This window comes from Arachis stenosperma, chromosome 6 (assembly GCF_014773155.1).
Source record: "Arachis stenosperma cultivar V10309 chromosome 6, arast.V10309.gnm1.PFL2, whole genome shotgun sequence".
In the NCBI taxonomy this organism is placed as follows: Eukaryota; Viridiplantae; Streptophyta; class Magnoliopsida; order Fabales; family Fabaceae; genus Arachis; species Arachis stenosperma.
Window position 1 is genome coordinate 2,340,450 of NC_080382.1, and position 59,223 is coordinate 2,399,672.

Here is a 59,223-nt window from a genome sequence, read left to right on the forward strand (position 1 = left end):
AGTGTAATTTTATGGTCTTCAAAGAAATAACCAGTAGTAGTACTCTCTACAATAGAAGCATAATATATAGCAGCAACAAATTGTGCAATGCAAGCAGTTTGGCTAAGAAGAATTCTTAAGGAATTGAAAGAAAAACAAATTACTCCAACAATAATATTTTGTGATAATAAGTTAATTATTGCACTTTGCAAAAATTCAGTATTCCATGGAAGATTAAAGCATATTAATATACGGTTTTACAAAATTAGAGAATTGGTGAATGAGAAAGAAGTTATAATCGAATTCTATCCAACTGAAGAACAAATTACAGATATATTTATAAAACCATTGGAGATTTTGTTTGAAAATATGAGAGTGAGAAAGAGAGTGGGTGAGAGAGTGTAGGTAGAAAACACAAAGGGGGGTAGACATAGGAATCAAGACAGAGATCCAAGAGTTTGGAACCGAGAAGAGTATCAAAGATTAGAGAATGAATCTTTCTCTATCTTTGTGGATAATCTTTCTGAAGATATATCGAAGAGGGAGTTGTTTTAGTTGTTCAACTGAACGAGGCGCATAAATGATATATATCTGTCACGAAAACAAAAAAGTGGTGACGTATATATATTTTTCATTCATATGATACACCACGAAGGGAGGCGCTTTGAAGGCGGTAAGGAAAATGAATCGAATGAGATTGAGAGGTAAGGTTGTGTTTGTGGGGGAAGCAAAATACAGGCGAGTGTCGGGTACGAATGATCTGAAGAGAGCCGAGATGGAAGGAGATGATCAGAACATTTTTACTCGTCGGCTGCAATGTGAGGAGGTTCAGATAGAGGCCCGGAAGAATACAACAGAGTTGAAAAATGAGACAGCAATCAGAGATCCTCACAGAAATGGATGGACAAAAAAGGTGAAAGTAGTACTGGCTAAAGAAAATTTGGATTGGCTACAAAGAAGTATTGTGGGAGGGACAATAGCTGCTATCAACTTTGACTCATTGAAGTATCATATCGCAAAAAATTTGCCTCAAGTAACCCAAGTACGAGAACTGGGCGCTTATAAAGCGTTACTGACTTTTGACAGTATGTTGAGTGCTGAGGAGACATACAGTTTCAAAATGAATAGCCTGTTATAGTTTTTCCACAGTGTCTGGAGATGGGAAAATTCGGAACGGAGTGAAACTAGAAGAGTGTGGCTAGAATGTTTTGGAGTTCTGTTACATATTTGGTTTGCGAAAACTTTTAAAACCATAGGGGGTCAGTGCGGTGAAGTAGTTGGCTGCGATGCAATTATGGAATCCTGCAATAGTTTCAGTGTTGAATGAGTACAAATTGATACATGTGTTAAGGACCTGATCAGTGGCTTTGATGTCTTGGTTAAAGAAGTGGGTCGAGAGGCATATGGAATAGACTGTCAGTTGGATAATGGTGCAGACATAGACACCAGCAGTGAACTACAAAGAAACAGTACCGCAGGCAATCGTGCGGATATGGCCGCCAAGTCGGTGAGGCAAATATACCTACTGGAACACGTAGATCTGGCGGAAGAAGTGGTTATGTCGGTGATGCGGGAGGATGAAGAAGCCAAGGACATATTGCTAATTACAGAAAGTATTTTGAATGAGTGGCTTAATAGAGATTTAAATCAGAATCGTCTATATTTGGTAACATCTAACGCAAATAATGTTCAAAATGAAGAGAGAGCTTATTCTGTGGGGGGTGTCATTATAAGCAATAATGAAGATTCTGATAAAACTGTAACCTTAGTTTTTGACAATGTACACTGTGAGCCGCAAGGGAAAGTTAGCAAGGAAAAGAAAATTAACAGCGGAAGGCAAAAAAAGTGGGCCAAAACTTCTTTCAAATACAACTTGAGCTATTGAATGCCTTTGGACTTAAATGGGTCAGCAGTCCAAGGCTGGAAGACTGCTGAGGCATGCTCGCTGGATTGGCCGGGCCATATAGAACCGGGTCGTGTGAGAAGCAGCAACCTGATGGAGATACGAGCAGCCTAGGATGAAGTAGATACACGCATGCTTCTTGCAGGTGGAGACGCTGCCCTGACCCAGGGAAGGAGCGCACGGCAAACTGAAGCATGCCGTGAGGGGATCCGAGACCGCCATGGCTGCGCGAACAGAGCAAAACCTCTACAACTATGTACAGGCACGATGAAGGACGGGGCAATGGGTGAGCAGGCTATGAATGGTGAATACGACGGCATTGGAGCTGGCCGAAAGTGGAACCGTGGAAGCCATGATGCTGTAAACCAGGTTGAAACTATTCAGCAATGCCCAGGTACGTGAAGGCTGGGGTGGAGGTTGGAAAGGCAGTGAATGTTGTAAGTCACGATACGGAGGATTTGGAGGTTGAGGAACTTGAAACGATACTGGCTGAGTGGGAGGTGGGAGGGACTAGAGGGGTTAAGGGGTGTGATAACATTGAGGTCCATGTGGGTAGAGGTCATGGTTACAAGGAAGATGCCGGAGGTAAGAACGGTGGAATCGGGGATGCCAGCGATGATGGGAATGACGGGGATATAGATGGGGATATTGGATCAGATGGGGAGAACAAGGCTATGAGTGTTCCTAAAAATAGTAGCTGGGTCAATGTGGAAGTTGTAGTTACTAAGGCTGTAAATGGAGGCACTGGATGGAAGATAGGTCAGAGGATGCAAGTTGTAAAACTCGATTAATTAAGAGCTAATTAATCCATAAATTAAAAATATATTCTATAAAGTGAAAAATGAGGTTTTTATGGTTTAATATGGTGGAGAAATTTAAAACGAGAATTTTGACACTAATTTTAAAGAAATCGGCCCAAGATTGGGCCGAACGGGTCAAACCGGCCAACCTAACCCAAGTTGGGCCCAAAGGCCCAGCCGAACTCTCAATTAATGAGAGAAATCAGCATTCTCTCCCCTCACAACACACACACACACACACGCTGAATTAGAAGGGAGAAAGGGAAAGAACATGAAGTAAGCCACGTTTTATCCTTCGATTCCCAGCTCTTAGTTTCGAATTTTATGGGCAAAAATGTTGAGATTTTTAAGCTCCTTTATGTTATAGGGTCAAATTAACTTGAAGGGAAGGCTTGTTCTAGCTCCCTTGGTCCTTGAGTAAGGTAAGAGATCTCAAACCCTAGTGAAAGTGTTGAATTTGAGATATTGGATGTTGAGTTATTGTGTTTTGATGTGATATTGTGGCTTAGATATTGTATATATGTGTTTTAGAGCTTGATTGGTGATTTTGGAAAGTTTTGGTATGGAACTCCAAGCTTGAAAATTTGTTGGTGGAGTTTGAAAACCTTGGAAGTTGAAATTAGAGTGTTCTGGGTGGAACGGAAATCGGCTAAGAAATGGTTTCGGCTTCCTGTATCTAAAATGTAATGTGGTTGTAAAAACGTAGGCTAGTGGTCCCTAAGATAAGATTTTTGAGCTATTAATATGGTTGATGGATGATATAAGTTGTGATGTTATGCATGAATTTAGTGGATTGTGACATGTTGATATATTTGGTGAATGAATTGGATTGAGATGGATATAGGGATAGTGGGTGAATGACTGTGAATAATGATAATTGTTGGCAAAGTATGTGGGGTTGTATGTGGCATGATAATTGTGGCCATTGTTGATGACCATGATAGAAGTGCAATATTGATACATGTATATATATGTATTTGAGATGATTGAAGAATTGAATATTTGTTGGAGATTGAGATGTGAAATGTTGATTATGTTATGCAACTTGTTAAATTAAGAATTAGCTAAATATGAAGGAATTGGGGATTGATGATTGAAAGAGGTTTGAAAATAATTGATGATTGGAATGGTTGAGTTTTGGGTTGATTTGGTATGGAATGGTAAGAGTATGTTTTGAAAATGGGGAGTTTATGAGTTTTGGTAAAAATGGAATTTTGATGAACTTTAACGGATCATATCTTGAGCTATTGTTTTCAAAATTTGATGATTTTTATATCAACTGAAAGATAATTTCATAGCTTTAAAATGCTTTAAATTTGGTTGAAATCTGAATTTTGTGGAAGGAGATATGATTGTTGGAAGTTTGGGCCAAAATTCTGAATTCTGCAATTTCTGCAGAATTTGTAATTTCTGGTTTGTGTGCGCACGCATAGCCCTGTGCGCACACACACCCCACTGGAATTTAGACCTGTGCGCACGTACAACCCTGTGCGTACACACACGCGGGGACAAGGCTACTGATGGGAGCGCTAGCACGCGCTATGCGCACACAACCAACGAAGGATTGCGAGCTGTGCGTACGACCCGCTAAAGCTCCGAACCATAGAGTACTTACCACTGGTGCCACGGAGAGATATGTTTTAAGATCTCGCATTTTTAATCCTCCCTTTTTCTTTATTTCAATTTCTAATACATAATTTTATATAGGACTATCAAAAAATAGTTATTTTGTTAATAACCACTTGGATTTTCTGCCGAATTCTTAATTCAAATTTGAAATGTACAACGATTCATTCGATAGCTTTTTTGTTTTCTAATAACTAATAAAAAGGGGTCTATTTCTGTCCGAACATTCCATAAAAATGAAATAGATTTCCATGTTAGGGAAATTTCCTATTTATTATTATTTAAATTATTTATTAACTTAAGAAGTCTTTCTTTGATTATTATATTAAAATTTTTCTGATTAGAATATAAGAATTTTTATATTCTTAATTATATTATATATTATTATATATTATATAATATATATACAACGGAGAAAATGTGAAAAACAAGACAAAGATTCTTTACAATGACAGGCCTGTGCGCACGCACACGTTGGGAATGGCATGCTGGTGGTGGTGCTAGCACAGGTTGTGCGCGCACTCAAACCTGGAGATTTTGCTTTCTGTGTGTACGCACAGACCGGTGCGTACGCACACTTTTAAAAATACTTCTGGGCGTGCGCACACACACCCTTGTGCGTACGCACGCGTCCCATTTCTCTTCTAAAGCTTTTGTTTTCAAGCTCTTCACATTCCCAACAAGCTTGTAACTTTGCGAGATGTTATATCATGCTTATAAAATCCCAATTTCATCCCCTAAATCTTAAATTGATGTAAAATGCCTGGTGGTTGAGAGAAAATTAGGGAAGATGGTAACTTATGGAGGAAGAAAAAGGATGTGATGATGAAAGATGATGATATGAGTTGTTGAGAAGGATGGTGGAGTGCTGTATATGATAAGAGCCGGATGGCCGAGTGCGGCATGAGCCGAATGGCTGTATGTGGTGATTATTATAGCTGAGTATGAATTATGATTTGTAAGCCGGATGGCTGAGGTAAATGCTAATGTATGGCTGTGGTTAAATGCATATATGCTGAATTGTTGACTATTATGATTGTTGCACTCCACCTATTTGAGATACGAGTTTTCCTAGGTGAAAGCAGTGGCTAGCTACCACGTGCTCCAGGTGGAAACTCGATACTCTGTTGACCCTATGTCGTAAGTGTGGCCGGACACTGTGAAAATTCTGGATGAGCTCGCCCCTGTAAATATACACCAGTGAGGGTGTTCAATATATGTATATATGATGTTTATGTTATGAGATAACTCGAGTTGGGGATGCACGACAGATGGACATTCCAATGGTTAGCTACCAGAACTTGTCGGGCTGGCTTTGTAACCGACAGATGAGACTCGTCAGCCACTAGGACAGGCATGCATCATATGCATTATATGTGATTTGTTTGGAATGCCTAATTGATTGCATCATTACTTGCTAATTGCCTAATTGTCTTATCTGCTTCCTACTTGTGCATTTCTTTGTTTGTTATACTTATGTTTGCATCTTAATTACTGTTGATGGTTGGGATGTTTGCAGAATTTGGAAAGGGGATACTTAGTTAGTCTGAAGATCCTTAAGATAGTTGCCTATTTACATTTCTCATAGTTTAGCCTATTTATACGCTTTAATTATATCTGAAAGTTCTAGGATTGCCTTCTTACATGTTAGATATTTGGGCACTGTTACCATGCTGAGAATCACCCATGCGAATTTTGTGGTTTTCAGATACAGGACGTGAGGCTCCTCGTTAAGACATGTTGGAGACTTCCTTTTTGGCGAAGATCCTTAGTATCTTGGGATTTTATTTTGATCATGTATATTGATTAGACAATTATATTCTCCACTATTCATATGTATTTTGTATTATCTCTTCTTAGAGGTCATTTTGGAGAAACAGGATTTGTATATCGTCCTTTGGGTTGTCTTTTGGATAGTTTCCTTATGTGTGTGTGTGTGTGTGTACTATTATGCTCTGACTGGTTGACTTCACAAATTGAGTCCGGAGCCTTGATATATGTAATTTTTGGCACTCTTTTGTATATCTCTTCGCGTTAGCTTACTCCTTATATGTTCGTTTACGTCATCGATCGGAGTGTTGCGCCTTTTGATTTAACGCTTTTGATTTACCCATTTTTCTTCAAAAGCTCCTAGTTATGAACATTTTTGCACTACTATACGTACTATATATTTTATTTTAGAGGTCGTAGCCATCTTTATTTTATGACTTAAGCATAAGACTCTATATGGTAGGGTGTTATACAAGTGCAGGGTGGGAATGCAGCTGGGGATATGCAAATAGGGGACTACATTGAGGAAAACGATGAGGAAACTAGCGACAATCAGAATACAACTTTGGAGGAGCAGATGTTGGAAAACAAGAGAACATGGAAAGTAGCAATGGAGTCTGGTACAATTTTGTACACCGAAGAAGATGATGTCATGGCCATCCTCCAAGCTCAAAATGAAGAAATTGCTAAAAAAAAAAGATTGGCAAAACAAAAGGTGGCAACAAGACGGAGTAGACCCAAGAATAATAAAAAGGTATGTAATAATCCTCTAAAATGATCTTTAGTTCATGGAACATTAGGGGGTTGAGGAGGGATGGGAAGATGAGAATGATTAAAGACCTAAAGAAAAAATATAAGCTTCACATGTTAGGTCTGATTGAGATTAAAAGACAAGTAATAACGAAGTTTGATGTGGCAAAAATGTGGTGGGTGCGATAATGTTGGGTGGGAATATGTTGAGTCTGACGGTTATTTTTAGATTATTTTAATGCTGGGTGGGAATATGTGGCAAATCAGTTTTCAGATTATTTTCCTACAAAGTAATTACCCAAATTAGTCCTAAGAATTTTAAAAGCGGATATTTTAATCTCCAAAGAAAATTAATACACAAATCAATCCCCAACATTTTTTTCTATTAGACATAACAATCCCGTCCATTTTACTTTTACTATATATCAACTTTTATTCTTATTATCTTAGTTTTGTGAATGTAGACGATGACACTAGCATATTAATACGCTCTTTCCATTAAAAACAAGTAAGGTGAATAATGATACTTTGAAATCTAAATTAAAATATTTTCTCTTAATATAAATATTTTTTAAAATAGGACGTCTTTTGATTATATTAAATACAAAAATATCAAATAGTTTCAACTTTAAATTTCTTATAGAATAATCTCTAATAATTTTATTGAACATTATTATTATTATTATTATTATTATTATTATTATTATTATTATTATTATTAAGTGACTATATATATACTTTTTATATTATAAATATTATAAATATATACATAAAAATCTAATGAATAAATTTATTATTATTTTTGTCTAAAAAATACAAAAAATAATAGTACAATATTATTATGTAATTAATAATAATAATAATAATAATAATAATAATAATAATAATTTTATTTTACTTTTTTTGGATGGAAGACTATTATGTTTGATGGAAAAACGTTAAAAATTAATGTGTATTAAATTTTTTTGAAAATTAAAATATCTGCTTTTAAAATACTTGAAAACTGATTTGGGTAATTATTCTTTCAAAAAATAAACTGAAAACTAATTTGTTTGTCAAAATAAAGCCATAAGGATATTTTTGTATATTAATTTTTTTAAAAACTAAAATGTTCACTTTTAAAATTCTTAATAACTGATTTAGATAATTATTCTAATTTATTTGTTTACTAAAAATATTGACCACTAATATTTTTTTTGAAGTAATAATAAACCAAAAACACAAGTTTGAGGGAATATTCTTTCTGAAATAAGAAATTTTGTTTTTTCAATAATGCAAATATTCATTAAAAATATTTATTTTGATTTTTTTTAGCGTTATTTATAGTGAAATTTCAAATTAACGTTACAGGAATTATTATATTTTTAAGAAATATTTGAATTATATATTACCTTTTTTTCCATTTATATTTGAAAAAAGAATTATGAATTTTATTTAGAGGAATATTAGGGGACAGCGATTTTGATATTTTATAACCATCAATTGGCCATCAATAGTATTTTTAATGGTGTGAGATTATATCTAATGGTGGAGATCACTCATTTTTGTTTTGATGGTTAAGTACTGGTCAAAAAACACAAAAGTTGCTGGTCCCTAGACTTTTATTTTTATTTAAAATAATTAAAGCTATCCTTTTAAAAATTAATTTTAAGGATATATAGTCAAATTAATAAAATTACAATACCAGTGATGTGTTTGGTTGAAAGTGGCCAAAAAATTGGTTTTGAGAAAGACAACCTAATTATTTCTATAAAAATATTTTGAAGTAAAAATAATAGTTATAAATATTTAAATAATACTTATAAATTCTCCAAGTAGTTGTTTGGTAGCTGAGCATTGAACACGCAGGGCGTATCAGCTTCTCTAACAAAACGGCACCCATCTCTCTCTCAATTATCCAAAATGGTTTCATTATTTCTGAATTGAATTCCTCCATGCCTGCAATGGTCATACTCTTCGTAGCCCTCACCGTTCTGCTCCTCTTCTTCTCCTTCTCCAAGAAGCTATGGAGGGGCGTGGAAGACTGGTTCCATGTGTACCAGTTCTTGAAGGTCCCACAGCACAACCATACAACCTTGCAGGAGAATCATCTCTACAGGAAGGTCTCCCTCTACTTGCATTCTCTCCCTTCCATCGAAGACTCTGATTTCACAACACTCCTTACTGGCAAGAAGCATAACGACATCCTTCTCTGCCTCGGCCCCAACCAAACCATTCAGGACTGTTTTCTCGGAGCCACCGTCTTCTGGCACAACCAAACCGACGCCGACGACGGTGCTGATCAGAATCCCCAATTCAATCGCGCCAGAGCCTTCGTTCTCAAGATAAGAAAAGTGGACAAACGCCGAATCCTCCGCCCCTACCTTCAGCACATTCACGCCGTCGCCGACGATATTGAGCAGCAAGGGAACCGCGATCTGCGGCTATTCATGAACACCGCTGCCGCTGCACAGGGAGGAGGAAGGTGGAGATCAGTTCCTTTTACCCACCCCTGCACCTTTGAAACCCTTGCCATGGAGTCCGATCTCAAGAACCGGGTGAAATCCGACCTCGAATCGTTCCTCAGGGCGAAGCAGTACTACAACCGGCTTGGCCGAGTGTGGAAACGGAGCTTCCTCTTATACGGTCCTTCCGGAACCGGAAAATCGAGCTTCGTCGCTGCCCTGGCCAATTTCCTTCGCTACGACGTGTATGACATCGACCTCTCCAAGGTTCCCAGCGATTCGGATCTGAAACTGCTCCTACTACAGACGACGCCGAAATCAGTGGTGGTGGTGGAGGACCTCGACCGGTTCCTGGCGGAGAAATCCACGGCGGTGAGCTCTTCAGGGATGCTGAACTTTATGGACGGAGTAGTGAGCTCGTGCTGCGGCGAGGAGAAGGTGATGGTGTTCACGATGAACAGCAAGGAACACGTGGACCCGAACCTTCTTCGGCCGGGTCGGATCGACGTTCACATCCACTTTCCCTTGTGCGATTTCACGGCGTTCAAGACGATGGCGAATAACTACCTTGGAGTGAAGGAGCACAAGCTGTTCCCTCAGGTTCAAGAGATTTTCCAGAACGGCGCGAGTCTCAGCCCCGCCGAGATCGGCGAGTTGATGATCGCTAACCGAAACTCACCGAGTCGGGCCATCAAATCGGTGATCACCGCCTTACAAACGGACGGCGATGGGAGAGGGTCCGGGAGTCCGATCGTACGGCATACAGGGGAGGATGACGTGGACGAACCTGACGCTGTTATGTGTGGTGAGGGTCTCCACACGGTTAAGGATTTGCGTAAATTGTACGGCTTTTTCAGGTTGAAGAATACCAGAAGATCCCCCTCCTCCAACACCAGCTCAATGCCCAGCCCCTTGAGATGACACGTGTCACCACTGGTTTGCTTAGGCGAAGGATGCTCTTCTTTTCTTCTTAGATAAGCCAGCTTAGCTTATACATTTATGATTTATTGATTGGATACATGATGGTGGATAGATATGCTCTCTTCAGTGGGATTGTCTCTCATGGGAATGTAAATAACTAGAAATAGATGGTTAATTGCATATATTAGGCAAAAGCAAACTATACATACACTGTATAGTTTTTTCCCCTCATTTTGGTGATTTGCGAATCTGCTTTTATTTATAGTTGAAATGTTTTCTTTCTTTGCGTTATTCTCTCTCTTTGAAATCATATTTTTTCTGTTTTCAGAAAATACATATCGCGTTTTACCATTCTATAAAGAGTCTTTTATGTATGTCAAATCATATTTATACGATGATGCTCAAGTCCTACAGAAATTAATTACTGTTATCTCACTCTCACAGTAATGCATTATATTGTGGTTTATCATTCCATAAAATGCTCATAAATGATTATTTCGGTTCATTAATACATTTATATCTCCATCAACATTTACAGCACATTATATAATACGAAGTAGTGGGGTGCTCGAGCTTGACAATAAGTAAACAAATCTGTTGCCCCTTAGATACTTAAAGACAGTCAAAAAGATTATTTTAAATCTGGCTACTATGTTATACATTTATATCTCCAATGGAAAGCATAAGGTGTACTAAAAAACTTAGTTAAGTCTTATTTTAAGATGGCGAGGAAAGTTAACTGACAAGGGAAAACAGACTTTTGTCAATCATCTTTGTATAATTACATGTCCGGGTATCCAAGTGATTAAATCGGGTAATTCACGTGAATAAATACTGAATTTTATGTAAACGCTTTGATGATTTTATGGGTTATCTTTTTTTAAATTCAAGTTTTAGAACATTAAAAGTTTTTATAATGATTATTTAAATAATAATGAATCAAATGATAATTTTTAATAAAATTTTAAAAATAATTTATTATTTCGTTTTAAATTTATAAGTTTATAAAAATACAAATTTTTTTAAATTTGAATTAACACACAAATTTTAAATTTTTATTCTTATTCGTTTTTATTTTTTAATATTTTATTTAAATTTAAATAAAAAATATTTTTTTAGATATTTATATTTTAAAATTAAAATAAAATAAATAAATAATTAACTTATATATATATATATATATATATATATATATATATATATATTATACTAATAGTACAATTTAGTATTATTTATTGTGTTGCATGTTAATTCAACTTTAGTTAATTTAATTTATATATAAATAATATAAATCAAAACAAGTTAATTCCATTTCGTTTTACAAACTATTTATTCGTCTGAACTATCGTGATTAATTTAGAACAAATCATAAGCCGCAAAATTTTTATTATGTACTGTTTGTTTATCTGAGGCCCGAAATCGATTTCTACCCACAAGGACTTGGATCGCTAACTAAGTAATTCCGCAGAGTGCAACTGGAACACTACATTTTAGTTTTCTCCCAACTTGGAATTGTTGATAAGTACATAGTTGTCATTACTTATGTAAAGTCCACATCCTTCTCATTAGGAGTAGTTAGTTTGGTATTATTTATCAGACGGTATTGTTAGCTTTTCAAAATTAGAAGGGAGATATATGGTTTTTTTTTAATAAAATTAAAAAATTAATTATTTTTAAAAAAATTTTATTCCAACTTCAATGTTTAGAATACGTTTTTTTAAAATGAGGCTTCCGATAAACTTTTATTTTACAGAATTTATCGTATTCTGACTAACTTCACCTAAATTTTCTCTAAAATTCTGATTGAAAAAGAAATTTAAATTTTTAAATTATTATCATATCTCCAAGACTCCAAGTCTCCAATAGTATACAGGAGTATACAAAAGTACACAGACAATAAACATGGTTTCTTTAAAGATATAGAAATTCACCAGAGATGCCACGAACTTGTCCTAAATTCTAACAAAAATGTCTATTTAGGAGAATTTAAAGTTAAAACAATGGGTTTAAAAAAATAATTATTTTTTATTTAATTTAAAAAAAACTGAGATATATATATATTTTCAACATTAGCTTTTATTTTGAAAAAAATTAAAATTCTAAAATATATCTTCTTTATCTTTATTACTATTATATTTGTGTTTAATCCATTATAAAAAATATATATTTGTGTTCAATCCATTCAAATCTTAGATTTTAGTAACAATTTTAATAAATATTAATTCTTATCTGATGCTTATTACTTATTAGAAATAACTTTTACTTTTTTGTCAAACAACTATTTATTTTAACTTTTAACTTTGAATTAAGACAAAGGAATATCATTCAAAAGGCTAAACCTAAACGAAAATGTTTAGTAATAAAAATAGGTTTAATTATTTTGTTAGTTCTTATAATTTTATGAAATTTTTAGGTAGAATTTTATTTTATTTTTTAATTGTGTCTCTGCACTAAATTTTTTTAATTAGGTCCCTCTTAACAGTAATTACTTTAATTATATAGAGATCTAATTAAAAAAATTGATACAAGGATCCAAATAAAAAAATATATAAAAATCTAATTAAAAATATTTGGTGTAAGAACTCAATTAAAAAATATATAAAAACTTAATTAAAAATTTTACAAAATTATAAGAACCAATAAAATAATTAAATAAAAAAATTAATTAAAATCAATTAAAATAATAATAATTAATAAATATTAAATAAAATAAGTTGGATTTTTTTTTTTGTGTGTTCTTAACGTTATCAAAAGCTAAATAAAGATATAGAAATGCCAGAAACACAATTATCAAATTCTCTCTAATCGTTCTCTCGAGTCTAATAGCCACTTTAATTGTTTGTAATTAATTCATAACATGTAGTCAGATTTTTAAAGTGTCCTATATAGTATATGATTCTTTGTTTTCACATTCCCTTTTAATTTAAACATTGGTCCACCATGAAGCATCTTTGGTGATGAGTGACCAGAGAAATTAATAAGAGTAATAATAATTACTTCAATTTTGTTTATTTGTTTTATTAATTGATATGATTGAGTCTTCTTTATTCATTCTCCCACCAAACTTGATGATCGTGGTTTTGTCAGAGTTAAATCCCAAAGTGGTTCTTGAGATTTACGATTTGCACCAATTTAGTCCTTGATTTATCAATTGTACCATCGATATTTCCAACTTTGTTAAAATTGCACTAGTGTCGTCCCTCCCCACATCTCAGGCCAAATTGACTGCCGCCGGCAGTGACATGGCGCTGAGATGCCATGCTGGGTGCCACGCTGGAACACTTTTGACGCTAAGAATATGGATGGATGGAACGACGTCGTTTGATATACATTTAGAAACAAAACCCAAATAACGCATGATCACTTCATCTTCCTCTTCGTCTTCTGAAAACCAAAATAACGCACCATGAAGTCCTGAGTTCTGGGCATTGTATTAAGGTTTGAAGGTTGAAAACGTTTTGTTCCGTGGAGTTCGCTGCCACTGTGAAAGTTTTGTGCGATCGTTGTCGTTGACGGAAGCAGAAGGAGTTCATTGGGAGCACAACTCAGGTACGTCTAAACTCGCAAAAAACAATGCTTTTCAACAAAAAATATGCATCAATGTCTGTGTTTATTGAAAATTTGATTTAGGGGTGATGAAAGTTTAAAGTTTTTAAAATATCTGCTAGGGTTTTTGTGGGTAGTGGAGAAATTTTTTCCATGCTCTATTTTTTATGCAATTTTAGTTGGGTTAGTTGATGGGTGTTTATGGTGTTTTGTATGTGATTGAATGTCAATTTTTGTGGTTGTATGTGTGAAATATGATTGTTTGATTCCTGAATTTAGTTTTTTGCATAATGCAGATGGAGACTTTGATGGATATCATGTTTTATCATGGGGGAACATTTAAAAAAAATGATGATGGAATATCAGTGTACTCACCAGATAACAGAACTTGCTTAGGAGATTTAGATGAGGACACGTTGGATGTGTTCTTTGTAAGGAACTATTACAAAGAGCTTGGGTATGACAACATAATTCAGTGTTGGTGGCTGCCTCCAAGGAGGAGCTTAGATGGTGGACTGAAAGCTCTTACATGTGATGGTGAGTTAAGAGAGATGTGTTTTGCTGCACAGAAGAATGATGGAGTTGTTGATGTGTATTTTGAGCATGGGGTGTCCACACCAGAGGTGATTGCAGGGAAGGAAGTTGTAGTATGGCTTGATGATACTTGTGAGGGAGACTTGGTGAGCAAGAAGAACACTAGTGAGGATCCCAAATCTGATGGCAACATGTCAAACCCAACTATAGAACCAAATCCCATCCCAAATGCAAACCCAAGTCCCAAAAACAATCCTATTCCAACCCCCCTGAAACCATCCCTGTCACTATTCCAAACCCATTGATGATAACACAATCCCCAATCCAAATCCTGCTAAGGCTCATGACAAACCCATTCTAAAGCTCAATTCTAAATCAAAGCCCAACCCAACACCTATCTCCAAACCCAAACTGACTGAAAAGCCCAATCCAAGCCTGAAAACCAAGCTGAGAGAGACTACCAAGGCATGCTCCACAGCAAAAGGTAAAGAAAAATGAAAAATGAAGTCCAAACCTCAGTTCTTAGTTTCTTACCTAAGAGAATTACAAGATCTCAAGCTGTTGGAACATATAAAAGGTCTGCTAATAAGGGCAAGGAAGCTCTTCATGTTGACTTAACTGTAAATGATGACTCCAGTGATGATGATAGTTCAGAGGATAGTTCCCTTAAGCCAATCCAAGAAGACAGTTCTAGCAGTGAAGACAATGCAAGTATGTCCAAATCCAAACTGAGAAATAGGAAACTAAAAGAAGTTAAGAGAGGTGCATATGCTACTTCTAAGACAAAAGAAAACATAATGCAACCAGATGATGCACTGGTTGAGGATGTGTCAGATGGAGAGGTGGACTTGGGGTTTGTGAGAACTCCAGGGATTGTTGATGTGTATGAAGCACTTGACCCAGGTGCAAAGTCTAATGGTGCTAATTCTTGGCACTCATAGGAGATGAAGACTCCTCCTAATTTAGAGGATGAGCTACAATCTGATGAGGACTCGGACAAATTTCCAATCTTTAGAAATGGTGTAAGATTCGGTGAGCTACAACTACAAGTGGAGATGAAATTCAACACCAAGTATGAGTTCAGAGAGGCTGTAAGAGAGTATACTATCCAAGAGGGGATGAGAATTAAGTTCAAGAAAAATGACAATATTAGATGTAGGGTTGTGTGTAAGGTGAAAGAGTGTGCATGGGTTGTGTATGCCTCAAGGGACTGTGATGACTCATGTTGGCAGATCAAAACTTTCAACGACGATCATACTTGTGCAAGGGAGAACACCAACAGGGCTACTAATAGGGCTTGGGTTGCTAGTAAATTAGTGAAAAGGTAAGAAAATACCCCAATTTCAAGCAATGTGAGGCTGCTGTGTACTTCAGGATAAAGTGTAACCTTATGATGAATAGAAATTCCATTGCAAGGGCATTGGCAGATGCAAGGAATGTAGTATATGGGGATGAGAGGGCACAATATGCAAAGCTAATGGACTATGCTGAAACTTTACTGAAGACAAATCCTGGATCTACGGTTCAGATATGTGTCGAACCTCAACCAAACGGAGAGGTCATATTTGATAAGATGTACGTTTGTTTGCATGGTTGTAAGATGGGATTCAAGGCAGGTTGTCGCCCCTTGATTGGGCTTGATGGGGCATTTCTGAAGACACAATTTGGAGGTCAGATCTTGGCTGTTGTGGCACAGGATGCCAATCATCACATTTACGTGATTGCCTGGGCCATAGTTGAAATAGAGAATACGGACACTTGGAAATGGTTCCTGGAACTGCTTCATGCTGATCTTGGAGACAACAAGACTAACGGATGGTGCTTTATTTCTGATATGTAGAAGGTAATGTTACCTTTCATATGCCTTTAACAATCTATGAGTCTCTGGATTTATAATAAACTGTCTTGCAATATTGGTTGTTACATATGCATGAGGTTGCTTGCAATATTGGTTGTTACACATTACCTTTCATATGCATTAGGTTGCTTGCAATATTGATTTTTAAACATTACCTTTCATATGCACAAGTTGCTTGTGGATAATATGCATAGTTAATTATGTCCAAGTAGCAGTAGAGATGAAGGGAATTGATAATATGCATAGTTAATTATGTCCAAGTAGCAGTAGAGATGAAGAGAATAATGTTACATCTTAATTAAGGGACTATACTGTATCAAGACGACAAAAGTCAGAGACTATATTAGGGTCATTAATGTAAACTCAGGGACTGTTCTGTGGCACGATAAAATTGTGTCCATCACTTTTTGGTTCTAACACATAGTGTACCAACAATGTCTTGCAGGGTTTAATTCATGCTGTCCAGGAGGTGATGCCAAGAGTTCACCACCGTTTCTGCGTTTGGCACCTATGGAGAAACTTCAACAAATAATGGAAGGACGTTGAGTTGAGGGGCTGCTTTGGGAATGTGCCAGATGAACAACATTCCAGCATTTCATTGATAATCTGAACAAGATTAAAAGGGTGAATGAGGAGGCTTGGGCATATCTCAACAAATGGCCTAGAGAGTCATGGACACAGTCCCAGTTCAGCCATAGGCCAAAACTGGACAACATTTGTAACAACGCCTGTGAGGTTTTCAACGCAAGAATCAAAGAGGCCAAAAGCAAACCAATCATCACATTACTTGAGGAGGTGAGAATGTTTGTCATGAAAACTATTGAGAAGAATAAGGTAAAACTGGCAAATCATGTTGGCATACTCCCCCCTGTAATTCAAAGTCGCCTAGATAAAATCATAAAAGAATAAAAAAACTGGATGCCTATCTGGACTGGTGATGAAGACTATGAAAAATTCGAGGTTCATGGCCATCCAACAAACATGGTCGTGGATCTTGAAAAAAGACTATGCACTTGTCAATTCTGGATGCTGACGGGTAAACTTTATCAATCTCTTTAACTTAATTATTAATACTTGTGTACTTTGATGACTGTGATTGTCTTACTATGTATTTGTATTACTAATTGTAGGCATTTCTTGTGTTCATGCCTGTGCTGCCCTTGCAAGGGTAAACAAGAGGCCGGAAGACTTTTGTCACCAACTGTGTACTATGGAGACATACAACAACACTTATGCCCATCACATTAACCCTCTTCCTGGCCAATCATTGTGGGAGAAATCCATGTACACTCAACCATAGGCCCCTAACATTAGGAGGAGGCTTGGAGCTCTGACAAAGAAAAGGAGAAAAGATGTTGATGAGGGGAACAGTGGTAACAAGAAAGCCAAACCAAGTGGAAGTTTAAAAAGGGTTTTGAAGCCATTTACATGTAAGTATTGTGGGGTAAAAGGGCATACTAAGAGAGGGTGCTCAAAGAAGAGACTGGATGAAGTAGCTGCTGCTGTTGCAGCTGCAAAGGCTACTGCAAATAAAGCCAAATCAAAGGCTGCTTCAGAGGCTGGCCCTGAACCTCATACTGCTGCTTCTGTTTCACATGCTGGCCCTCAACCTCAAACTACTACTTCTGCTTTAGATCTTGGCCCTTAACCTCATACTGCTGCTGCATCCGTTGATAAACCTCCTGCTGTGGAGATTGAGATATCACAACCAAACTATGAAGGATCACAGATAATACAGTTCTTGACGTCACAACATAGCAAAATATATTTTTGTTGTTTTCTAGGCTAATGTGTTGAGCTATTATCCTGCTGTAGGATATAGCAGGATCTACTGCACCTGCACCATCAAGGCCGAAGAAGTTGCCCACCAAAAGGAGGACCTCACCACCACCTCAATCCATTCGTATGGATCCAATACTAGGAGCCAGTGAGGCAACAACTTTCAGATTGGCCAATTTTATGAAGTTTGTTCCAACTCCCGGTTTCAGAGCACCAAGGAAAAAGAACAATTCATGACTTTGACATCAGGATGTTTAGGACAATACTTGATTGTTTTGTTAAAGACAGTTAATAGATAGTATCTTTGTGTAGGTTTGCTTGTCAAAAGTTTTGTATTGCCAGCCTTGATATATTAGCTGTGGCACTTCTTTTGTTCCTTTTGCAACTCAAACATGTTAATGTTTGCTACTCATATATGTTTATCTTTGCTACTCAGATGATCTGTAATTATTTCTCTTTAACATAACTAGTCTATCAAAAACAGGGTATAATATAACTGAAGATAAAAAACAAAGTCTTACTTTCATTCATCCATGAACACATTACATACAACATAACATTGTCAGAACTTTAAACTCATAACCAATACAACAACTACAATGAACAACACTTGCTCATTGTCAACTACAGTCGCATCCACTCTTCCTTCATGTTCCTCTTCTTCTTCTACATCATCAGCCCAGAGAAAAAATTCACACCATGTTTTGCCCCTAGTCTGAATATGAGATATGATAAGAAGTAAAGAACAGAAAATCACTAAACAATTTTGCTCACCAAAAACTCACATTGTAATTTGGACAACCGAAGAAGGGCTTATCTGGGTTGGTATTTGTTCCGGACCAACGAAGCACGGGCCGGCAGCCGCATCCACAGCGCTCTGGCACCCGCGACGGTCTGGTCTGACTCCGCGATCTCGTTGTCGATCGTGTAGAGCTTCCCTGACCCTGACTCCGACACCCAATCATGGTTTTCGCTTCAGTTCCACGAGTAACAAAAAGGAAGCATGAGAAGAACTTTGCTGGGCAGAGACAAGAAGAACGTTGCTGGGCAGAGACAAGAAGATGAAATGGGATAACGACGACATGCTAGAAAATAGGGTTAAAACTAGGTAAAGGGACCAAATTGGGTCAAACAGTTTCAATTGCCACCTCAGCTAGCCGTTATCTACGCCATCATGGCATCTCAGCGCCATGTCACTGCCGACGGCAATCAATTTGGCCAGAGATGTAGGGAGGGACGACACTGGTGCAATTTTAATAAAGTTGGAGACATCGATGGTGCAATTGGTAAGTCAGGGACTAAATTGGTGCAAATCGTGAATCTCAGGGACCACTTTGAGGTTTAACTCGGTTTTGTCGCGTAGAAAATATTAAGAGAATATAAAAAGAAGTAAATGAAAGAACAAAAATTGATATCTTACAATGATGGGTTCTTTTACCAATGTGTCTTCTTTTTAATTTATTATCAAAATATCACTTTTTTAACTATTATTCAAAAATTATTATTTATAAAAGTGACTCTAGCATCTTTTTAAAACAAAAACTCATTTTATAACTTATAATAAAATATAATATTTAATCATAATTATATAAATACGATCGTTAAAATCAAATACATTATGTTTGGTTTTCAATCACAAATATAATATAATTATAAAAATCTACAAATTATTTATACACAATCTTATAAATATATATTTTTAAAATAGCCATCTTCTATAAATTCTAAATATGGGCAATAGGGGTGGCAATGGGTAGGGTAGGGTAGGGTTTGAACCCAACCCTAACCCTACCCGCGGGTTGAGTTTTTAACTAACACTCAACCCTACCCTACCCGCGGGTTGAGAAATACCCAACCCTAACCCTACCCGCGCTCAACCCGCGGGTATCCGACCCTACCCGCGGGTTGACAAAAAGAAACATTATAATGACACAAATATCTCATAAATAACACAAGTATGTTTGGTTTAGTGGTTGGGAACCTTTGTCACATGCTCAAGGTCCTTGGTTCAACTCCCATATGTAGCATTTTTAAACATATATAACACATATTATGGGGGGTACGGGTAGGGCGGGTAGGGTTGAGGCTCAACCCGCACCCTACCCGCTCCGTGTCCAACCCTACCCGCAGCGGATCGGGTTGGCAACCCTACCCGACCGGGTTGGGTCGGGTTGGTACCCGCGGATAGGGTTTATGCTGCCAGGCCTAATGGGCAAAAGAGAAGACAATGGGTCTCGTTTCATCAGCTCCTTCACACTTAGGACATGTTGAGCTCATTAACTAGATCCTGATACAAAACTTATCTCTAATTGACAGTTCTTGATGCATTACCTTTTATTTTAAGTTTTTAATTTTCAGTTGGCATTATAGAAAGATCTCTGATGGAGGATAGAAGAATTTGAAGGCTAGAGTCTATTCAAAGCGACAAAATATGAGTTATTCTTTTCCTTTGTTCAGATAGCAATATCTTCTTCTTGGGTGATTGTTGTATCTAGAATTGCTTGAGCTACTGTTGGCGTGAATAGTGTTATTGCTATATCTTGATTTTGAGTACAATTAGAAAATATTATCTCAGGGACCTATTTTGGATGATGTAATATGTTGTGATTGAAACTAATTTTAATATGGGATTCATTTGTTTGATCCAATTGTCTTTTTTTATTCTAAGTTACCTGACAGCAATACTCCATAGAATACCCTTCTCAATGACTTTTGTCCCATCATCCAATCCCAAGATGATTTGTTTCAAAGACCAAACCTTAAAAAATTTGAGTATCTATAATATTTATTTCAGTAAATTCAAGAATTCAATGAGTGTTGTCTCGTTATTAGTAACCTCCAGCCTTGCTTATCCAATATTGTTAGGTTAAATGCTTTAAGATTGAAATTTAGATTTTCTGATATTTTGATCTACAAGCCACATTTAAGCTAATCTACTGTAACTTTTTCTTTGAATTTTTTTACCCCCACCTTTCTGTACGAAAATTTCTCTCTCTATATATATTATTTTTGTAAATGTAAAACTGATTTGTTTGTTTGAATAAAATTTTTTATTTTTTAAGAAAAATACAGAAAAAAATATAAATAATTTTATACCTATTATAAAATACGAAAATAAAATAAGAGTTAAAAGGAAGAAGAAAAAAATTGAAAAAATAATAAAAAAAAGACGAAACAACTGAATAAGAAAAAGAAAAAACAACATCATTATCAGCGGACAAAAAAAAGTGTATAATTTTACATATACATTTGTATAGATTATTTTTACTTTATCAATAAATTAACTTAGTTATTATTTAAAAAAATGGTAAATTCTATTCTGTTTTTTTTTATAATAAAAGGTAAATTACCTTTTGTGATTATTGATAAATTATTCTTTTATTAGAACTCCAAAATTTAAGTTATTTTTTTTTTCAATTGACACAATATTTTTTTTTGAAACTTGATAACAGTATTATTTTCATCATATCCACTAAATACACTTTTTCTTTTTCAATTTTAAAATCTTAATTTCTCTCAAATTCAATCACCATTTTCAATCAATTAGGTTAGGATTTTGAATTTATTCTCAAGCTTTCAATTTCCAATTTCAACGAGTACATCTATCAATTTTTTAATTCTTTTTTTTTAAAGATTTTTTTCCTAATATTTTTTTTAAAATTCAGCCGAATCAATAATGGTACATCTCTTCAGGTAACCAACCCCCATAACCTTGTATAACTATATAACAAAAATAAACTAAAATATTAGTTAATCATAAAAATAATGAGACAATAATTACCATCTTAAAATTTTTATTATCTGAATAATGAATAATGATTGAAAGATAATTTAAAAATAATTAAAAATAAAAAAATTAAAATATTTTGGTGTCCTCTCTCACGCACCAATTACCATCATTTTTAACTAATATATCACAAATTCTTATTAGTTTTCAGCTCTTTTATTTTTAAGATTTTCTTCCGATCATACTAGAGATAGCAATAATCATTTGATGATTTCATTCGAATCTTAAAATTCTAGTTAAAAAATAATTTATCAATAATTATTATATATATCACAAGAAATAATTTATCTTTTATTTTAAAAAAGATATAGTAAAATTTAGAGTGAATACCCCATCCGGCCCCTGACAATTATCTCGAAAGGACAACGAGGCCTCCAAGAAAAAAAAAACACCCAATTCGGCCCCTGATAATTTTTTTGGGACTGATTAGCCCCTGTGTCAAAAAAATAACATTGATTTTTTTTGCACAGGAACCTCGTTGTCCTTTCGAGGTAATTGTCAGGGGTCGGGTTGAGTTTTTTTTTTGTCAGGGGCCGGGTTGGAATTTTTTTTGTCAGGGGCCTCGTTATCTTTCGAGGTAATTGTCAGGGGCTGATTTGAGTTTTTCTCTAAAATTTTACCATAAAAAATTGTTTATCTAACGTTTTATTAATCATAGTAATTAGTTTCCATAAAAAAAAACGACAATCATAGCTTCACACAGGAAAGAAATGAAAGTGCAACTTTGACTTTGAATTGCAGTGTGATGCACACGAATAAAATATTATGGACACGTGAAGAACCTCTTACAAGTAACAATCTAACCGGGCACATCATTTCGTCTACGATCGTGGGAACATAAAGTGACTAGCAAGCTAAAACATTAATGCCTAATTGTTTGGTGTAATCATGATTAGAATGGAGGCAATTGTTGAAATCATTTAAGGTACAAATATTGTTTATCTTTCTTTGTTTAGGTAATAATAACGTGGCCAAGAGGTGCTGAACTATACGTCTACGATAACTTGGGGAAGAAAAATTCAAAACCATTTAACTTACGCTAGTATTTTTGTTATGAACTACAAGAATACCAATCCTGAAAGAAATAAAAAGCTAAAGTAGTTTAGAAAATAAAATTAATTGTACTAAAGTTATTTTATTTATTTATTCATGATCAATTATTACATTATTAGAGTTTAGTTAACATAAGTTTTTACTAATAATAACCTAATATTTGTCTTTAGATTACATATTTTGCTAAACTCTATATTATACAATAGTCAAACACTCTAAAATATTCTTTTAGTAATAATACATTATCTTTTCTAAAAGACATTAATCCTATAACTCCTAATACTCTGTTATATAATTTTTCTAGCCACAACATTACTATCTCCTTGACATTAACCTTGCCTCAAGGTTATAAAAAGAAAATTAAAAAACACCTAAAAACTATTAACCCTAATTAGCAATTAGCATAATTCCATTATTTTTCTTTTCTTTTTATTTTATTTTATCATGAATTTTCAGAAAAAAAATATGCCACCAGATCCTAGATCCAAAACTTGTGTGTGCAAAAATCATGTTGGGATTTTCCCATGAGAATTGACAGCCACAACTCCTCCTTAATAATTTGGTATTTTCATTAGAATTACACAGAATTCTAATAAAACTATAAAAGTACTAAATTATTATGAAGTACAAAGAAAGCTAGTTCTGAAAAAAAAAAATTAAAGGTTAAAACTAATTATACTTAATTATTTTTTATATCAATACAGAACTCAAATAATACTCTAAAATATTTTGCTAATAAGGTCTTTTATCTATTCTAAAAATATTAATTTTATAACTCTTAAAGTCCTAATGTTCTGTTTTATAATTCTTCAACTTTCTTGATGATTTATTGTGACATTGATGGGTTTTTAGATGTCGCCATTGCTTACAATAGTAGCTATACCCCTACCTAAAAGTGAAAACTTAGGTGCAGTCGACTTTAACGTGAAGTTGATAGTTGAGAACCGTTAGATAAAAATTTAGTCAAATCAGTCAAACCATTTAAAGGCTTTCAGCTATCAATTTTACATGATGTCGACTGCACCTAAGTTTTCACTCTATCTAAAACATCATTGTATGTAGCTTTTTGGTTTGATTTGATTTTAGATGGAGAAGTATACATGAGGTGATTAATTGTGCACAAACTTAAACTCTGTCCCCAAGTGAAACAATGCCATAAAAGTGGCGCTAAGCCGCTAACTCACAAGTCACAACAGTACAACACAGATAAAGGATTGCGATGTCTCCAGATTTTTTAGATTTTTTTTAGGGGGTCAAAACAAACACACAGTGACCACACTTTTTCCCCTTTTATTGAGGTGCACGTAATCGAATGTATGCGCACAAAATGTGAAGTCCAAAAGGACTGCCTCGTTACACTTGTCCTACAAATTGCTCAAGGGTCGGTGCTCAGAACATCAAATATTCTTTATTATTTTCCGATATTTATTGCAACCTATGTGAATTGGATGGAACTTTAAAATGAACGGCTTGAGTTTTTTTAAACCATAATAATTACATATTTAGGAACAAAATAACGAAGGAAAAACGGCTAAATTCCCATAGTGGTCTCTAAATTCAGTTCATACATCAATTTAATTTTTGAGATTCTAATTGCATTATTTTGGTCTTTAAAATTATGCTCCAGGCTACATACTGGCCCTTCACGCCAATTTCAACGTGAGTCAGCAACCAGCTTACTAATGTGCCATAGCCACTGCTATCTAGGATCAACAAAACGACGTCATTTCATGACTGAAATGTTTTGAAACTAAAACGTCACCATTTTGCTCCCAGTAGAATGAAATAGTTGCTTGGGTAAAAGGTTGATCATTCGTTACATCTTCTTTATAATTTTTCACAGACATCAACACTTAGTCTCCTCCATAACCAGAGACAATGACGATAGATTAGGGCAGTGCAGCTTGATCGCTATTTTCTTCTAATCTTTGTGCTAAAATTGGAGGAAGTTTTGTGGAAAGCTATTGAAGCAAAGGGTAGAGAACCGTTTAATCTATCTTGAAGGTCAGTTTTTTTTTTCCAAAATATTTTTTGGTTCATTTTTCATTCTTCTGTTGAGAGGTTGTTTAAGTTACTCTTTTCGTTTGCATTCAAATTTTGTTGGAAATGATATGTTGTTAAGGTTTTTGTTGTTGATATGTTCGAACGAAGATTGGATTCTCTGTTTCTTGTGAATAGAACAAGGATATCTCTGATTGTGTAATGTGTGTTTGTTATTTATTCTTTTTGGATTGCATGTGTTTTAAATTTTTGTCTTCTTTTGTTATGATGCAGATAGACGTCGAAGTGTTATATATAATGTTTTATCATGGGAGAAATTTTGAGGAGAGTAAGGATGGAAGGTGGACATATTATCCTGAGAATAAGCATTGTTTGGGTGAGGTTGATGTGGACAGATTGAATGTATTCTACCTGAAAAACTACTTCAAAGATTTAGTGTCAGGGGTGGAGCTACATACATAGAAAGGGGGCAATGGCCCCCTAATTTTAATTTTTTACATGTAAATTATATGTAAATTTCAGTTTAGCCCCCCCTTAAAATTTTATTTTAGTCTTATTTTATTGTGTAAATATTTTTGACAACCCTCTAATATTTTATCTAGCTCTGCCCCTGTTTAGTGTATAAGAAAATGAAGGAAGTTTGGTGGCTAGAACCAGGAAGGAGCCTAGAAGTGGGGTTGAGGTGTTTAAACAATGATAATGAGTTGAGAAAGATGTGCTTTTATGGTGGAAAAAACGATAGTTATTGATGTGTACATTGAACATGAAATTTCAGAAACTGAGATACTACAAGGTTAGGATGTTATTGTGTATCTTGATGACCAAGTGAGGGATTTTGGAGAGCAAGCAAAGTCAAATGCCACCACTGTCAGAAACCATTTTTCCAAAACTACTACCGAGAAGCTACAGTAGTGGATCCAATGAAGGGAGCAAGTTCAGGCACTATCTCACGCTCCACAAATTTCTTGAAGTTCGTACCCGCTCCTGGATTCAAGCACCCACAAAAGAAGTGAAACTTAAGACTAGGATATTAGTTCTGCGACCTAGTACTGTTCATCTTTTGTTTAAAAAACTGTTACTATGTTCACTGTAAGTTACTTTGTTCATGTTGTTAAGTTTAGTCAAGTATGTTATATTACTTGCTTTTGTCAAATACTTATGACTGCATTGTGTAAAAACTGTAAATGCTCTATGGTATTTTGATTTTGATTAAGTAATACTATGGATGGTTTTAATCAACTTTGCTATTAATTATTAACTTATATTGTCTGTTCATTTTACATGACATTACATTATATAAAAATAACATCAATAACAGAACCGTGGAGTCCACAGAGCCACAACCACAACAGATAAAATAGACCCAAAATACTTTCATTCATTATATTACATTATGTTACATTGTCATGTTCTCAACTCTTTAACAGCATCATTCCTACAAAAATAACAACTACTAAAAACCCAAAACCAAGAACTTGAATCATGAATTTCAAATTTTTAAAGTCTGCTTCCATTTTGTCAGCTGCCATGCAAAGTTCATTTTCATTTGACCATCATCATCTCCTAGAACGGCTTTTTCAGCAAGCTCCTCTTGCACACAATGTCACAATCTGTCCAAATGAATAAATCGCACCATTTATTTTCACTTGTCTGCAAATAACCCTTTACAAATTATGTGACAACCACAAAAAAAAAATAAATTACAAAGAAGTTACCTTCACTTACACTATAGTTGGGACAACTAAAGAAGGACTTATTAGAATGTGTCTCTATCGTTGACCATCTAAGTACAGGGCGACAACCACAGCCGCACCACTCCGAAACCCGCCCATGCTTGTTTTGTGTCGTACTTCTTGTCCAGTTCTCCGTTGATGATGACCGGTTCGAGTTTTCTGTAATGTGGCTCTCAGTTCCTATCATGGAGGACGACTATTGATGTAGACAAGAGATAAAGAACGAGACGTCGATGGAGAAAACCAAAATGAGAGGAAGCAGAAAAAGCTTTGGGTTTACAAAGAGAGCAAGGACTAAATTGAAAAATTGTAAAACATTATCCATGTCATTTATCCGTTATGTTGATCCTAGCTGGCAGTAGGGGTGCACAGACCCAGCCCGGACCAAAGGTCCGGCCCGGTCCCGAATACTTTTGGGGCTAATTTGGTGTGATTTTATTGGGTTTAGGGCCGGGTAAGAGTCTCAAAAATAGACCCGGTCATTATGTCGGGTCGGGTCTGGGCCATAGCTCGGGTCACCCGAAGTCGGCCCGGTAGCCCGATCATCATACACAGTTAATATTTTGTGTTATTAGTGATGGATCATGACTATTTTTATGTGGAATTTAAGTATTGTAAACCTTAATATTTTGTGTTATTAGTCATTATAAGACTATAAGTTAATGTTTTATGTTTAGAATGCATAAGACTTTAGACTAATGCATAATATTGTGTTATTTGTATTGATTTAAATATTTGGTATTATTAGACAATATTAGTATTGATTGTGGTTTTGCTTTAGTATTGATTGTGGTTATACTTTAATTTTAAAGAAGGGTTGGTTCTTGTTATATTTTTCTAAGTGAATTTTACCATGTTAAATAATGGTTGGAGTCTTGGAAATTTGGATATTTTTACATGTTAGCTTACAAGAAGGTATCAACGTAATGTAATGTTAACGGCTCAGTTTCACCCGGTATAATTGTAGCCCAAAAGTGTATTGGTTTCATCGGATCTAGAGTCGGATTTGGGTCTAATAAATAGACCCGGTGTATATTTCGGATCGGGTCTGGATCCCATCAAACCCGGCTTCACCCGGCTCATGTGCACCCCTAGCTGGCAGTGGTTGTGCCACATCAGCAAGCCGGTTGCTGACTCACGCCGAAATTGATATAAAGGGTCAGTAAGTTACCTGGAGTGCAATTTCGAGAATTAGAATAGTGCAATTGAAATCTCAAAGGCTATATTAGTACACGAATTGAATCTAAAAGACCGCTATATGGATTTAGTCTATAAAAAACGCAATCAGAATTTATTTCGGCAACTACGATGGCAGTTTAATTATATAGTGCCAAAACACACATATATATCCAAAATTACGCAATGCTAATGTGCTTTAGAAAGTAAAAGAGTGTAGTAATTTTTAAAAATTAACTTGATATTTAAAATAAAAAATAAAATATTCTAATTCTAAATTTTAAATTTGAATCATTAATCTAGTAAATAAAAAAGTAATATTTATTTAATTAAAAAAACACAACATAAAAAGTGTTTAACTATTTCATTCTGAAAATATAATTCAGCAAGTATGGGCTTTATTTTTGTTGGACATGCAGCAAAATTTTAATTGTCCAACCATTTTTACGTATTTTTAATTTGGGATATATTTTTGGTATTCAAATAGGGTTTTTTATGAAGTTCAAGGTATAGGCTTTGATTGTTGAGCCCAAAATTTTAAATATTGGCACAAGTTCCTCCCGAAAGTTAGGCCCATGTAGAGAGTTCTAAATTATGGGCCTGATAAACGAATATAATGTTTTGGACAAAACAGAAAAGAAAAACTAAATTAAGGCCGAAACTGTACACTGCTTTACTACTTTACTCTAATGTTCTAGACTTCTATACTCTCAACATATTTATTTAATTTCACCAAAAAAAAAACATATTTATTTATTTATTTTCCATAAAAAATGACAAACAAATTGGTCTCTTAGGCTGCCTTTGTTTCTTTAGACTAAAATTGAGCTGAGTATTATATTTTGTGACGAAAGATTGAATTTAAAATCTTAATCTTGGAATCAAAATCAGTTTTTCTAATATTTCTAAAAAATAAAGACACGGGATATTAAAATTTTTAGAATAAAAATTAAAAATTAAATAATATTTTTTTAAAAAATTTATTTAATTTTTTAACTCTATTATTAGTGTTATATTTATTTTAGCAAAAATATTTAGTAATAAAAAAAATTTGTTAAAAATTAACTATAACTTATCTTATTTAATATTAATTAATTGTTACAATAATTAATAAATATTAAATAATCCGAGAGTTTAATGTCTCCTTAAAACACACTCTTAAAGAATTGAAGTGTCTAATTAAAGTGAACAAACAGGTGCAGTTGAATTAAAAGCCAAGATCTGAAGAATCAATCATCCTTACCCACCACATTGCCACTATATACGTGTAGTTTTGAGTTTTGTAAAATAAACTTAATAAGAAGAATAATCAACAAGAGCATGAAGAGACTTTCTTAATCTCAGTAATCTCTGACTCTAAGTCATTACCAGAGATTACATCAATCTTTGATCCCTTAAGAGTGACAGCATTATTAATGGCATTGTTGGCAGATTGCAAGGACTTCTTAGAGACAACGAAATGGATGTGTTGAAGCAACTTGAAGAACGCACTCTCCACATTCTCACCGCTGAGAGCTGAAGTCTCGGAGAAGAAGAGCCCCTGTTCCTCCGCAAACTCCACCGCATCCTCCGTCCGCACTGCTCTCTTCTCCACAAGGTCACCCTTATTCCCAATTAGCATTATGACTATGGAAGTGTCTGCATGCGCCCTCAGCTCCTCTATCCACCTCGCCACGTGATCAAATGTCTGCCTCTTTGTTATGTCGTACACCACCATTGCTCCTAATGCTCCTCTGTAGTACGCACTTGTCACTGCCCTGTACCTATATGTGTAAGCAAAATGGGTCAATACATATACATATACAACTTTCAAATATGAGGAGTGGTAGGGGAACATCAACTTTTGTGATTTATAGTCATCAAATAGCCATCAATGATGATTTTAATGGTGTGAGATTAGTGTGAGATTTTATCCAATGGCTCACTTTTTTTTGCTGGTTATATGCTGGCCAAAATTTATCAAAGTTGCTGGTCCTCTAGACTTGTCCTTCAAGTATATCGGTTATAAGAACAAAAACATGTAGAAATAACAGAGTACTTGTGGAGTATGTATGAATACTGCTGGTAAAAAATAGTAATGTTCATTAGAAGTTGGAAAGAAGAGAGAGAGAGGAAGGAATGAAGTGAACAGAATGAACCTTTCTTGGCCAGCAGTGTCCCAGATCTGTGCCTTGATGAGTTTGCCACCAATGGTGACAGTCCTGGTCTGGAACTCAACGCCGATGGTGGACTTTGAGTCAAAGCAGAACTCATTCTTTGCAAACCTAGACAGTATTTGAGTCTTCCCCACTGCTGAGTCTCCAATCACAACCACCTTGAACACATAATCTATTCTCTCCGGCACATTCACATTATTGTTATCATTATTCTCCCTTGCTCTCTCACCCTCAATCCCATTCATTTCCTGGTTCATTTTCTTAGCTTCTCAACTTCAATGCTTCTATTTTTTTGCCCAAACTTGTTTACTAGTGTTTAGAAAACCAAAAGATACTAATAATTGGTCTTAGTATTGTGGAGGTAAGTAGGAGAAAGTAGAGGAAAGTTGAAAAAGAGAGACAGACAAGACCAGTGTTGAATCAATAGTGCCATAAGAAATGGGCAATATGGAACAACGTGGCCCACTCCTTGTCTCACTTTAATGCTTTACCAATATCAGTGTACCACCCCACCTTATATACGGAATTTGCCTATGTTTTATATGGCCCTTATTCTTGGCAATTATTGGCCTTTCTGCTGCCAAAAAAAATGTATAATTAATCAAAATCTTATAAAGTTTGCTGCGATGGTTTAATTTGCCTTAGCGCTTAGGTTAAGGGTTTTGTTAAATTCTTTTTTTTTACTTTTCATGCAGACAGTACCAAAAACAGCTCAAGCCTTGTAAGCTATGCATTGGTGCCTGCCACTCATACGTGATTTTCTTCCAATATAATGATGTAGGTATGGAGATTCTTAGTTGCTTTTATGATACGATTTTACCAAGGTGAATCGGCGCAAGTGGGCCTCAATTATTTAGATACGGAAGAATCGACACACACAGAAACTTCAAATTAAACTCCACCTAAAAAATAACAAGGTTTAAAGCACATATCATGGAATTGAAGTACGTTATGACGATGATGTATTTTCTCTCCATTAAGTAATTTTTTCTCCTAGCTAAAAATATTTAAAAATATAGACTAAAAGTATGTTGTTTGATTGTTAAACTATAAAAATCTAGTTAAAAGTATTGTTTGATTGTATTCTTTCTTTATTATGCATATGCATCATTTCTTAATCTTTTTCGGTCATTTAGTTAAAGGAAAAGTATATAGAACCAACTAATAATCAGCCAAGAATGGAACAACATAATTAATTATAATTAGTTTTATTAATTTATAATTTAATTTATTTTTTAAATTATTGTTGACCACGTTCAAAACATGAGGGAAGAATGCTTTGATCATTAATTAGTTGGTTCATATAATTAATTATATTTTATTAATGCATAACACATGAAACATACAAATCATATCCAAAATCATCCAATTTACAAGAAAAAGAAACATCCGTGCCGTGTACCTATCAGTAGCAACATCCGGCTAAAATCACCGATGTCTTTAGTTTACCAATTGGCTGATTCTTGACGTATATAGAGTTGGTTCCCTAACATTGTTGTTAATTAAATTAAGAGTATATATGTTTAGGCGTGTAACACGCAGGAACATGGCCTACCAATATTTTCCAGCTACACTTGAAAGGAGCAAAGCAGAGTTTTGTTTGTGTCCCTCATTGGTCCATTGGGGCGCAATGCCGTGACCATACGCCGATAAAAGAAAAACATTCTTTAAATCAATTGGCATTTGGCAATTGCAGTGAATAGTGATTTCCTGCACCGACACATGCAGCTTGGGGTGCTAGACTGCTAGGAAATTTACGACCTTCTGAATCATTAGTTATTGCAACCCATGCTCTACCAATTGATAGTTGAATATATTTGATAAAATCTCTACCTGTATTTTAGTGATTTCTTATTCTTTTCTTTGAACCTTCAACTTATATAATCTATATTCATAAGAATGATTTACTTTTTGTTACTTATTACTTCTTCCACTATAATTCAGGAAAAAAATTGGAAAAAGGTACGCCCTACATGATTAATGACATGTACAGCACAGCAAAGCTGTAAATTAAAAAAAAAAAATAACAATTTTATAGTTTGGACCAAAATATAAGATATCAGAAAAATTCGAAATCTAATAGAATGTATTGTTTTTTGTCAGTGCTTTTAAAAATTAGTTCCATTCTTTTCGTTTAATAATTTAATATCATACTTTTAGTTTACACTTTTAAATATTACTAACTAATAACTGATTAAAAAATTTTAAATTCTAATAGTCATCTAACCCTTTTCATAATATATTTTGTAAACCTCTTTTGTTTATAATGTTATTTTTATGTGGAGTAGTCTTTATAACAATAACTTTTTTTTGTTTGTAATCAATGCAGTTTAATTCTCTCTTCTTTTTTTTTCTCTTGGGATGCATCTTTTTTTTTGTCAAGTTACACATTTATACACACACTCTTCTTGTTTTTTTTTTTAGATTCATAATCAACTTTCTAGTCATAATTAAGATTTAAAGATATACTTTTTGCAACCAAGGCCTAGCACAGATGACATATTTATATGTCTTTTACAAGCTGTATTTGAATTCAAATCCTAACTAAGAGTGTTTTAAAGTCTATAGTGTGTACCTATGTAATGCGTAAGTGTGTTGTGTATTGTGTGGTTGTGTAATGCATAAATATAATGTTTAGAGTTGAGAATTGTCCAATTCACTTGACTAAAAAAAATATACTTTTTAACCAGACAAATATAATTGTTGTTAAACCAGGCCTTGTGGTGCCCTCACGATGCAAGTAGGGATGGCAAAACTCTCCGAGACGCGGGAATCCCTACGGGGACTGTCCGAATGGGGATCCGATTGTGAAAAATTTTTTCCGTAGAGATAGGGACAAGGAACAAAATTCTCCCGAAGCAGACGTGAGGACTCGAGCGGGGATCCCCGCCCTATCCCCGCTAATCCCCGAAGTTTATAAATTTACTGAATTGTCCTTAATAGTTTATTTCTCATATAAGTTTTTTAGTCATTTCACACACACACATATATATAGAAACCAAAAACTCCTAATCCTCATTTGCATAACTCTTCTTCAATTCAAAAATCTCTAACGTTATCCATACTCCATCCAACCTCTCTGCATCCACCCTCTCGCCGCTATCCCTTCTCACTGCATCGTCACACTTCACCGTGCAATGATCCTCACCGCATCGTACTCTCTATTTGCGGTGTTTCTTTCCGTAACTTTGTCGTCATGTCCATTCTCCTCTTTGTTGCCGCGTCTCCCACCTTGTCCACTTCTCTATCCTCTGGCTTGCCGTTGCATCCCCCATTGTGTCATTTCGAAAGAAGTCACCATCTTGTTGTTTAGACTTTTTGTATAAAATCTTGTTTTTTTTTTTTATAGAATGAATACTTACACCTCTATTCATATGAAAATTAATAATTAGTTAGATCTATCAGATAGATGGGAAATGGAGTCCGCGCGGAAAATGGGGCCTTGTGAAAAATGTGGATGGAGAGCAATATTCCTCCATGACGAAAAACGGGAACAAAAACGGAGAGTAAATCTAGAGGTAGAGATGGGAAACAGGGAAGCATCCCCGGCCCCTGCCTGTCCCATTGACATCCCTAGATGCAAGCTTAATCCTCATCGGTGAGAAGAGAGTTGGTCCACTCTCGCTCCCTTTTGTGTTGGGCTACTTATTTTTGCTTTATATTTTTAATGTTGAAGCCCTCTTGGAGCTCTCATTTTAAGTACAATGAGCCCGTTTAGGAAACAAGACTTCTTTTATGGTTTTCGGTCATGGGAAACAAGAGTTCTTAAAGCCCTAGAAAATATTCTAGAAGTGTGACCAACAGTGCTTGACTATTTGCATCCCTTAATTTAAGCTCAATGACCTGACCAAAAAAAAAAGGTTCAATGATCAAGTCCAAAAAAAGTTGAACGATGGATCCCACAAAAATGACAAGGTTAGTTTCACCTTTACGGTAACCCTCTACAGCCATGGCCTATGTGGCAAAAACTTATCCTCACATCTCATTAGGCCTCTTCTAGTCTTTTAGCTGCTGCTTCTCAACTAGAATCCATTTCCCCCAAAACTGCCATCTTCTTTATGCTCTGTCTTACATCATTCCATGGATACATTATCAAGCACAGTTTCAACCCTCAAGATTCCATCAGTACCCACACAAACTCATCATCATCGTGAATTATTCTATCATCACTTGATAAGAACCAACACTGCCAACTGTCAACCCTGTGTTTGTTCTTCCACTGCTTCCATTATTCCCAGAACCAGCAAGAAGGCTGCTGTCTCTACTTTTCTACCAGTCTCTGCTTCCTCATCGTCACCGCCTCTCCAACCACGTTCTTCTTCTCCAATATTCCATGCAAAGCCAGCCACTGGGTACGCAGCGGCCATAATAGAGGTGGGTCAAAGCACCAAGTCCCTTCACGCCGTTCACATGGATGTTCAGAGGCTCCTGAGGTTTCTCCAATCAAGCAATAATAACGATAAGGGAGAAGCAGCGGCTACCATGATGAAGGAGGTGGGCAAGCAAGGAAAGTTTCAGAGGCACGTGGTTGCGTTGTTGAGGATGCTGATGAAGAAGGGCAAATTGGGAATTTTGGGAGAAGTTTTAAAAGAGTTCGAGAGGATCTACGAGGAGCTTTGTGGAACTCAAGTGGTGTTGGTGTCATCTGACGAGTTGTTAGGGATAGCCAAGAAGGTGCGGCAAACACCCTCTTTTGCCTTCTGAACTCAAATTGAATGTGTTCAAGGATGATGATCAATTCAAACCTATATATATATTGTAAATCTCAAATTACAATTCAATTACGAGTTTCTATGCTTCCATCAAAGCTCGCTCTTGGTTTTGCTTTATTCCATTTCATTGTTTGCATGTATGATTCATTGGATTTCGGGAACAATTACAGCATCCGAGACTTTGTTTATTGATTAATTAACCAACAAGACACTGAGCTAGGAGAGGCAAACGGGTCGGACCGGTTTGTATAACCCGTTAAAAAAGTGGGTTAGGATAGAATTTAAAACCGTTAAACTTAAAAAGTTCACCTGATTTGTCCGGTTTAATCCGTAGATTTTGATGGACTTTATCTAAGTGGGACAAGCTTTTCTGGTGGAGCAAGTGTTTTTTGTTATGGTCGTCTTTTTATAAATTTTTTTATGTTATTAATTTATAAGAGAAAAAAAAGATGATAATTAAAGATATTTTAAATTATATTTTGAATTATATTTTATGTTTGATTGATTATAAATTTAAAAATGTTTAATTATATGTTTTGGATAATATTAATTTTAGTATTTTGTTTTAAAAAATTTGATTTATACTTATTTATTATATTTATGATGATAAAGATTTTAATATTTATAAATTTAGAAATTATAATTTTTTATGTCTTTAAAAAATATAAATTTATTAAAATAATTATAAAATTATATATATTATTTAATATTTAATGGTTTATAATGTTTAATATTTAATGTTAGGCGAGACACCGAAGGAATTTAGGATTGTCTCAGTGTAGGCAGGACCGCCCAGCTCTTCAGATAGCAAGCTTTTGGCTAGGCAGGAGACGAATTTTCCTATTTGCCATTTTCTACCCCGAAGGAATTTAGGATTGCCTTAGTGTAGGCAGGACCGCCCAACTCTTCAGATAGCAAGCTTTTGGTTAGGCAGGGGACGAACTTTTCTATTTGCCATTCTCTACCCAGAGCCACATAAGGATATTAAAAATATTATTTTTATATTAAAATTAATCAACGATATATTTTTATGTAAATATATGTAATTTAATTTATTTTTAATAGATATTTTATATTTTAATATATATTTTATACTAATAATTAATTTTAATGATTAATTTTAATATACATCTAATATAATTGTTATAAATATGAAAATAATTTCGTTAGATAACCAATAAAAGATTAATCAATAATAAGATAATAAAATTTTTGAATTGCATTTTATACTATCTAATTATCAATAATTAATGATTATTTAAATTTTATTTTTTAAAAATACAAAACTAATTATTATTAATTATAATTATTTAAAATTGATTAATTAAAAATTATTTATCTATACTTTTCTATATGAAAATGATAAAAATTCTAATGCATTGAATGCATTTGCCTTTGCTTTTGAAAAACTATTATATTATGGTTACTAGCTTTTTTATTTAAATAAAATAAATTATTTATTTATTTAATTAAATAATTTTTTAAAATTTTATTATTTAAATATATTTAATTAAATAAATAATTTATTTATTTTATTTAAATAACAAAATACCTATAGTTACTCCTATTTAAAAATTAAAATTCATTTTTCCTTTCAAATGATATAAATGTGAGTTTAATTAAATAATTATACTATGTGTATATTAAAATCAGCTACTAAAATTAGTTATTAGTATAAAATATATATTAAAATATAAATATATATTGAGAATAAATTAAACCACCTACAAATTTAACTGGTCGGCTGAATAAAAATAATTCAACATTTCTTGATTAATATTATGATTTATATTTAATTTTTTGATAGAAAGATGAAATTGATATGGAAACGTTAGGTACAAAATTTAATAAATAAAAACCTTACAAAATTAAAATTAATCTCAAGCATTAGAAAAAAAGACATATTAGAGCGACACCACTCCTATATTCGTATAGGTAGAATCTTTTGATAAATAATATTATTATTCTGTTAAGAGTTTTAACTCACCCTCCTAATTTATTGTAAATAACACTAAAACCTATACCTTAGTGTTTCAATTGCTAAATAACTTGTTATCACTCATTCAACCTTAAAACTAGTAGTCTACGAGAATAAGGTTGGGTTCTCATCATTTAACAATAATAGGTTTTAATCCTATTTTAGCAGTAGTCTCTTTAATTTTATCCCTTGACAAACTTTTAGTCAAAGGATCTGCTAAATTTTTTTGAGATCTTACATAAGTGATTGATGGTAATTACACCATCATCTATTAGTTACCTCACAAACTCATGTCTCAAACTTACATGTCTAGATTTTTCATTATAAACTTTATTATATGCTCGAGACATGGTTGATTCACTGTCACAAAAGATTGAAATAGTTATCGTCTACTATGGTCACAGCTTTATATCATACAACAAATTTCTTAACCATTTCGCTTCTTTATCTGCAGTTAATAAAACTACAAATTCAACCTTTATAATAGAATGTGTAATACAGATCTTTTTTTTTTTAAGCCCAACTTATTGCTCCACCACTTATGGTGAAAATTCATCCTGAAATAAATTTGTTATCATTAAGATTTGTAATCCAATTTGCGTCGGAATAACCTTCTAAAATTGTGGGATAATCACTATAATGTAATCCAAAGTTTATAATTTTTTTGAGGTAATCAAGAACTCTTATTACAATGTTGATTTTTAGGTTTTCATGTGAAACTTGATAATTTGCATTAAGCAAATGTTAAATTGAAAGCTCTCACTCGTGAACCCAGAACTAAACTAATTTTTGAAGAAGTAGAAAAATGCGTTCAGGAACCCGATTTGAATACCGAGCCCCATAAGCCAATTAGAATATAGAGACAGAGCAGCGGAACCTGGATTTAATTGGGTCAGAAGGGCCTTTAGAAAGGCCTAACCATGAACTATACGCAACGGAACAACAGATAGCTACTGAGCTAGTCAAGCCGGCAGCTCTAGGCTGATCATTCAGATATAGTACAATGCATTGCATACATTAAATTTCTTATAACACTAGTATATTCTAATTGTGCTATAAGTCTTCACATATTTTCTTTTAATTTAAGATTAGGACTATAGAGTGTATTGGATTCTTTAATTGTGAGATGATAAATTTTTTTAATACCTTTTGATATAATGAGATTGATTTAAAGTAAAACTAATTTCATTCTTATGCACTTTTATGCCTAATATTGTATCAACTTCATTCAAATAATATTCGTATAGGTAGAATCTTTTGATAAATAATATTATCATTTCCTTAAAAATTTTAACTCACCCTCCTAATTTATTGTAAATAGCACTAAAACCTATACCTTAGTGCTTCAATTGCTAAATAACTTGTTATTACCCATTAAACCTTGAAACTAGTAGTCTACGAGAATAAGATTGGGTTCTCATCATTTAGCAATAATAGGTTTTAATTATATTTTAGCAGTAATCTCTTTAATTTTATCCCTTAACAAACCTTTAGTCAAAGGGTCTGCTAAATTTCTTTGAGATCTTACATAAGTGATGATAATTACACCATCATCTATTAGTTGCCTCACAAACTCATGTCTCAAACTTATATGTCTAGACTTTTCATTATAAACTTTATTATATGCTCAAGACATGGTTGATTCACTATCACAGAAGATTGAAATAGTTATCGTCTGCTGTGGCCACAGCTTTATATCATATAACAAATTTTTTAACCATTTCACTTCTTTATCTGCAGTTGATAAAACTACAAACTCAACCTTCATAATAGAATGTGTAATACAGATTTATTTTTTTTAGGTCTAACTTATTGCTCCACCACCTATGGTAAAAATTCATCTTGAAATGAATTTGTTATCACTAAGATTTGTAATCCAATTTGCGTCGGAATAACCTTCTAAAATTGTGGGATAATCACTATAATATAATCCAAAGTTTATGATTTTCTTGAGGTAACCAAGAACTCTTATTACAATGTTGATTTCTAAATTTTCATGTGAAACTTGATAATTTGTACACATCAAATGTTATATCAGGTATAGTACAATGCATTGCATACATTAAACTTCTTATATCCCTAGTATATTCTAATGGTGCTATAGGTCTCACATGTTTTCTTTTAATTTAAGATTAGGATCATAGTGTATTGGATTCTTTAATTGTGAGATGATAAAGTTTTTTAATACCTTTTGATATAATGAGATTGACTTAAAGTAAAGCCAATTTCATTCTTATGCACTTTTATACCTAATATTGTATCAACTTCATTCAAATCCTCCATCTTGAATTTAGAAGTTAGATACTCCTTTGTTATACGAATTCCTTCTAAATTTGTCCCGATGATTAACATATCATCAACATATAGACAAATAATTACTCCATATTTTTTAGTAAATTTTGAGTAAATACATTTATCCGCACTATTATTTAAGAAGCTATTTGATAACACCACTGAATGAAACTTCTCATGCCATTGTTTAGGCACTTGTTTTAGGCTATACAAAGACTTAATTAATTTGCAATCTTTCTTTTCATTTTCGGGTAGCACATAGCCTTTCAGTTGCTCCATATAAATTTCTTCATTAAGATCTCTATTTAAAAAAGCCGTTTTAACATCTATTTGATGTATATGAAGCTTATGAATGGATGCTAATGCTATAACAGTCCTAATAGAAGTCATTTTTACCATAGGTGCGTAAGTATCAAAATAATCTAGACCTTTTTGTTGTCTAAATTCCTTGGCCACTAACCTTGTTTTAAAAGTTAATTTGTAATGAACCATCAGTATTATACTTTCTTCTAAATACCTACTTATATCCTATAGGCTTTGATATTGGAGGTAAATCAACCAAGACCCAAGTATTATTTGATAATATTAAATCCATTTCATCATTTGTTGCTTCTTTCCAAAAGACAAAATCCCTTGAAGTCATAGCCTCTTTAAACATTTGAGTATCACCTTCTATATTCATCATAATAGGAATTTTGTATGTCAAAGAATTTTTAGTTTCTTCTATAAAAAAAGTGATAGCTTGAGAATAAATAAAATTTAAATCCTAGTCCTTTTTTTTTTCTCACTCTCAAATTCTTCCTTGATTCAATCAATTCTTTGTCCCTAGACGTTTATTATTTTGATTATTTATTTCTTGTGAAATATTAGTATCATTTTGGGGATATTCTGAATTAGAAGTTGAATTATTGATAAAATTATTTTTAATAAATTCTACATCTCTTGATTCAACAACTACATTAGACACTAAGTCTAATATTTTATATGCTTTCGAATTTTAAGCATATCTTATGAAAGTGCCTTTTATGATTTTTGGCCCCAATTTAGTTCTCTTTTGATCAGGAACTCGATAAAAGGCTAAATACCCTCACACTTTTAGATAGTTCAAATTAGGTTTTCTTCCTTTTCAAATTTTATAAGGAGAAACTTTTCTATATCTTGATGGTATTCTATTATGAATATGACATGATGTCAATAATGCTTCACCCCACAAATTGTAAGACAATTTTGTATTTAGTAACATTAAATTAACCATATCCAATAAGATACGATTTTTTTTTCCCGCCAAACCATTTTGTTGCAAAGTATATGGAGCGAAAGATTCATGCACAATATCATGTAATTTACAAAAATTATTAAATTCGTTAAAAAAAATTCTCCACCTTGATCACTACAAATAATTTTTATTTTCTTATCATGCATATTTTTTTTTACTTCTATTTATATTTCTTAAACATTTTAAAAGCTTCATCTTTATTTCCAAACAAATATACATAAGTAAATCTAGAACAATCATCAATAAAAGTTATAAAATATCTTTTTCATCTTCTAGTAATATTGTCATTTAATTCATAAATATCACTATGAATCAATTCTAATAAATTTGTATTCCTTTTAACTTTAGAAAAAAGTTTCTTAGTAATTTTGGATTGTATGTAAATATTATATTTTCTATTAAAATTCTTGTTATTAAGACCAATATAGTTATTTTTATGCATATATTTAATTGATTTATAATTTAAGTGTGCTAATCTAATATGCCATAAATCACAATAATCAACAATACACAAAGAAACATTTACTTTATTAATACTAAATTTAAACATGCTTTCAATACAATATCCTATTCTTATAAATATATCATTCTTAAGCAAGATCATTTTATCAGATTACATTACAACTTTAAATCCTTTCTTATACAAGAAACTAGCAGAAACTAAATTTTTTCTCAAATTCGGAATATGAAGTACATTTATTAAATTTAATTTCTTTTCAGATATAAAATTCAATTCCACAATTCTTTGACCACAAACTTTGGATGAGTTGTCATTGCCCATCAAGACTTCTCTATTGTTCACTTATTCATATGTTTTGAATTGATTGCAATTATTACAAACGTGAAAAGTAGCTTCAGAATCTAACCACCACTCAAGTGATTTTCTTTGTGTTGTCATGTTGAGTTATGTAACCACATGCCAATATGCGTATTTTGTACTTTTTCTGCAACCATAGCAATTAGAACCTTCTTCTGACAATACCACTTTCTTTGTCTTTTCTTGTCTTACTTTGAATCTTTTGAGAACTTTAGTTTCTTTTTATTGGTTTTGTCTTCACCAATATGATTCACTTTAGAACTTTCAGAGAGATGCACAACATCACGTTTTCGAATTTTTTCCTCTATATGTATATGCCTTAGTAATTTCTCAATTGTGAAGTTCTCAACAAGATGTAAAAGTTTTTCCTATAACTATTCTATGATGAAGTCAATTTTAAAATAATTATTCCAATTTGTGATGATTTAGGGATCACTACTTGTAGATCACAAAATCTACTTACAAGGATTTGTAATTCATGAATTTGATCCATAACAAACATAGTATCATTAATAGTAAATTCGAAATATTTCATCATAATAAACTTATCTGTTCCTTGTTGTTTAGTATTTTACTTTTCTTTCAAAGATTTTCAAATCTTCAATTGTGATTGAATTGACATATAGAGATCATAGAGTCGGTCGGATAAAGTATTGAGAATATGACCTTGTCATGCAAAAGTATCTTCATCGTGTGTCATATTCAATTGAACAATCTTTTCTTTCTCTTTCGGTATGAAATTTTTGGCAACATCGGCAATTGGTATAGTCTTTAGGTCAATCACATATGTAAGATTGAGAACTGAAAAAAGAAACATCATCTTGTCATTTCAACGGTTGAAATTCGTTTCGTCAAAGCGATCTAACTTGACAAACTCTTGATTCATGACCTTGAACGTGGTGTTTTATCTTGTACCATCTTCAAGTAATATCTCTCTAAAATTGTTAGGTATATGAAGATGGTTTCAAGACATGATTAGATCGTTTTTTTTAGAGAGATATTTGTACCCACACTTAGTTGCTATAGGATTGATGACAATACTCTCGCAGGATACAATGAAACCTAAGAATTTCTTAATTAGCAATAGTAAAAAATTCTCAACTCTCTTGAACAAAGAAAATCTCTTAATACTTAAGTAAAATGTACACTTAGTACTTCTATTTTTGAAATAGTGGATAAGGACTTATTTATACATATTGCATGTAGTAATTATAATTTGTTACGTACACAAATGATTGTGTCTTTTCTATTACTAATAGATACAATGTTTTGAACATACACAATTCTTAAAGAGTTGTATCCCTTTAGTCAACAGATACAATGTTATGAACATACATAATTCTAGGAGTGAATGCGGATTGGATATGACCAAAATTTCAATCCGATCTGTACTAAAATTATCCGATCGGATTTAATATTTGCAGCTTTTAAGCTTGGATCCGATTGGATTTAATATCCGCAGTTTTTAAGTTTGGATCTTATCCAATTGGATAGGATATCGAATATCCGCTAAACACAAAAATATTTTTAAAAACTTGTTTTTATAAAAAAATACCAATAAAATTTATTTTTTTTATTCTTTTAAATATGTTTAATCTTAAAGTAATATTAAACATACTTTTCTCAAATAATAAATTAAAATAATATAATGTATATGATAATTATTAGTTGAAATAAAATATAAAAATAATATTTACTTATTTATTTTTTTTTGCGTATACGCGGATCGGATATGCGGATACCTACACAAAATCCATAATCCGATCCTATTAGTGTGTGGATTGGATTCGATCTGATAATCTTACGGATCGAATTCATATTCTCAATTTTCAGATCGAATTTGAATAAACACTGTAAATATACATATTAAATTTAAAAATAATTTATATCCATATCTATATTTTATATTTTTAGCCAAATAATACTAAATGGTTAGTAATCATTTATTAATATTAATAATAATATAAATAATATTATTAATATTAACTAATTAAATTTATAAATACTTTTCAATGACTAAGGATAATAATCCTCCTCTTATAGTCTTATATACTTTTTTACTTAATTGTTTGGGAATTGTAAACTAAGATTTCCTTTAAAAAAAGTGAAAAAAAAAGATTTAAGTGTAAAGTATTTATCTTTTAAGAAATTATGAGAATGAACACTTTTAATTTTTTAATTAAATGTTATTAAAATAATTTTTTATTGTACAATATTTTTTTTATATGTTTTTTTTATCTTATTTAAAAAAATACATAATAAAAAATATATCTTACAATATAAATTGAAAGGAAAAAAAAAAGCTTCAAATTGCATGTATCTATTATTGGTCCACCAACGTGGACTTCGTTTCACATTTGGCAGTCTGGCATCGCGAGGACTCAACCCACCATTTGATTTTTCCATTACTCGGTCTGAGATTCTGCCCTGCTATAAGAAGAAGTATATTTTATTATTTTCTGCTAGATTGACAACTTTTTTAGAAAAATAATATGTAACATCATCTTTTCTGGGCCAAAGTAAGATCCATGCATGTGCATTTGTTTTGCAGTAAATGGCACATTTCAATTTTTTTCGGTTAAACTAATTTTTGTCTAGTATTATTCATAAGAGGTAAAAAAAGAAACCTAAATAGAAATTAGTTACTTCATTTTATCCTAAAATATTGGTTGTTCTATTACAAATATATTTTTCATACTAAAGATTCATATCTATTTATACATTTTTTAAATATAAAAGTTAAAAAGGAGGTAAACACATGAAGAATGAGATATTTGAATCTTTTAAAGTTTAAATTTTACTTTAGAGAGTAAAGTGTGATCTTCTATTTTTGAATAGTTTCTTTTTTATATTTATTTTTTATCTCACCTATGAAATAAATAATAAAAAATCACACTTTACTCTTTAAAATAAAATTCAAATTTTAGAGAATTCAAATCCAAAAAATGAGTAGTGGAGTCTCTAATCTTATCCGTATAAACACACATTTTGAATGTTGTGGGCCTATTAGGATTTCACTCCTCTAAAGTACTCAGAATGATAAAATAAAAGTAACAATCATATATACAGAGGATAATTCACTTTAATAAACCGATACCCATCAAATTTTAAATCATCCAAAAGTAAAAAATGTAATATAAATCAATTATATAAATTAAATTAGTTTAATTCAATTTATAAGCTATAATAGTAAATTAAATTAAACTATGTTGATTTACTAAGAAAATAGATCTTAGGGCAATTTACTTAAATAAATAGAATGGGAGAATTGTTTACCTAAATGTGCAAATCTGTTTGTTGTTACGTTTTTGTGTAAAACCGATTTATATGTAAACCGTGGCAACCCACCACGATTTCTAAACATGCATAAACCGTAGGAGGTCACTACGGATTAGGAGCAAATGGGTTTGTATGTAAACCGTGGTAGGTCACCACGGTTTACGAAGAGTAATTGGCAAGCATAAACCGTGGGGAGTCACCACGGTTTATGAAGAAACAATGTTGAACGTAAAACCCGGTAACCCACCGCGGTTTACGTGTGTCTATGTATATAAGTAATCCGCTGAAGGCAGGGACGGATTCATTAGGCAGTTCAAGAAGAATAGCACGTTGGTGGGTTGTAGAGAGAATTGGGGAAAAAGTTTGGTGGTGTGAAGGAGAAGTGGGTGGTGGGGCCAATGGAGGATGAGGATCGATTGTACCGACTAAATGGCATCGCTCACGTGGCAGGATATATCGACGAAGAGGTTAGTTACTGTTATTGTTATTATTATTGTTACTAAATTTAATTGTAATATAGCAATTGATATTGTTAGGAATATGGCTAGTAAAAATATTTTATTACGTTTATTTGTTTTGTGACTCTGATTAATATTATTTACATATTTAATGTTATTATCGGTATTGTTAGTAATGCATATTTTATTATGCCTATTTAGCTTCTTAGTGTGGTTAATAGTATTTTTGTAGAATATTTTATTATAAATATTTATACATTATTCAAAGATATTTTTTCTATATTTATATTGTTAATTTGTTGTAATGAGTGCATAGTTTTCTTAGCTTCAGTATTATACAGAGTATGAGAATCAATGAATTTAATGTGAGCAGTCTAATAAATTCTACGAAAACTATGTTTGTTGTTCTTTGTAATGTTTGTATGTTAAGGGATTTTGTTACCGACATTTTGCAGCCTAGTAGGGTTATTACCGCCGTTAGGCGGCAGCAGAATATGTCCTTACATGACCGGATTATACCGTATCTGGAGACTGCGGGCTTGTATCATCTTGCTAGGCTAAACAGTCAATGGTTCTGGGTTGATGAGTCTCTGCTTAGCGCATTTATTAAGCGGTGGCGTCCGGAGACCCACACGTTCCATATGCCGTTTGGTGAGTGCACCATTACTTTACAGGATGTTGCGTATCAGTTGGGTTTGCCGATTGATGGTGCACCCGTTAGTGGGTGCTTGACTGAGTTTGAGAATCTGATGGAACACGGTAGACCAGCATGGGTGTGGTTCCGGGAGTTGTTCGGGGAGCTACCTCCACAGAGTAAAGTGAAGCAGATGACAGTGTGTTACACATGGTTCCACGAGAGGTTCCGAGTTCTCCCTGCAGATGATACTGATGAGACGGTGCGTGTATACGCACGCGCTTATATCCTGATGCTGTTGTCGTCTCAGCTGTTTGCGGACAAGAATGCAAACAGGGTACACCTTCGCTGGTTGCCTTATTTGGCATCATTGGATGATTTGGGCAGATATAGCTGGGGCTCCGCTGCACTTGCCTGGTTGTATAGGTGTCTTTGTCGTGGTACAAACAGAAACGTCGTTAACTTGGCTGGGCCGCTACAGCTACTACAGTCTTGGATTTTCTGGAGGTTTCCCACTTTGAGGCCCACTGGTTTTGACCGGTTCGGTTTTCCGCTTGCTTCTAGGTATGGTTTAAAAATATGCGTTCATAAATTGTAAAAAATGCATGTGTTATGGTTTGTTTTGACATAATTTCAATTTAAATTGTAGGTGGGCCGAGTTTGTTCCGAGGAACGATGTAGGGGCACAGAGATTAGTTTCCGCACGCCTTGCACTTGATCGACTGCGTGTCCACGATGTGAGTGATTTATTTATTAATGATAGTTGTATTAGTTTTTCTTACATGCCACTGCCTCATGAAAGTCTTACTGTTTCTATGCAGTTTGTGTGGGAGCCTTATTCTTCTGCTGATGTTGCTGTTGTTATTCATCCGGAGATACTAGCTGACGAGCACCGACGGCTATGGACGGCCCTCACTAGCCTGATATATTTTGCTGCGATCGAGTGGCACCAGGTGGATAGGGTTCTACCCTAGTTCGGCGGTGTTCAGCATCTCCCAGATGTAGCTCTGAACATAGATTGGCTACATGCGAAGGATGGTAGGGGTGGGGACCGGTGGTTTCCTACATATTATCAGGTGTGGCACCAGTATTGGGAGAACAGGCATCAGTCAGTCATATGGGTCGATCAAGTCCTCGACCCTGGTCCATCAGCAGATTACCTAGAGTGGTGGTGCCGTGTGGCGCACAGGTTCCTATCCCCAGATGTAGCATTTCAGGATCCGAGGCCGATTGTGTTGACTGAGGAGGCGCGTCACAGAGGATCGTCCCAGGCACCTCCTAGAGTGCACGTTTATGACAGACCAGATAACAGACGCGTCGATCGGCGTCGCCGTATTGGGACCCAGACCACCGATCGCGAGTGGAGGGAGTTTGCCGACCGATTGGAGCAGGACGTTCCTGGAGCTGAGGCTGGGGATCCAGTGGACTACCGTGTTCCTCGACGCAGAGGCAGACGGCCACCTGCGCGGCCTGACCGTCGAGGTGCGCATGATGGAGGACCATCCGAGCAGGGGGGTGGTTCTAGTCACGTGGCCTCTCAGGATGTAGTTGGATCAGCATCAGCTATGGATCAGCCGACGTTCGACGTGAGTTCTAGCTCACAGCTGTTTGGGAACGTGAGCCCATATGGTTTTGCCGAGTTTACTACCGCGGCTGTTGGGGTGGACATTGCCGATCCTGTTACTGAGTCCGAGTTTTACAGAGATATAGCTGACATGCTTAGGGATGATGATCAGACCCATTATAGACCACAGATGCCTGAGGAGCATGCTCAGTTTACTGCTCAGCAGCCACGCAGTGACGATGTTCAGCCTCAGTTGGCAGTTGACCTGAACGAGCCGGCCGTTTCGCCGTCCGACCCATGGTTTGCGTTAGGAGGGACACCTACCTCCGCTTTCAGCGCGGCTCCCGCACACCCCACAGCACCAGCGGCAGATCACAGACTTAGGCGGGTGAGGCGTCCTTCTTTGTGTGGCACCGGAGGCCACTTGCTTGGCCAGTTCGACGATGATGACAGTGACACCATCGAGGATTCTGATTAGTTATGTTATATGTTCCTGTCCAGCACTTTCTTTGTTTATTTATGTATTGATCATGCTAGTTACTTTATTTATCATCTTGCTAGTTAGTTTATGTACTGGGCATGCTAGTTAGTATTTATATTTATAGCTTTCGGACTTATGTTAAATATTATTTATCTTTTGACCAAGTACTTTAACCTGCTTCAGATTATTTTATGTGTTCCTCTATGGTTTATATTATAATGCACATTATGAAAGATGTCTAAAGTGGTTTAATGAAACAGATAAAATAACAGGAGTTTATATTATATATGAGATTTCATAGTTGATGAAACATGTTGACATTGACATACTTAACCAACGATGCATTACAAACATTATCTAGACAATGAAACAAAGGAAACATCATAGAAGGGGGTTACACGACATGAGATCTACGCATCCCCTCCACCACTTTGTGTTCGCTGGTGACAGTTCCTTCGCGTATGCCCAGGCTGACGGCATAGCCCACAACGCTTCGGCTGATTCTCTTGAGACTGATCCATGCTTCCACGGATCCTGGTTGCCTTCGGACGACCTTCCTTTGCACGCCGCAGATTAGGGTCAGGAATGATGGTTGGGCCAGCATATGGAGGCCATAGGCCTTCAGGTATAGGTGGGAGAAACCCCTGCTTGTAAACATTGAACACCTCACTCATACGATACACTTCGTGAACATATGACGCCCAGTTTAGCCGTGAGTAGGCGCAATAGGCAATGGCGTGGCAACATGGATAATGAAGCGCCTGGAAGTGGCCACAGTCGCATCGGTGATCTTTAAGGGAAACCCTATAGCTACCAAGAGAGAATGTCCCCGTTGGTGTTGTCTCAGCCACGGTGTACTCGGACTGATGCCTGTCGTATAATGTCACAGTGAAGCACCTAGAGTCTCTTAGATTCCGATCAATAGCCTTGACCAACGCCTGACAGAATTCATGGCCGGATCCGAGTTGTGCCTCTGCTGTCTGTCCCCGGACCACAAATAGCTGAGCAAGCCTCCCGTAAGTTGACTTAACCAACGATGTGACCGGTAGGTTGCGAGTTCCCTTTAGCACGGAGTTCACACATTCACTGATGTTTGTGGTCATGTGACCAAACCGTCAACCAGCATCCTCATGTTGGGTCCATTTGTCATACTCCATACGGTTGGCCCAGTCACACATTGCTGGATTCTCAGTCCGCATGATGTCGAACCAGTAGTAAAACTCTGCCTCGGTCTTGGCGTAGGCAGCATTGACCAGTAACTGCCTTGAGTCCTTACCTTTGAACGTTAGGGCGAAATTCGCTGCCACATGCCTTATACAGTAGGCCCGGAATGCACGAGGAGGCAGCCATCCAGTCTCAGGTGCCTCAAGCGCTGCCTTGATCCCATTATGCCTGTCTGAGATAACAAGGATACCCTCCTGAGGAGTCACATACTCTCGGAGATTGGACAAGAAGAAAGACCATGACTCTGCATTTTCGCCCTCCACAAGGGCAAATGCTATCGGCAGGATGTTGGAGTTCCCGTCCTGAGCTATCGCCAACAGCAGCGTCCCTCCATACTTCCCATACAAGTGGGTACCATCAATACTGACGAGGGGCTTGCAATGCCGGAATGCCTCGATACACGGTGGAAATGTCCAGAAAAGCCGGTGAAAGTACACCGCGGACTCATCAACCACACCACCATTCTGAACAGGAGACGTCTTCAGCACCGTGATTGTTCCCGGCAGTGTCGCCTGGATCCCTAGCATCCAACGTGGCAACTCCGCGTAAGACTCTTCCCAATCTCCATATATTTGTGCCACTGCCTTCTGCTTAGCCATCCAAACCTTCCTATAACTAGGCCTGAAACCGTAATCAGCTTCTGTCGCTTGTTGAAGTACCTTTACCGTAACCGCAGCATCCGCCCTAACCATGGGAAGAATCCTCGCACATATAACGTGATAATCCAGCTGACGGTGATCACTTGAAATAGAAGTTGCGAGGCACGTGTGTGGCCCGTTGTACCTCCTAACCTCCCAAGTCCCCTTTCGTGCACGAAGCGCTACACGAATCAACCAAGTACAACCCTTGCCGAATTCCTTGCATTTTCCATGATACTTCAAATGATCCGATTCGATGACTCTGTACTCAACACCTCGCCGGATGCTATAGTCCTTTACACTCAGCACAGCTTCCTCTTTACTCTGGAATGACTGCCCAATCTCAAATTCTGAAGAAGATCTCCCCACCCTGTTACCACTGTCATCCTGTTGACCAAGAGCTTCCAAGTTTAGTGTGGAGAAGTGTGGAGGGTACTGATGAGAACCATCACTTGAAGGCCGATGCTGCGCATGTGGATCGCCACCTATGTCATCGTCGCTGTCACCATCTATGTGGACAGGCTCCTGGTCAGACTCATCGTCACGCATTGCATTCTCTACTTGATCAGGACCACCAAAGTCTTCGATATAAGGTACGAGCCCACCGCCGGTGCCCACAACGTTGGGAGGCTCAATGACTGCTGCATTCTCCAAAGGTACAGAACCAACAACCTCCGTTCGGTCTAAATCAGCCGCAAAAGAAGGTGATTGAACCGGCGGAAGATACGGTCTGACCGCAGCCATCGAACTAGATGCACCACCCACGGAAGCTGGGCAAGCTACTGGAGCGGATGCCCCAGAACTATCGACACCAACCTCCAACTTCGCGAACAACTCATGGATTCTGATCTCCGGAAAACTCCTTACACAGTAGAACAGAACCCTAATATCTTCATCAGCCTTAACCGCAAAGGTTTCATACTGAACACCGGTCGAGACAACCGCCATGGGAATCTTGTAGAATAGTTTCTTCACCCACTTGCAACCCAACACGCCAAGCTTCTCCAAGATGCTGTTCTTCAAATCTGACAAACTCATCGACGAACTGATAAAAATACTTAGTGGTTCTCTGTCGGTGAACTTCACACCTTGGCTTCTGCTTTTTTTAATTTTCCCAGAGCAATGCACCAGGGCAAGAAAACTCTCTTCCTCACTAGCCATTGTGACAATGATCTCTTATGAAGCTTGAATCACCCACATATATATAGACTTCCCGTCATAGTAAACCGTGGAAACCTACCAGGTTTTCTGCCCATTATTCTACTTAAACCGTGGTAACCCACAGCGGTTTTACTTTCAGCAAAGTTTGCACATAAACCGTGGTGACTCTCCACGGTTTATGCTTCCCATTTTTCCTACGTAAACCGTGGTGACCTACCACGGTTTACACTCACCAAAATTTGCTCATAATCCGTGGTGACTCTCCACGGTTTATGCATGTTTAGAAACCGTGGTGGGTTGCCACAGTTTACATAATAATCGAGTTTTGCACATTCACGTATCAAGATACAGTTTTGCACATTTAGGTAAAGAAATCTCTCAAACTATTTATTTAAGTAAATTGCCCTAGATCTTAGGTATAAATTAAATTAAACTATTTTAATTTAGGATTGTTCTTACTAAATCGAATGAAAATTGTTTAATTTACTATTTATTCACGTGCATGTAAATTGCATTAATCTCATAAATCACTAAATTGAAAATAGCTGTGTCAATTTATATAGATATATAAATTGAAATATGTACGGTACTATTTATTTATTTATTTTAATATGATTAATTTAATTATTTTAATAATTTTTTTTATAAAAAATAAAGTGACTCGAATTCACGACTTGTTAGATAAATATGGAGAGATTATATCATTTGAATTATAACTCATTAATATTTTAATAATTAATTATTTATTTAAGAAATATATAAATTAATATGTTTAAATATACAAAATATATAGATTTTGAATTAATAAAAAGCGAAGGATTGAGTATACGTGAAATACTAAAATCTTTTAAATTAGGGCAATTTACTTATTTAAATAAAATGGTCGAAACCTTTACCTAAATGTGCAAAATGGATTGTTGTTACGTGTATGTGTAAAAACCCTATTCTAAGTAATCCGTGGCAACCCACCACGGTTTCTGAATTGTGCATAAACCGTGGCAGGCTGGGACGGTTTATGGAAAAACTGAGTTGCTTGTAAACCGTGGGAGGTTCTAGCGTTTTACGAAGGTGGCGTGGAAGGCATAAACCGTGGTAGGTTACCACGGTTTATGAAGAAGGTGACCTGGTCATAAACTCTTGTGGGTTACAACGGTTTATGTATGACTGTGTTACAATGGAGTATTAGGAAAGAAAAAATAAATATTTCTACCAATTGTTTTTAAAATAAAAAATGTATATAAAAAATACAAAAAAAATAATATAACAATTTTGATTTTAAAACCAAAAGTGCCTCACTATTCCTACAATGGATTATGTGACAATGATTCTAATAAAATCCCACCCAGAAAATGACAATAATCCTTTTGTGAAGAAAAGAACGCATCATGGGTTAATAAGTGCCTTATTTTAATTTCATATGCACTTATTTTAATTTTATAACAGTAGAGAATTAAAGGTGGCTTCTAGGAATGATGACAAAAATCACACAAGCGTCTCACCAGTTTTTTTTATAATTTTAATTAATTCCAAAAAATGATTTTTCAACTTTAATTTTTTAGATTTATCTTTTTTTTTTGTATTTGGAGTTCGGCGAACTCTATAAAAATAAGCAAGTTCACTTTAATTCTCGGCAAGCTTCACTCAAAATTTTTAAAATGCATATCATCGTCTCCAAAATAGTATATAGATCTACAAATAGTATATAAGAGTACACAAAAAATTACACAGACAATAAGCATGGTTTCTTCAAGTATTTTTTTAATTATAAATTAAAAAAAAAGCCATATTTAACAATGGCAACCATTATTATAGTCTCAAAAAAATATACAGGTACACCGAAATAAATATTTAATAAGGATTTTTTTAATTATAAATTAAAAAAATAACTATTTCCCAAAAATAAAATGCAACTTATTCTTGTGTACTCTTATGTACTCTGGAGACGATGATAATAGTTACTATTGTTAACTTTTCAATCTGACATATTTGAAGTGGATTATTTTTAGAAAATAGTTATTTTTTAATTTATAATTAAAAAAATTCTTGTTAAATATGACTTATTCCGATGTACCTATGTATTTTTTATGTACTCCTATATACTATTTGTAGATCTATAAACGGTGTGTTTTTTGGCCATAATTGAACCTACATAAACCGTTGTAACCCACAAGGGTTTATGACCAGTTCACCTTTTTCATAAACCGTGGTAACCTACCACGGTTTATGCCTTCCACGCCACCTTCATAAACCGCTGAAACCTCCCACGGTTTACAAGTAACTAAGTTTCCCCATAAACCGTCTCAGCCTGCCACGGTTTATGTACAATTCAAAAATCGTGGTGGGTTGCCACGGATTACATGAAATAGAATTTTTGCACATGCACGTAACAACAATCCGTTTTGCACATTTGGGTAAAGAATTCTATCATTTTATTTAAATAAGTAAATTGCCCTTTAAATTATAATCTATTAAATTAAATAATGTAATAATTTTCAATTTCTTCGCTTAATGTTTTAGAAGTATACGTAAAATTTAGGGAGGGGATCATCTCTAATAAAAAAAAAAATTGGATAGTATTCAGTAAAAAATTTTATTTTTTATTGTATTCTCTCTCATTTATTTTTAGTCTTATTTATAAAATTAAAGATAAAAGATTATACTTTATTTTTTCCAATGACCAAAAAAAAAAAATGAAGAAGATCCATCTCCCTAAAACTTATGGCTCGGAGGGTGAGTAGTTTGATAATCACGTCGTATTCCCAGGTCAAAGCAAAGATGTTGGTTGGAAAAAATGGTATAGACTTGGTTCAAGGAAAAGGAAGGAGTCTACTCAACTAGTCAGAACTCATAACGAGAAAATAAAACAAACAAAATTTGGGTTCCTAACCATTCCATTCAATTCAATTCAATTCTGCAAAAGTAATCTTTCTTTTCCGGATCCCTGAAATGCTATTTCTGTCTCAATTTTAGTTTCTCAGGAAAGCAGCCTCTCAATTTCCATGGCTCCACCCAGGTACTCTTCTTTATCTTCTTTCTTACTTGCTCACATGTCAATGGTGTTTCCCCAATTGATCCTTTCATACGCGCTTTCTTAACTCTGTTAAAATTCATGCTTTAAGGAAGGGTTTCTCTAAGTCTCTTAGTCAAGTCAACTCTTAACTGTGAACATTTCTTTTAGCTTTTTACGGAATTTATAGTTTCATTATAGTTTTTCTGGTGGCAGATGACAGCATATTTAGTCAAAGCAAACTCCAGTTCAAAGTCATTTAAACTTTAAAGAATTCCTAAATGAAAATTGACGCTGCTGGAAAAATTTTCAATATTTTGTATTTGGTTTATCATCAGTGCCATGTAGAAAAATCATCAGGAAATGGTTTTGAGAAATTATTGTATTGATATCAGGTGCAGGCATTTGAAATTGGATTAAAAGGGGTATGGAAGAATTCCCTAATCACATTTGAGGAAAATTCCTAAAACCTTTCGGTCAAAACTAGCTGGGGTTATCTTTTAATGGGAAAAGAAGGGACTTCATTCCTTAGCCTAACTTTGTCAAAAGATGATGGTTCTGGATGCATTGAATTCTGGTCCTACTGCAGAAGCCATTTCTCAAATTATAGATACCATCGCTGAGTTTCTATATTATGCTAGTGATGTTCTTGTGAAGAAGGATAGTTTTAAGGAACTTTCAGCTTACTTGGAAAAAATTTCACCCATTTTAAAAGCATTGAAGAAAGGAAAAGTCAGCGATTCTGGGAAATTCAACCATGCCATTGAGATTCTGAGTCGTGAAGTTAGAGATGCAAAGCAACTGGCTGAAGAATGCAGCAAGAAGAACAAGGTATATCTCCTAATGAACTGCAGAACCATTATCAAGCGCCTCCAAAATATCACTAGTGAGATTAGCAGGGTAATTGGTCTTCTTCCTTTGGCCACACAAGGCCTTTCTAATGGAATAATTGAAGAAATTACAAAGCTATGTGAGAATATGCAGGCAGCTGAGTTTAAGGCAGCCATAGCAGAAGAAGAGATTTTAGAGAAAATTGAGTCAGGGATACAGGAAAAGAATGTAGATCGCTCCTATGCAAATGCTTTGTTGGTTCTCATTGCAGATTCTGTTGGGATTACAAATGAGAAATCAACAATGAAGAAGGAACTTGACGAGTTCAAGAGTGAAATCGAAAATGCCAGGCTAAGGAAGGACCTAGCTGAGGCCATACAAATGGATCAGATCATTGCTTTGTTAGAAAGAGCTGATGCAGCTTCATCACCTAGGGAAAAGGAACGCAAGTACTTTGACAAACGCAGATCTTTGGGAAGCCAACCCTTGGAACCATTACAGTCTTTTTATTGCCCCATTACCCGGGATGTCATGGTTGATCCTGTGGAAACTTCATCAGGTCAAACATTTGAGAGAAGTGCAATTGAGAAGTGGTTTGCAGATGGAAACAAATTGTGTCCTCTAACCATGGTTCCTTTAGACACATCAGTTTTGAGACCCAACAAAACCTTGAAACAATCAATAGAAGAATGGAAAGATAGAAATACAATGATTACAATTGCTTCAATGACTGAAAAAATCCAATCAGGAGATGATGAGGAAGTACTGCATTGTTTACAGAAGCTTCATGACTTGTGCGAACAAAAGGGCCAGCACAGAGAATGGGTGCTACTGGAGAATTACATTCCAGTTCTTATCCGATTACTCAATGCTAAAAACCGTGATGTCAGGAATAATGCCCTTGTCATCCTTTGCTTGCTGGCAAAGGATAGTGAAGATGCTAAGGTATGTGATAATCTTAACCCATCTTTGGTTTTTCTTTTCTCAAAATAATATTTTAGTTTTATGATAATGGGGTGTAGAGAAGCTTGGCCACACTCAAAATTTGGCTTTCTTTAATACTGATCAATAACTGCCTTTTTAGATGAAATGGTGTTATTCTGATATTTAATATGTAGGATAGAGATTCCTCATGCATATCAATGCTTAATGAATTTAAAGACAGGGCCAATTACAAAGATACCTCACTGAAATATATAGTTTTGCATTATACTTTTCTTATAAAAGCAATTTTATTGTTTTATTTGTAGTATAGATGGAAGCCGACCCCACTTAGTGGGACAAGGCTTTGTTGTTGTTGTATTTGTAGTATAGATGGACATTTTAATCAATGCTTTAAGCAATAGAATTCGATCAATGAAACTTTTAAATACCCTGGACAAATCTTGCCGTTTTACAACACAGTAGAACCAAGTGCAATTTCTTATATGTTTTTGCCTAATCTTAAATTTTTTTCAGGAAAGAATTGCTAAAGTTGATAATGCAATTGAGTCTATCGTGCATTCTCTTGGTCGTCGTTTGGGGGAAAGGAAGTTAGCAGTGGCATTACTTCTAGAACTATCCAAATATGATTTACTGAGAGAACGTATTGGAAAAGTTCAAGGTTGCATACTGTTATTGGTGACTATGTCCAGCAGTGATGACAATCAATCTGCTAGAGATGCAACAGAGCTGTTGGAAAAACTTTCATATTCTGACCAGAATGTTATACAGATGGCAAAAGCCAATTATTTCAAGCAGTTACTGCAGCGTCTCTCCACAGGTTCATTTTTTACCCACAATTTTGGTTGAGTGTATTAGTATCATTGATGCACTATCATCTATTGAATTTTAAAGTGCAAATTAATTTTCTTGTTAAATTCATCGTCTTATACCAAAGATTAATGTCTGAAATACTAGATGTTATGCAGTGTTGAAGAGAAACCTGCTTAATCACTTGTAGAGTGTGTGTAATTCTTTAAAGAACTAAATCTCAAAGTTGAAAATTTTAAAGAGAAATGCTCCTCCAATCCAATGATTTGTAAAGCCTCTAGTAAATGTTTAAATAATGTATTTGAGAAGCTGCATTTATGCAAGAATACTATAATTGTTATGTTGGCTACCAGAAAGACCAGAGTGGAGTGATGAACAAGCATTCCCCAGTTACTAAAAACTTCTTTCTTGTTTCAGGGTCAGACGAGGTGAAGATGTTGATGGCCACGACTTTAGCGGAAATGGAGTTAACTGACCATAATAAGGAGTCCTTGTTTGAAAGTGGTATACTTGCTCCTCTTCTTCACTTGGTCTCACATAATGATGTTCAGATGAAAATAGTGGCCCTTAAAGCTCTTCAGAATCTATCTAGTTTAAAGAAAAATGGACTGGAAATGATTCGACAAGGTGCAACACGTCCGCTACTTAACATTCTTTTCCAGCATAGCATTCCATCTTCAAGTTTGTGGGAACATGTAGCGCCAATAATTATGCAGCTTGCTGCATCGACGATGTCACAAGATGCACAGACACCAGTTTCATTGCTAGAATATGATGAGGATGTTTTTAACCTTTTCTCTCTAATTACTTATAACGTGCCTGATGTGCGGCAATACACTATCCAGACTTTTTATGCCCTGTGCCAATCGCCCTCAGCTTCTTATATTAGAACCAAGCTAAGAGAGGTATGTTTCTAACTGAACCTTAATGTAGTTTCCACATCTGGAAATGTTCTTTTTCCCGAAGTGCTAGTGCCCAAAATGAGTTTTTACGTATTCGACAATGTCAAAGTAGGCACGTCTAGATAGGGATCACCATTTAAGTTCTGGATTCAGCTTACTGCATAGCAGACTACAGACAAAGGCAAAATCTTGCATTACCAAAATAGTAAAAGGACTTCATTCATAGATGACATTGCTAGCGCTGCATAGGTTTCTTCTCTTACCTTCTACAGGTTATGTAGTTTATACCTTACACCAATAGATGGTGATTTGAGACCAACATTTTCCATTAGAAATTTTTGGCTGACTATCTTCTTTCTTTTCTATCATGCTATCACTTGTCAAGTTTTCCTTACCATAACATTTAAGATGTTTCTACCATATTTTGTTGAAATCTCAATATATCAGAGCTAAGTCTAATTATGCATGTGCAGTGCACAGCTGTCCAAGTACTGGTTAAGTTGTTTGAGACTGAAAACCAAAAACTACGAGGAAGTGCGGTAAAGCTTTTCTCTTGCCTTGTAGAAGGTTGTGATGAAGCCATCATACTAGAGAATGTGAATGAGAAGTGCATTGAGACTTTGGCCAGAATCCTGAAATCATCTTCTGATGAAGAAGAAATAGTTTCTACTATGGGAATAATTTGCAGTTTGCCGGAAAATCACCAGATCACTCAGTGGCTTTTGGATGCTGGTGCCCTGGTGACTATTTATAACTATATCCAAGAAGGGAAGGACAAAGATCTTCAAAGAAGCAAGCTGGTAGAGACTTCTGTTAGTGCCCTATGTCGATTTACAGTGCCAACAAACTTGGATTGGCAAAAGAGAGCAGCAGAGATTGGGATTATAACTATTCTAGTGCAGTTGCTTGAAAGTGGAACCATGTTAACAAAACAACAAGCAGCATTGTCTCTTGCTCAGTTTTCTAAAAGTTCACAGGGGCTGAGCAGGCCATTGCCGAAGCGCAAGGGACTCTGGTGCTTCTCATCCTCGGCGGCTGAAAGTGGATGCTTAGTACATGGGGGCCTGTGCACTGTCAAAACCTCATTTTGCCTTTTGGAGGCTGATGCAGTAGTACCACTAACAAAGGTTCTTGGGGAATCTGATCCGGGAGCTTGCGAAGCTTCATTAGATGCTCTATTAACTTTAATTGAAGGTGAAAGACTACACAGTGGTAGTAGAGTGCTTGCAGATGCAAATGCCATACCACTTATAATCAGATTCCTTGGTTCCCCTTCTCCTGGATTGCAGGACAAGTCTCTGCATGCTCTGGAAAGGATTTTTAGGCTAGTGGAGTATAAACAACAGTATGGACCCTCAGCTCAAATGCCTCTAGTTGACTTGACTCAACGCGGTAATGGTAGCATAAGATCCATGGCAGCTAGAATATTAGCACATTTGAATGTCCTGCATGATCAATCTTCATATTTCTAAAAAAATGGTGATTCAGATTCTTGTGTTGAGGAGCAAAGTTAGCTAAACCATGAAGTATAACCTTCCCTTGATAACATCATTGTTTGCAAACTACAAGCTTGGACACGAAGGATGACTCTTTTTGCTGTCAAAATTGCTTTCATCTGTGCAATATTCTCATGGAGAATCACATTGATGTGGACAAGGTTTGCACTTTGCAGCATTCTATTAGGCTATATCCTCATGGGGAATCACATTGATCATGAACCACAGGTGAAGTGTGTCCTCATCCAATTTGGACTGTTAGTCCACCAACACCACCATTGGACATGAAGGAATATGTTTGAGGCCTATATTAAACGCCTCAAATATAGCTTCTAAGTTTGAGGATCCACTGGATGGTTTTGTTACTTGTGTAAAATATGTATTAAAAAAAAGTTTCCCTTTCTCAAGGAGTTGTATTCTTTGTTCATTGGTATTGGAACTCATTTGTGATTCGTCTTATATTGTGAAAAAAAAAGGAGAAAAAAGAAAAAAAATTGACACAGCTCGAAACTTCAATCCCCCTTCATCCTTAAAGACATTCATGAATTTTCCTTAAAAGGGACAACATTGTTGCATCATCACTCGTGGCGTACACGTCGTGAGAGATTTTACATCCATGGTCTTGAATTTTAAATAAAAAAATTTCAATAATTAAGCTTGAGTGTAATTTTTTCTCTATTAAACATTAAGGCTCCATTCACGGAGACAAAAATACAGTGACACAAACTTATTTTTGATAGCTAAGACATGGACAAAGGTATTGTATCCAAAAATTGAATTAGTATAATTTGTGTAATTCCTGACAAAAAAGACATAGAGATTAACAAAATATAACTTATTTTTTATTTTTTTTATTATTTTATCAAATTTTTATAATTACATTTTTTATTATTATATTTTTTTTT

The 59,223-nt window shown here is 34.9% G+C and overlaps 5 protein-coding genes across 5 annotated transcripts; 3 read left to right on the forward strand and 2 right to left on the reverse strand.

Moving 5' to 3' along the window:
- Window positions 1-8,641: 8,641 nt before the first annotated feature.
- On the forward strand, window positions 8,642-10,547 carry LOC130936028 (AAA-ATPase At2g46620). The gene has a single exon (XM_057865999.1). It carries the CDS (start codon window positions 8,763-8,765, stop codon window positions 10,191-10,193), a length of 1,431 nt encoding a protein of 476 aa, XP_057721982.1. The 5' UTR covers window positions 8,642-8,762; the 3' UTR covers window positions 10,194-10,547.
- Window positions 10,548-28,807: 18,260 nt separating this feature from the next.
- LOC130936391 (ras-related protein RABA3) lies at window positions 28,808-30,224 on the reverse strand. The gene is made up of 2 exons (XM_057866455.1): window positions 29,799-30,224; window positions 28,808-29,423 (listed from the first exon to the last, which is right to left on the reverse strand). The coding sequence occupies exons 1-2, from the start codon at window positions 30,071-30,073 to the stop codon at window positions 28,970-28,972; spliced, it is 729 nt and encodes a 242-aa protein (XP_057722438.1). The 5' UTR covers window positions 30,074-30,224; the 3' UTR covers window positions 28,808-28,969.
- Window positions 30,225-33,792: 3,568 nt separating this feature from the next.
- LOC130936392 (uncharacterized) lies at window positions 33,793-34,894 on the forward strand. The gene has a single exon (XM_057866456.1). It carries the CDS (start codon window positions 33,897-33,899, stop codon window positions 34,518-34,520), a length of 624 nt encoding a protein of 207 aa, XP_057722439.1. The 5' UTR covers window positions 33,793-33,896; the 3' UTR covers window positions 34,521-34,894.
- Window positions 34,895-48,422: 13,528 nt separating this feature from the next.
- Window positions 48,423-50,330, reverse strand: LOC130932656 (uncharacterized). Its single transcript, XM_057862035.1, has one exon. The coding sequence runs from the start codon at window positions 50,328-50,330 to the stop codon at window positions 48,423-48,425; it is 1,908 nt and encodes a 635-aa protein (XP_057718018.1).
- Window positions 50,331-53,080: 2,750 nt separating this feature from the next.
- Window positions 53,081-58,777, forward strand: LOC130935072 (U-box domain-containing protein 43-like). Its single transcript, XM_057864632.1, has 5 exons — window positions 53,081-53,343; window positions 53,733-55,113; window positions 55,627-55,930; window positions 56,338-56,825; window positions 57,296-58,777. Exons 2-5 carry the CDS (start codon window positions 53,887-53,889, stop codon window positions 58,292-58,294), a joined length of 3,018 nt encoding a protein of 1,005 aa, XP_057720615.1. The 5' UTR covers window positions 53,081-53,343; window positions 53,733-53,886; the 3' UTR covers window positions 58,295-58,777.
- The last annotated feature ends 446 nt before the right edge of the window (window positions 58,778-59,223 follow it).

Excerpts from the sequence above, each read along its gene's own strand:
- LOC130935072 (XM_057864632.1), top strand. The coding sequence starts at position 53,887 with ATGATGGTTCTGGATGCATTGAATTCTGGTCCTACTGCAGAAGCCATT. Across the intron at positions 55,931-56,337 it reads ACTGCAGCGTCTCTCCACAG|GGTCAGACGAGGTGAAGATG; the intron begins GTTCATTTTTTA and ends TTCTTGTTTCAG. Across the intron at positions 56,826-57,295 it reads TTAGAACCAAGCTAAGAGAG|TGCACAGCTGTCCAAGTACT; the intron begins GTATGTTTCTAA and ends ATGCATGTGCAG.
- LOC130936391 (XM_057866455.1), bottom strand. The coding sequence starts at position 30,073 with ATGAACCAGGAAATGAATGGGATTGAGGGTGAGAGAGCAAGGGAGAAT. Across the intron at positions 29,424-29,798 it reads GACACTGCTGGCCAAGAAAG|GTACAGGGCAGTGACAAGTG; the intron begins GTTCATTCTGTT and ends TTACACATATAG.
- LOC130932656 (XM_057862035.1), bottom strand. The coding sequence starts at position 50,330 with ATGGCTAGTGAGGAAGAGAGTTTTCTTGCCCTGGTGCATTGCTCTGGG.
- LOC130936392 (XM_057866456.1), top strand. The coding sequence starts at position 33,897 with ATGGATACATTATCAAGCACAGTTTCAACCCTCAAGATTCCATCAGTA.
- LOC130936028 (XM_057865999.1), top strand. The coding sequence starts at position 8,763 with ATGCCTGCAATGGTCATACTCTTCGTAGCCCTCACCGTTCTGCTCCTC.